General features: G+C 33.6%; 4 protein-coding genes, 1 long non-coding RNA gene and 1 pseudogene across 5 annotated transcripts; 2 read left to right on the forward strand and 4 right to left on the reverse strand.

Annotated features, from left to right (window-relative positions):
- The first annotated feature begins 22,255 nt into the window (after nt 1-22,255).
- On the forward strand, nt 22,256-27,508 carry LOC112750786 (bidirectional sugar transporter SWEET6b). The gene is made up of 6 exons (XM_025799638.3): nt 22,256-22,425; nt 22,792-22,828; nt 24,754-24,970; nt 26,634-26,795; nt 26,878-27,000; nt 27,077-27,508. Exons 1-6 carry the CDS (start codon nt 22,383-22,385, stop codon nt 27,245-27,247), a joined length of 753 nt encoding a protein of 250 aa, XP_025655423.1. The 5' UTR covers nt 22,256-22,382; the 3' UTR covers nt 27,248-27,508.
- Nucleotides 27,509-27,848: 340 nt separating this feature from the next.
- On the reverse strand, nt 27,849-32,020 carry LOC112750787 (uncharacterized). The gene is made up of 2 exons (XR_003176005.3): nt 28,452-32,020; nt 27,849-28,355 (listed from the first exon to the last, which is right to left on the reverse strand). It is a non-coding gene; the product is annotated as an uncharacterized lncRNA (long non-coding RNA).
- Nucleotides 32,021-32,659: 639 nt separating this feature from the next.
- On the reverse strand, nt 32,660-33,345 carry LOC140179336 (uncharacterized). The gene is made up of 2 exons (XM_072218093.1): nt 33,084-33,345; nt 32,660-32,997 (listed from the first exon to the last, which is right to left on the reverse strand). The coding sequence occupies exons 1-2, from the start codon at nt 33,343-33,345 to the stop codon at nt 32,660-32,662; spliced, it is 600 nt and encodes a 199-aa protein (XP_072074194.1).
- A 2,427-nt stretch (nt 33,346-35,772) lies between these two features.
- LOC112747162 (uncharacterized) lies at nt 35,773-41,624 on the reverse strand. The gene is made up of 6 exons (XM_025795160.3): nt 41,261-41,624; nt 37,253-37,550; nt 37,043-37,172; nt 36,673-36,954; nt 36,480-36,587; nt 35,773-36,393 (listed from the first exon to the last, which is right to left on the reverse strand). The coding sequence occupies exons 4-6, from the start codon at nt 36,799-36,801 to the stop codon at nt 36,283-36,285; spliced, it is 348 nt and encodes a 115-aa protein (XP_025650945.1). The 5' UTR covers nt 36,802-36,954; nt 37,043-37,172; nt 37,253-37,550; nt 41,261-41,624; the 3' UTR covers nt 35,773-36,282.
- Nucleotides 41,625-51,432: 9,808 nt separating this feature from the next.
- LOC112747163 (transcription factor bHLH51-like) lies at nt 51,433-51,908 on the reverse strand (annotated as a pseudogene).
- Nucleotides 51,909-54,198: 2,290 nt separating this feature from the next.
- Nucleotides 54,199-56,275, forward strand: LOC112747164 (bidirectional sugar transporter SWEET6b-like). Its single transcript, XM_025795162.3, has 6 exons — nt 54,199-54,241; nt 54,355-54,391; nt 54,926-55,142; nt 55,267-55,428; nt 55,923-56,045; nt 56,125-56,275. The coding sequence occupies exons 1-6, from the start codon at nt 54,199-54,201 to the stop codon at nt 56,269-56,271; spliced, it is 729 nt and encodes a 242-aa protein (XP_025650947.1). The 3' UTR covers nt 56,272-56,275.
- The last annotated feature ends 15,814 nt before the right edge of the window (nt 56,276-72,089 follow it).

A 72,089-nucleotide genomic window follows, 5' to 3' on the forward strand; every position in this document is an offset into this window, starting at 1 on the left:
CAAAACCTTTATTTGACTTTTTCTTTCTAATTTTTTTTTTTTAATTTTTGTTATCTTATCTTATTTTCATTTGAATTCAAATTTTAAAGTTTGGTATTCCTTTAGTGTTTTCTCTTCCCGTTTTAATTTTGAAAATTTTTAAACTTCCTTCTTTTTAATTTTTTTTAAGAAATTTTTTCGAAATTTTTAAGTTATCTTTTTTCTATTTTCGAATTAGTATTTTATTTTTATTCATTTATTTTCAAAATTTAAAAAAATTAAAAAAATTTAGGAGTAATTCTTGCATTCTCATTTCGAACTTTCTTGTAAATTGCTTACTTTACCTTACTCTATTTCTTTTTGGGTATCTCATTGGGAGTTTTCTAGACTTTGACATAGAAACTCCCACTTTTCTTTGTCTCTTGTTGGTTTAGGAACACCAAAATCACCATGAATCCAATTGGGAGTGCACAACCCAAACAAACTTTGGGATCCCATACAGCTCCCACTCCTAACTTCTATGGAAGGAGTATTAGTGTACCTCCTATTGACATAGATGACTTTAAGGTCAACATAGACCTGATCATGCTAATGCAGCAAAATTTTCAGTTTTATGGACACCCACAGGAAGACCCCAATAAATTCATCTCCGACTTCCTGTAGTTTTGTGACATTGTGGAAATCGATGGAATGGACCCTGAAGTCCACAGGCTAATACTCTTCCCATTTGCTGTGAGGGATCAAGCAAAGCTATGGTGGAATGCTAAACCCAGAGGAAGTTTGAACACTTGGGAAAAGCTTGTTAACATATTCCTGAACAAGTTCTCTCCCTCGCAGAGATTAACTAAGCTAATGATAGACGTTCAGACTTTCAGGCACGAAGAGAGCGAGTCCCTCTATGATGCTTGGGAGAGGTACAAGCTGAGGCTCAGGAGATGCCCCCCTCCCCTCCCCCCCCCCCCCCCCGATGTGCTCTTAGGTTGGGTCAAGATAGACATCTTCTATGAAGGTATCTCTAAAATGGCTAAGAGGTCACTGGATCACTCTGCAGGTAGTTCTCTGCACATGCAGAAGACGCCTGAGGAGGCGCAAGAGCTCATTGAGATGGATGCAATTTACCAGTACATATACTCATCTGAGGGGAATCCAGTTAGGATAGAAGCTCAAGATGTGGATACTGTAGCTACAATCCTTGCTCAGAACAAACTTATGTTGCAACAAATGAGTATTCGCACCCAACAATTGAGTAGCATACAGAGTCCAATTGCTGAGGTTCATAGTGCTCCTCCAGATACCCCTTGTGATATGAGTAGTAACTTCCCTCAAGGAGAAACTCACAACTATGGCCAGTGGACACCTGAGTAGGTTAATTACATGAGAAATTCCTCCAGAAATCCCTACGATGCCCTTTATTCTTAGACTTTCAATCAAGGGTGGAGGAATCACTCAGGCAGAGCTGAAGTTGAATGCCCAAGAGGGGGCAAAACTGAAGTTGAATACCTAGGAGGGGGTAGAGTGGAAGTAGAACGCCCAAGAGGGAGTAGGGTGGACGTTGAATGCCCAAAGAAAGGGATAATAGACATCAGTTCAATAGCCATTCCTCCCATGCACACTTTTCCAGTTACTTTGGACACTCATCCGGCACTATCCAAGGCCCCAGAGTACAAAGCCAAATTGCCATACCCTCAGCGACTTCAGAGACCCCTCACTCTTCCCAGTGACACAATACCTACCCCAAGAGAAGAGTGCAAGGCCATAGTTGCTGAAGGATCAGAGCAAACAGAAACACCAGAAGAGGCTAAGAGCATTAAAGTGCATCATCAGAAGTCACAAGAGGAGATTGAGGGTGAGCAATTCATTTAGTTCTTGTACAATATCCCTCTTAATGAGTTGTTTAAGGAGGTGCATCCTTATAGGGCCTTTATAGAAAGCCTGATACTCTCTGGGAAGGAGACCTTGAAAGAAGATGGAACTGTGGTCTTCACCAAGGAGGCCGAATCTAAGGAGGTGTGTGTTGCTGAGGAATTAAAGGAAGAAAAGGCTCAAGAAGAAAGGCCATTACTACACGCCCCATTGGGGGCACAGGAGCCTGAAATACTACACCCTCAAAAGCCCGAAAAAGAAATCAAGGATGAGAACCACTCATAGTGCTTGGAAGTCTCTAAGAAACTGCAAATCAATAATCCTGTTGCTGAGGTTTTGGAGCAGAGGCCTCTCTCTGCTGCACTCATAAAGAGCTTACCCCCTGAAAAGAAGGCCTTAAAGGGAGATGAAATAGAGGTACTGACCGAGGAGTACAGTGCACTAATTCAGAATAAGCTACCAAGGAAGATGTCAAACCTAGGGAGCTTTCATATTCTATGTACTATTGGAAAGATCACTTTTGACAAAGCCTTGTGTGATCTTGGCCTAAGTATAACTCTGATGCCTCTATTTGTAATGAAGAAGCTGGGAATCCAAGAAGCACAGGCAATAAGGATAACCCTACAAATAGCTGACAAGTCCCTCAAAAAGGCATACGGGCTAGAGGAGAATGTACTGGACAAGGTTGGAGAGCTATTCCTCCCGAAAGCCTCTGTGATACTTGACAAGGAGGAAGAAACAGATGAATCCATCATCCCGAAAAGACCGTTCCTAGCCACCAATGGAGGAACTCGGATAGATGTTGAGAGAGGCAAAGTGGCACGGAGGTTACATGAGGACTACATGGTTTTTAAGGTTTTTAAACCTCCACTGCCCCCTGACAAGGGAGGTACTTGCATACAGCATTCAGTATCTAAGTTTGGTGTTGGGTGTACACTATCCACCAAGGAGGAAGGTCCCAAGAGAAAGATGCCTAGGGGCTAGAGAAACAACAAGATCCCTACTGAAGGCTTCTCACCAGGGATGAGGGTGATAGTCACTGCAAGCCCAATTATGTCTCATACTATAAACAAGATCCTGTCTCGTGAGCATATTTAATTAATCTATGAGAGCACAGGAAAGAAGCTCCCAGTAAGGGGTGAGGATTTTAGCCTCTATAACTATCGTCCTCCTTAAAAAAACTGACCGTCAAGCTAGTGACGGTAAAGAAGCGCTTGTTGGGATTGGCAACTCAACTATAAGTATATTCTAGTTTAATTCTATTTTGATTTCAGTTTTCTTTAGTTTGAGTCTCTTTTAGTAAATTTTTATTTGTCATTGATTTTCATAGTTTTCCTAGCTTTTCTAACGTTTGTGATCATGTGTAGTACTTAGAACAGAAATAGGAACACGTAGGAGAGAAACAGAATACCCTGGAGGGTGCCCCTTACTGGCGTTCAACGCCAGAAGAAGGAAGAGAGCATGATTTCAGTTTTCTTTAGTTTGAGTCTCTTTTAGTAAATTTTTATTTGTCATTGATTTTCATAGTTTTCCTAGCTTTTCTAACATTTGTGATCATGTGTAGCACTTAGAATAGAAACAGGAACGCGTATAAGAGAAACAGAATACCCTGGAGGGTGCCCCTTACTGGCGTTCAACGTTAGAAGAAGGAAGAGAGCATGTGCGTTCAATGCCCATAAGGGCAGTAGTCTTGGCGTTTAAACGCTAACAAGGGACCAAAGTTTCTTTGCTTAGGGACAAGCAAACTTTTTAAGTTTGGTGTTGCAGAGCAAGCTCTGGGTTTATATTATCATCAATGGCACCAAAAAGAGGTGAATCATTTTTCACGGAGTAGCAGCAGCCGCCGTCACTGAGATGGTTGAGTTTCATTCTTCCTTTGTTTATTTTATCTCTGTTTTCTTTGTACTTCATTATCTGTTTTCTACTCTAGTGCATGATCACATTCGGTATTTCGTTCCTTTCTAGCATTATTTTATTTTCTTTGTTTTGTTATAAGCTATCTTATGTATCCCTCATCAAGCTTAAAAGAAAAGTTTATTGAAAAAGAAGCAGTAAAGATGCATAAGGTTTCGAGTATATCATAAGTTGTTCTAATTATTTAAGATGTGGTGTCCTTATCATTATTTTCTGAATGTATGAATTAATTGTGCATAGTTGATATTGGAGTTGAGCATATTGGCTCTTGAAGAACAGAGAATTTAGAGAAGTATTATTGATTCTCTTAAAAATAAAAAAAATATTGATTCTTGAAGCAAAAGAAACAGCAAAAATGAAAAATAATAAAAAAAGAAAAGAAAAAATCAAAGAAAAAGGGTCTAAGGCTTTGAGCATCAATGGTTAGGAGGGTCAAAATTGGCCTAAAAAGCTCAAATGAGTTGCTATCCCTAACTATATGCTTGTGGTGTGAAGGTGTCAAGAAATTCTTGAGACTGAGCATTTAAAGTCGTGATCCAAAGCTAAAGAGTATGCTTAAGAACTCTGAGCACCACTGTCTGGGAATTTAAGCAAAGCTAAATTCGAATCTAAAGGGTTCCCCCAGTGAAGTGCTTGTGGTGTTTATGTATCCGTTGGTAATACTTGAAAACAAAATGCTTAGAGTCACAATTAGGCTCAAAGGTGCAAAGCACCAAAAGAAGTTGTGTTCAAGAATCAAGAAAAACTAAAAGAAGAGAATCAATAATATCATCCGGATTCTAGTTCCGAAGGATGCCAATATTTCTAAGCTTCAAAGAAAAGTGAGATGCCAAAATTATTCAGAAATAAAGAGCCAATAGCCCCATTCAGTAATTGGGAATGAGCTTCATTGACAACTCTAAAACCTGATGTATTCTTCTCTTCTAATTAGTCGTATCTTGTTTTTTGGTTGCTTGAGGACAAGCAACAGTTTAAGTTTGGTGTTCTGATAAGTGGACTTCTTATACGCTTTTTCATAGCATTTTCAAAGTGTTTTTAAGTAGATTTTAGTAAGTTTTAGTATGTTTTAGTGCAAAAATCACCTTTTGGATGCTACTTTCAGTTTCTATATTTTTCTTATGATTTCAGGTGATTTTTGGGTGAAATTGGCAAATTTTGGTAAAGCCTTGTTCAGAGACAAAGAAAGGATAGCAGATGCTGTCAAATCCTAACCTTCGTACATTCCAACAAGCATATCTTAAGATACGGAGGTCTAATTTATGCGGTCTTAATGGCGTTGAAAAGCTAACTTCCAGGGCTTTCCATCAATATATAATAGTCTATGCTTTTCTTTTGAAATCACTTCCCAAAATGAGCATTGAACGCCCACATCTAGAGTTCAACGCCCAAGAAGGACCAACCTCCCAAGTTGAATGCCCAAAACTGGCGTTCAATGCCAGCCAGGGAGTAAAAGGCGGTGAGCTCACCCCCTAATGGGTGTTCAACGCCCATTTCTCAAGTTGGACGCCAAGCCTTCAGCCCAAACACTCACCAAGTGGGACCAAAGTGGATTTTCGCACTCTTTAGTCTATTTTTTCCTTTTTGTAATTTTTAATTAAACTTAATATCTTTTTAGGTCCAAAATAGTATATATAGGAGAAGGTCACCCATGTTTAGGATCTTCTTCCGCATTATCACACGTTACTTTTCTTTTTTGTAAAGTATGAGCAATTAAACCTCCTAAGTTAAGGATGGGAGCTCTGCTTATTCCCATGGATTAATATTATTACTTCTCTATTTCAATATATGTTTAATTTTGTTCTATGATGTATTATCGTTCTTCATCTTAATGAATCTGGGGTGGAACGAAAGTATGATCCCTTATTCTACATGAGTTCTTGCCAGTCCCTGACCGGATAGTATTGAGCTATAGCTTGAGAATACATCACCTAAATCAACAAGTTATCTAGGCTAATTGAGATATGTGACATATAATCTCGTTAGTTATGGATAATTGAGATTTCTGTGGCGCTAAGGCTAGAATACTGAGCTTCATTCTCCGATCCCAAAGATCTGACATTGTCTGTGGCATTTTAAGTAGGATCAATAGAGATTGAATTACGTGAGCTTCATCCTCGTTCACATTAAATGACCACTGACACCGGCGTTTGATCTGGATTAGAGAAGATTAATTGACCACAAGCCCTGGCCTTAATCACTTACAGCCTTGTCATAGAATGAATCATTCATTGTTAAAGTAGTTGGTAAGAAGTACTAATCCTGAAGGATAAGCATCTCTGAGGCCTTAACTGATTTCTCATTATTGTTTTTACACTAATTCCGTACTTCTTTCTTTGTTATTTTGTTTTATGCGCTTACAACAACAACTTCCTTTTCTATTCACCTGACTAAGTCCAGCAAGATAACTATTGCTTGATCAATCCAGCAATCCTCGTGGGATCGACCCTCACTCACCTGAGATATTACTTGGACGACCCAGTGCATTTGCCGGTTCAGTTGTACGAGTTCAATTTTTGCGCACCACCTTGTACGTTGACCATTCATCCTAATATACTCTGCTTCTTCTCCTTCTCCGTCCTCCATTAAGGGTTCCGTCCCAGCGTAAACCCTCATGTGGGAGATTATTAATCCCTGAAAGGGAACAAAAAGTGAATGAAAATTAGCAACTACAATGAACCAAACTCTGTTTATGTTCTGAATATACCATGATAAACATTCAATCAGCAAGAGAAACACTTTGTGCATGCAAAAGAACCCAAGTGAACACATAATAATCAGGTGAATCAAAATCGGCAACTCCACTGAACCGAACACCAATCATGATTTGAATAAAAAGTGATAAACATTCAATCAAGAATGGAAACATTTTTACATGCAAAAGAACTTAAGTGAATAATTTACAGCAAAATATGTATGATTTAAATAACTTACAACAAATTTGTTCAGTTTGATTCTCAAATCAGGTATTTCATCTTTCTTCTTGTTCACCGGGTCAAGCACATAGAAAGCCTTTTTCTGGACATCGGCAATCCACAACCACCAGTGCCCTCCATTGCAAATTGGCACAAACAGTTGAAGTTTGGAAAAATGATAGAATATTTCAGTCAAAACGATAGCAAACGAGAGAATTATCAAAGAATTTTTAGAAATCACAACTTACAAATGGATGCGATGCGAGTTTTCTTTTGTCAAGAAAACAGCGTTAGTGGGCATATCGGTCGACATCCATCCAGTAGGCCTTGTTGGTCTTTGGATCAATGAATTTCTCGCCATGGTTTCCCAACATAAACATCTGCAAAACGAACCTCAGTTAAATTACAAATAATCCAAATTATTTATCAGCAAGAAAAACATTTCTACATGCAAATGGAATTAACTGAAAATACTAACAACCAAGTGAATCAAAATGACCAATTCCACTAAACCAAACACCATTCATGTGTTGAATAAAATGTGATAAACATTCAATCATCAAGAAAAATATTTTTTCATGCAAAAGGACTCAACTGAACACTTGACAATTAAATGAATCAACATGACCAACTCCACTGAACAGAACTCAATTCATGTTTTGAATAAAACGTGATAAATATTCAATCAGCAGGGAATTAAAAATTTGGCTTACCACAATATCCGTTGGCACACAGTATATTTGTTCCTGAAACCAGCGACCTTTTATGTCATTGAGAATCATGCAATGTGCATTGACCACCTACAGGAAGAAAATTTATCAGATATACGGTTTAAGAGTCTTTAGAAAAATTATTAATGTTAACGCAATAGGCAAAGATTTTACCGTGCTTTCCACTTGTTGTTCGGGCATTAGAGACATGAAATGATGTCTAAACCCCTCGAAATTCGCTTCATGGTTCAAGACTAATATGGGGTCATATTCGTTGGTACTATCTTTAGTTTGTTTTAGATGTGTCATCCAATGATAACACTTCTCCATCAACTCCTCCGTGATTTCTTTCTCTTTCTCCGGAGTTTTGTACCCTTTAGCGGCTGTGAAGCTCGGCTCGGCACTTGTTGCATCATCAAATTTCAATGCTGCCGCCACCCCAGCATCTATCACCGTGTCCGCCAATATTTCAAGTTGACTCACTGTTGGTTGAGAGGGGGGACTTGGTTGAGATGATGGGGACTTATCCCAAGGCTGAAGGAAAATGCACCCCAATCATTTTCCCATTGCCTAATGCGAGCAGCACTGCAAGACGATAGAGGAATGTTTTAAGCAATAATGAAATAGCATTATGATATAACACGAAAGCTAATAAAAATGATATTAATTAAAACTTACACATTTAATGGAGGTTCTGGCTCTGTCTTCCTCGGGGAAGATTCTTCGCCGGCCTGCTTTTTGGGTTCCGGAGGGCAGCTATAACAAACAGAAAATAATTGATTTATGGATTCTGATGAACTATAAATAGAGCATGTAATGAACCGAAATTTTCCAAATCTAAACAAGCAGTAAAACTTACCCATCAATGTGTGCTTCTTTTTTCGATTACCCTGCCACCAGATGTTCTTGGCATGGTTGCTATTGCGGTTCTGGAGGGTTACTGTATTAAACAAAAAATAGTTCAATAATGACCCCAAATTATTATCCTATACCATTAAATCAAATAGAAATAATTTTATGTGCAACTTACTCATTAACAAAAGCTTTTGTTTCACTTTCAGAAGGGACATAGGTAAAAAGTCATCTTTTATTAGCTCTTCCTTAAGAGAACTAGGAAGAGACAGCGCAATAGGAGCTCTAAGAAATGTTAACAAAGAAGAAGTTAATGTTGAATAATTAGAATAAGTACTGAGAAACCAAAATCTGCAAATTAAAAAACTCACATATCCAGAGTTTCTTGTTGAAACGCAATGATTTGGAGGTCAGGTTCAGGTGTAGCGCTACTGACAATTAAACAAAAATTTGGTCAATACTTCACTCAAAACACCGACAAGCACAAGCATGTATATTTTAATCAAGTGAATCGAAATGACCTACCCCACTGAACCGAACACCATTTATGCTTTGAATAAAACGTGATAAACATTCAATCAACAAGAAAAACATTTTTGCATGCAAAAGAACTCTAATGAACACTTAACAATCAAGTGAATCAAAATGATCAAACTCCACTGAACCAAACTACAGTCATGTTTTGAATAAACAAAAATTAACCAAAAATTATTACCTAAATCTAAAAGACCAACATAAATATTTCAACTTACACAGGTGGAGTTTGGGATCTCTGTTTTTGATGGACTTTCTTTCTTCTAAAAATTTTTGCTGGGGTTTTCGGGGTATTTTTCCTAATAAAAAAGATACCAAATTAAAATCATCAACCAAGATTAAAAGCAGAGGATTAAAAACACATCTAATTCATTTTTCAAGTCCAATAAATCACACTTAAACCCAGAATGAACCAAATTTACCTGGCATTTGCCGGTGCATTTACAGATGGTGTGGAGCTCGTCTGAGTTTGTAAAGGCTTGCTGTCCAAATTTATAGTCGGCAGTCTAAATAAAAAAATCAATATTATTCAGTAAATCCAATTACAAGAGGTTTTAGCAAAAGTTAGCAAACAAAGAAAAAGAACTCGATATAAGAAACTGAATCCTACGTTTCAGAGAAATCATTTTGGGCCTCTGGTGAGTCAAAGTAATCCGGAGCAACATTTGTATTTCTAGCTCCATCATTTTGTCTCTTTGATCTCTTTTCTTTTAATAGCTGCAATGCTTGTCTTCTTCTTTCGGCAGCACTGTCCTTTACTTGTTCACTTATGAAAATTTATAAAATAAGTATCAAGGAACCTAAAATGAAAGCATCAATAATCAAAAATATGATTCCAGAAACTTACTCCTTTTCAAATTCAGTTTTACTCTCTGAATCTGTCAGAACAATCTTGCTTGATTTGGTTTTTTTTAGCCACCCTCTCCAGTTGTTTTCTTTTCACTATGGGTGTTTTTTCGATTTCTTTTTCTCTACAACACACACAAACACATCGAATTTATACCGAAGACAAATATCATAGCTGTAATTTACTTAACAAGCACACACAAACAATTTTCAACAAATAGAAGCAAAACCAAACCAGATGAACATCATACAATCACAGCAATGAACTTAAAATAATCAATTTTCGAACTTACTGGTTTTTAGATTCACTTGTGTTCTCGGAATCTGTCGGAACAAGCTTCTTTTTTTGCTTTGTTTTTCAACCACCTTCTGTGGTTGTTTTCTTTTTTTATTGCTATTTTTTCAATTTCTTCTTCTTCTCTGCGATACATAAGAACCAGCGCATAAGAAAAATTTTAAACAACTAGCAATGAACATTAGACAAAAATAGCAATGAACCAAAAATAAGCATTTCCAAAACTTACTGGTTTTTGGATTTAGTTGGGCTTTCGAATCCGTCAAACTGCTCTGGTTTTGAGATTCACTTGTTGTTTCCGAATCCATCAGAATATTTTTTTGTTTTTTCACTAGCCTCTGTTGTCTTGTTCTTTTGGCCGGCGGTGTTTTCTCGGATTCAGATTCGGATTCAGAAAAAGTGTCTTCTTCCGAAGAAGAATCCAAAATAAGAATTTTCCTTTCTTCTTTCTTCCTCTTTTCCTTCTCTTTCCCCTTTAGAAAAACTATTTTCTTTTGCACATTATTTCCTTTTGTTTTTTCTTCCTTTAATTGTGTTCTATACAGAAGTCCCTAAAGACAAGGTTATTTAGTTAACAGAGTATTTTAGAAGCATCTGAAACAAAATTTTAGGGGAAATTTTTGTTTAATTTACCATTGTATCCGTTGCTTTCTTAGGAATCTGGTCGAGCATCATCTCCCGTGTCCAATGGGCCACCCATGGTGGCCCGGGAGTCTCAAGTGCATCCAAGCGAGGGAACTTGGATTTATGGAAATAAATCAGTATCAAAACAAAAATGCAGCCGTCAACGGACTGTTTCTTTCCCATTCTTTTATTTTTGATTCCCTTCCTCAAGAAGCTGAGCACATGATTTGCCCAATCCCACTATCGAATGTTGTCCACACGAAGGGCAGGCAGCTTATGGATCAGGGAGGCCATGCTGACTATCGTCGGCAGCAAAATGCACTTCTGGACGAAGACGACAAAAGTCCTCCAGAATTTCTACCGGTTCTCCTCCCCTTCAACACTCATATCGAGGATAGACTTTGTCAAAGACGCCAACGTAACACATTTGAAGCTGTCAATTATTGCCTTATCTGCCTCATTCAGGCTGCCACACTCAACTTTTTCAGGAAAACGATTCCCTACAATATTTTAACTAGTCAAATAGGCTCGGATTTATTTTCTGTACACAAATGAACCGAAAATAAAGCAAGCAATGAATCAAATAAGCGCAAGGTGGAAAGTGTATTACCGCCGTGATTTATGCCGAGCGCAGCTGCTACCTTGCTAGGTGTTATGTATATTTCCCCATGGAGAGTTTTCAGGTATCCATTATAGTCATCATAGCAGTCAACCAATTCTCTCAAGAGACTGTGAAAGACGTTCATTTCTGGGACATGTGCCAGTGCACCGAAGCCCATTTCTTCAACAATATCTTTCTTTTCCTGGCTCATTGCCTTGAACACCCTCGCTATTGCCTTTGTCTGGCATCTGAGATCGTGAGTTTTCTGCAAGGTTTCAAAACAGTATGTCACGATATATTTATATTATAAAATAGAGTTTATTTGAATGAAAGGCGATAAATATATTTAATGTGTACATATGCTTACGTTATAGCGCGGCTTCTGCTTTCTTGTCACCATTATCTTTTTCATTTTTGCTGTAAGAACAAAACAATTTGGTCAATACTTCAACAAGCACAAGCATGCATATTTTAATCAAGTGAATCAAAATGACCTATTCCACTGAATCGAACTCCATTCATGATTGAATAAAACATGATAAACATTCAATCAGCAAGAAAAATATTTCTGCATGCAAAAGAACTCAACTGAACACACTAACAATCAAGTGAATCAAAATTACCAACTCTATTGAATTGAACTCCATTCATGTTTTGAATAAAATGTGATAAACATTCAATGATCAAGAAAAATATTTGTGCATGCAAAAGGACTCAATTGAACATTTAACAATCAAATTAATCAAAAATGACCAACTTCACTTAATAGAACTCCATTCATGTTTGAATAAAACGTGTTAAAGATTCAATCAGCAAGAAAAGCATCTCTGCATGCAAAAGAACTCAATTGAACACACTAACAATCAAGTGAATCAAAATGACCAACTCCATTGAACTGAACTCCATTCATGTTTTGAATAAAATGTGATAAACATTCAATAATCAAGAAAAATATTTGTGCATGCAAAAGGACTCAATTGAACATTTAACAATCAAATGAATCAAAATGACCAATTTCACTTAATAAAACTCCATTCATGTTTTGAATAAAACATTTTAAAGATTCAATCAGCAAGAAAAGTATTTCTGCATGCAAAAGAACTCAACTAAACACTAACAATCAAGTCAATCAAAATGACCAAATCCACTGAACAGAAAGAAAACAAGAACACATTTCTATTTCTATGCCCTAGTTACGTATAAAAATGGAATCAGAATAAGTCAATATACTAAATAAAGCAACTCAATCCAATAAACCTAAAATGCAACTAGGAAAAACGCAAGATTGCGAGATTTTAAATGAACAGTAGTTTTTCTTATACCTTTCGCAGTCTCTGTTCTTGTTTTTGTTCGTTTTTTCTTCTTTCTTTCAAAATCTTCTCGCGATTCTTCAGTAAAACCAGTTTTCGCAGAGAACACGAGTGAAGTTTGAGAGATTTTGACAGAGATTCGAACTTCTCTAGTAGCAGTTTCAATGTTGAAGAAGGAACGTTGTTTCATATTCAAGGCGCAAATGAATATGTTATCATTTCGGGGGTTTGGACGCGTGTAATACACGCTGATTTAATAGGATTGGATTTTTTTGATATTGGGCCAGCTTGGATGGACTTGAATGAAAAATTATATGGATGTGTAGCATGACTGAATTTTTAAATAAAAGGTGTTGAGGTAGATAAAGCATCTGAAGTGACATGGTTAGAGGAGACTCAACCGCCAGAGAACTTGATGGTTAAGAGAGGGCAGTACATATGCCTTACTATAAGAAAACGTTGACGGCGGAGATAAATATAACTAGTTTGTAAAAAAAAATTTTTTTTTTGTGTTTTTTTTTTTGCACTGCTATGTGTTTGATTTTAATAGAGCTTGTAATCATTTGCACTATTATTTGAACTCGAGATTTATTTTGTATTTGAATATTAATTTTTTAATGTATAAAATAATTATAGCAAAAATTATATATGTCACTAATTACTGTTTGATTTGTCTTGTAATAAAAACTGCATAATGTATTTATAGGTTTGGTAATAAAAAAGGACTGAAAATTTATATTGTGCAGCGATGAAGGTAAAGTCAGAAAAAGAATTTTTTTTTTAATTTGATAAGGTTATTGCCACGCTTTTAAAGCGTTGCCGTATCTCTTGCTATGGCCACGCTTTAATATCTCCCACATATGGCCACGCTTTTAAGTGTGGCAATATGTAAAAAGCGTGGCGAAAAAAAGCATGGCGATAGGTCACCAAAAGCGTGGCGATAGAACAGCTGCCATGCTAGCAGATGTGACCCTTTCAAAAGCGTGGTGGTAGCTCAAAAAGCGTGGTGAAATGCTATCGTCACGCTTTAAAAACGTGGCAATAGAAGTATTTTCTTGTAGTGTCGGAATGCAAAGATAGAGTCCCTGAGGCAAGAGCTCAACAAGAGATGGAATAGATACAACACATGCTATAGCATATGGGGATCTGCTATGCGTGCGTGCGGGTGGCAGTGGTACTAGAGGGAGCTCCTCATCATCTACACTTACACTAGTTTAGACATTGGCACCCATAGCACCGTGGAATCTAGATCAGTAAGACCATCAGGAGGAAAAGGAGGAGGACAACGACAACAATTATGAAGACCCGTAAACTTTAGAATTTTCTTTTGTATAGTTTGACATTACTCTCCTTTATTTGCTTGATGAGATTACTTTATTTTGTTTTTGACGTTTGTTATTTCGTATTTTGCATTGTAGTTTTCTATCTTAATGAAATATATTTAGTTTTCATTAATTTTTAATTTGAATGTTAATTATCATAATGTCAATCCTAATAAAGCAGGTTTTAATTATCGTTGGATTTTTCATGGAATAAATTTGATATTTCGATTTATTTTTAAAATATTATATTAAATAATATTACTGTTAGAATTTCTATTAAATGAAATTTTTTTATTGTAATTAGGGTGTCAAAAAATTAAAATGGTACCAAAATTATCGTCAATTTTTTTCGACGATAAACCCAAAACGAATTGGTCATTCTAAAAGTAATTACCGTCAAAAAATTTTTATCGTCAAAAATTTTTTATGGTAATTAGCATCAAATTATAAAAGTTCGATGATAAACTATTACTAGCAATATTTATACTGTCAAATTTATTCTGACAGTATTATTACCGTCGAATTTTTTTTTGTAGAATATGTCGATAAATCTAATAGTTTTAAACGAATTTTTTGTAGTATTTGTAAATAGAATTTATTTTATTTATATAATATATTTAATAAAAAAATATTATATATAACAATAACAATTTTATCTAATTAGACCAGATTAATTTATTTAGTTTTGACTGATTTTTATTAAATTTGACTAATTTTTATCAAATTTGATTAAATTTAATCGAATTATTTATCTAACCAATTTAAATGATGATCTGCTCAAATTAATAATCGGGCAACTGAATTTTTGATTCGATTGATCAGCTGAAATCGAGTTTGATAACTATATATAATTTTCACACTCATTGGCTAGCTTATCAACCATTATATTTGACTTTTTCCGATACTGTCAAAGTTTAGCACAATTTTATTTAATAGTAGTATATAGTTGGTCATTTATTCCTCTGTTGATATTTTCCAATTTATATATATTCGTACTTTATGTTCACAAAAGCAAATTCAACTCTAGTTCACTCTAATAAAGTGAATTTTAGATGAAGTAGAGTAATCTTGCATGATAAAATAGATTTAGCAATGTGTAGCTTCAAGGTTAGGGTACATAGTAAACTTATAACTATTCTGTATGTATATATCGAATCCATCTCTAATATAAAATATATATTAAAATATATTAAATTTATATAAATATATAATGTATACATAAAATTTTTGTAAAATTAATATTAATAAAAGTTTATAAATTATTGTTTTAATAAATATATAATAAATGTATAAAAAAATTAAAATTTATGTATTTTTTATAAAAAGTTTTTCAATGAGTAATTTTAATGTGTCTTTATAAAGTATATCTTAACTAAACATGGTAAAATATTATGATTAAACCACTAAGAGAGCGAGAAGGATATTTTTCTTCCAAGTTTGAATAATTCAAAAACAATCCTCTATATACCATTTTTTTTTATTGATTTATGACTATTTTCGTCATGAAATATAAAAATATATAGTATAATTCATGGTAACCATACTTTCCCAAAATAAAAGTAAGGACACGGTAATTCCATAAATGAAAGTGTGATGAAAGAGATGATAATAAATGGGAAACAAAATAAAGGGTATAATTGCCTAATTGCAAATTTAGATATTCTTTTTTTAAAAATTTATATTTATTAGGTACAGTTAATAATTTGAAATTTTTTAATAAATAAATTTAATATTTACAGATATTGACACAGGTTTAAAAAATTATAATTTTTTTTACTTGTATTACATATCTTGTCTTCATAAAAATAAATATAAATAACAATGTATCACATTTTCACTCTAGATAGACGAGATATATATAGAATGTAAGCAACATATTTTCTCTGCAATTAGGATAGGTTTTTAAATATCAATTGGTCCTATTTCGTGTATAATAAAAACGAAATACATTTAAATTTATCTCGTATGTACTTAGAATAAGATACATGTTTAAATATAGGAAAAGTACGAAGAATTAATGTATGCTTTATACAATGTGTACAATGGAGTTAAATTAAAATTAGAATTAAATTAGAGATAATTAATTAATTTTGAATAGTTTTCAATTTAAAATTTGAGTCAAATCATGATTTCCATTAGTTATGGCAATTAATTAATTTTGAGTAGTTATGACAATTAATTAATTTTGAGTAGTTTCTCATTTAAAATTTGAATCAAATCATGATTCCCGTCAGAATCAAATTAGGATTATCTCCCTCTCTCAATACGATGTAAACTTTTCTCTCACTCTCTTCTTGAAGCAAAAGCCGGTATAGTGCCGCCACAGTTACCAGTCGCCGTCGGACATCGCGCCGACACTCTTCCGATTGGCGCCGTCGTCCGCACAGGCCACCGTACGTAGGGAGGATGCGTATATTGTGTGAGTCGAGCTCGCAGCACCGCAGCAACCCAGACGTCCAGCGCCTCCATCGCAGCCAGTTTGTGTCTTCTTCCTGTCGCCGGATGTTCATTTTCTCTGTGAACGTGGATGGTTATTCTTGGGTGCTTAGTTGTAGACGATGATTGCTGGCTATGATTTATACACGTTCACATTGGATGTTCGCTTTTGTATGATTTTGGATGTTCACTTTCTCAGTTTTCGCCAATGTTTATTCTTCGAGTAATTCAACAAGACCCAGGCAGCAGCGCTGGGATGATGCGAGCGCAGGGTTTGGGACTGCAACTCACGTCGGCGACATTGACAGTTGCAGGTCACGGATATTCGGCCGCGTGAGGAGTGACAGAGGTTCTTCCGGCGGGGGCGTTGGCGCGAGGACGCGGAGTGCGACAGTTCCGGTCGGCAGGAACAGAGGCTACGCGTCGCGCAGAAATAGAGCGGTAAGACGCAGGTTGCTGCGCACACGGTTGGGCGGCGGAGAAAGAGGATTTTTCTGCGAAACAAACAATGAAATTTTTTGGAGGGTAGATAATGGTGGGTGATGAAGGGTTAATGTGAAAGAATTTGAGGTAAATTGGGGGGTAAATATCACAAAAAGCAACTAGAAATTAGGGATAATGATGTTTAATTTACATTATTAATACATATTGGGTCAAACAAACAGCTCATTGTACATATTGTATAGATACCTCGTTGTCTCCCTAGCGGGACCTTAAATATATCCGTATTTGTGCACACATGATAGGAACGAGACACAAATTTTCTTCTCTATAAGGAGTTCATTCGCGCCATTCTAACCAATCTCATTTTAATTCTCTCCTCATGTTCTTTCAACATGTCTAGTATTGAGTATACTGTTATGAGTGTTTATGCAAATAGTTGTATTAGAGATACTAACAAATAGATTTTGTTTAAATCTCCCGATCCTTTCAAACTCTTAGGCCGGGTTGATACCCTTGAGATTATGAAGAATCTAATATTGATGAAGATGAGGCTTTTATAGTCAGATGAGGGAGGCTAGGATGATTGGGTACAATTTCGTAGTATTGGCAAACCAAAACTTCAAGTTCAAGTTTTTTTGGATTGTAAGCAATAAACAAGTGCTTGCGATGTTCAAGGTTCATTGGAGAATCTTAATACAACAGATCATGTGGAGCTATATATGTTGAGGTCGATGAGATTGGCGATGGTGGAGCTGCCGGCCCGTCTACATCTCCAACATTGGGGTCACCGATTGTTGCATCTAAGTTGCATTATGCTACACTAAGCGAACACATGGAGGAGGACTCTAAGTCATATGAGAAATATATTGTTGAGATTAAAGGGTCTTCCCATAGTTTTTTAAGGAGGATGAGTTTGAAATGGATATTCTATTATGACCAAAATTTTTGTTACCTACACCGCTTTTTATGTCAGACCTATCAAGTGTGTCTAGCCATTTTTACACACTGGACCTTGAGGTTATAGAAGAAGATCTATTTTACGATATTGGTGGTGTGGGAGATGATTACAACATTGACGGGCTCGTTGATTTTAAGGTAAGTCACCGATTCAAGAGCAGGAAAGATGTGCATATGGGGCTAAAGAATTATAGTATTTGGCAGGTTGTTGACTATGGGGTTGTGGAGTTTGATTATCTGAAATATTATTCTCGATGCAAGCATAGCTCAATTGGGTGTCCTTGAAGGATACGTGTCTCATTGAGACAAAATCTTGGCTATTGATAAGTAATGACTAATCACACTTTATGTTTTCAGGAATGAAGATTTTTGATATTTAGGAATAAGTTACATTTTTGTGGTTATGTTATACTTAAGGAGGATTCAAAAGTTCGGTCAACTTCATGTTTATCTAGTACCAATAATGGGCAAAATAAAATAAAATATTAACTACTTATCAAACTACTTGTAATAGATATTTTTTGTACAATAATAAAAAATAATTATTATCTATAAGCTAAGTTAAAAAAAAAACTAAAATAAAATTAAAAAAATTTAACTATACTAACCTTACGATTGAGCACTCGTGCAATGTACCAAGTTGCATTCAGTCTATTGAAGTTTAGGAGGTATACTTACGTCGTCGAAATGAACCAAGAACTCATAGATTCTTTCAAAATCTCTCCAAATCACTCCAAAGCTCTCCAAATCTCACAAAAGGACTTCAAAAATGTGCAAACTGACAAAATAAAGGGCTGTAACTCATCTCCATATGAAATCTATATATAGAGACTGTACTAAACATATCTCGTTTGCAGAGAAAACTGAAAATAAAATACTTATAAACGTTTTTCATCCTCATTACAAATAAGACACGTTAAGTGCAACTGTTTTACAAATGAGATGTGTCATTAACGCATCGGGATACGTGCATAACGATCTCGTCCTTTAATTTGTGAGAAAGAGACAAGTAAAAAAAGAAAAAAATGTAAACTTTTTATCTCACATCTATATCTATAAATTTAATATTTATTTTATTTATTTAAAAAATTTCTAATAATTTAGTTTAGATAACATGTATCTTAAAGCATATATTTTAAAATTATAAATTAAAAATTTTTTTATTAAAAATATAAGATATTTAAATTTTTAATATACTTATTTTTGTGTTTATTAAAAGAAAAATTTAAAATTTTACTAATAGTAATTTTATGATATGTTTTTAAAACACATGCATATTAATTAAACCATAATAATTTTAATGTATTTAGTATTTTTTTTTAATTAAGCTCTCTTAAAAAAAGTAAAAGTTTAACAAAGTTTCGGTGAATCATCTATAAAAAGATACTTTGTAGGCATCAAATATAAAATTACTTAATAGACAAAATTATTTTTAAAAAAATTAAAGTTTTCAAAAACAAAAGCCAAACACACCCAAAATAAAAAGTTTTTTCAATTAAAGTTTTACTTGCTAATTTCTTTAGAATAATCACTACGATAGATTTTCTAAGATGTTACTACATCATCGGTTCCATAATGTTATTCTTTTATAATTTAAGCATAATTAAGTAATATTAAGAGTTTGTTTGGGTAAGTTTTTAAGAAAAAAAAAATTTTTGAGTTTTTTTTTTTTAAATTTTATGTAAAAATAAAAGTAATTTTATATTTGGATATCTTATGTAAAAAGAGCTTTTTATTTATCAATTATGTTTGAGTATAATAATATAAAAATATTTTTTTGTTTATTTATTTCATGAAAAACATCAATTTTTTAAGAAAAAAGATCTTTTAAAAAAAGATATAAATTATAGCCATAGTTATCATAACCGAACCGGCAATCGATCCAGCCAAGTTATTGGGTCACTGGGTTACTGGTTCAACCGGTGGATCACAGGTTCGACCATTTGATCCGGTCATAATTAGATAATTATATAAAATTTATTTTTTATTAACTTATTTTCTAATTCATTAATTAATTAGTATTTATTACATTATTCAAGTATATATTAAAAAATATTAATATTAATAGATGTCATATAATTATTAATAACAAAAATATGTCATGATTAATAAAAAAATTTTGTTTATCTTTTTTTAATTTATACACATTTAACAAAGTATAATTTTTATTTTAATAATGATATATAATTAAAAATTAATTAATTTAAGAAAGAATAAATAAAAAATAAAAAATAAATTAAATTAATATGAATACTATTTATTAGAATAAAAAAGATAAAAATATCTTAAATTTGCATGACTAAAAATATTAATATATAAGTTATGAATTAAGATATGTTTAATAGTTAGTAATATATTTATTAAAAGATACACTGTAATACAAAAAGTAAATTTGTCCAAGTAGTTGTACAGTAATACAAAAAGTAAATTTGTCCAAGTGGTTGCACAGTAATACAAAAAACTTGGGGTCCGGTTCATCGATTTTTTAGTCGAATCCGATCCGAATTTGATAATTATGATTACAGCTTTTCAAAAAAATATATTTTTTTATTTTTTTAGTACTTTTATTTTTATTACTAAAAATTTGTTAAACTCGCTAAAAAATAAAAAAATTTCATTAAAAAAATTATTTTTTATCAAAATAATAACAGCACAAACAAACACTAAAAAAAATAACCAAGTGTCACTTTTTTTTTACATTATTGAGATAAATTATTAATTTTAACTTCGCTAATATAAATTATTTTGTTTTGGGAGACGTTAATGAATGATTGTCCACGCATAACACCTCACTCTGATGCAATCAACGATCGATATCTTTTTCTTTTCACTTTTTGCCATCGAAAGAAAAATCAAGAAGAAGGGAAACCCAAAAAAGAAGAAACAAATCGATTAATCTGGTATAAAATATTATAAACATTAAATCTAACCATTTATTTTTATCACCGTGAATCCATACTGTGGATACGCTTCATGCTAATCCCTATATTAAAAGAATGTCTAGCATCTATATATTCATTAAGATTTGGTTACTAAAATTTTTTGAAAAAATAATAAACTCTTCACTTGTGCATCATATTTTTTTAAAATTTAAATTAGTGTAAAATTTTTAATTTTTTATTCACAGTTTATTTTTTTATTTCTTTTCACTTCTTTCTCCTTTTTGGCAATACCACCCGTAATAATAACACTACAATTTTATGTTTGTTGCCAACAATTACTACCATTATTGGTGATACCCTAAACTTTAAAATTTAAACTTTTTAAAAAGATTAAAAATAATTTTAGTACTAATAATATAAAAATTACTTCCTATATATTTTCTATATTGATATATAATTTATTAGATGTGTTTAAATTCAAACCAATTTAAATAAAATTACTCATCCAATAAAATATAAACCCAAAACCGATTAATTAAACTCATATTAATTTTGATTAGATTATAAGATTTCATTTTTAGCCAATTACATAGATTGAATCGGATTTAAGATTCACTTTTTAAATCAAACAAATTCAATTCAAAACGAAAATATGGTATAATATCATTAATTTATTATTAAATTTAAATTTTATATATAATATGTTTAATTTATTATACATTTTTATCTTATTATTATTATTATTATTATTATTATTATTATTATTATTATTATTATTATTATTTATTAGAGAATATTTTGTGAATATAAAACAAGATTTATTTATTTATTTATTTATTTTATCAATATAAAATAACTTCTACTTTTTAATAATAAAATCTTAAAATTTAATTTTTTAATATTTAAATAAATTAATTCAATCCAAACTACAATAATTTAGGTTGGATTAGATTTAGACATAAAATCAAACAAATCTAATCCAAATCTTAACAAAGTATACATTTCAAAATAAATTAATATTTTTTAAAAAATAGTCCAAATTGCACTGTAAACACATCTATAATTCATATAATTCATACGTAATAAACCCTTCTTCACTTTTTCTTATTCACAAAAAAGGAAAGATATTAATTACCAAATTATTGACCGTATATCATGAGTATTTTTTTTCAAATAAATAATTTATTTATCGAAATATCTAATTTATAACGTATTTATCAATTTGCATCACATAATTTATTTCGTTTATAATGTAAACGAGATGAATTTACGTGTAAATGAGATAAGCTAAATTTTATTTTAATTTATACGTATTTCGTTTGCAAATCAGATATATTCTTCGATCCATAATTTAATCTAAAATATTTTATGTACTTTTTTTTAGTATTAATTGTTCAAATATATCATTTGTTTTAATTTTTTGATCAATCTTTTTAAGTACTAATTGCATGTTAAAAATTTAAATTTTTGATATTATTTTAATTTTTAATTTTTTTATAATAATACACATATTTCGTTTATAATATAAACAGGATAATTATAAATGTATCTTATTTCCACAATAAATAAAATATATATTTTTTTCAAATTTAAAATATCTCATTTGCAAACAAAATTCATGAGAACTTGTCTTATCTCTTTTATCATGTAATGCAAATTAGTAAATGCGCTACCAATTACATATTTTAGTAAATAAAATAATTAAATTATATCATGATGTATTGATGATTCATTCATAAATTTATCAAACAATTTTGAAAAGAAAATAAAACTATATAAGCAACACTTGATGCTGCGTTCACACAAACTCACGCATCCAATACCCCTCTCTCTCTCTCTCTCTCGTGTGGTAATTTGTGAGGCACGTTCATTAACTGACTCTTCACAAAAAAGAAGAGAAGATGGTAAGCGCTGCAATTGCTCGTAACGTCGTCGGTGTTATAGGTTCGTTCTTTCAATTTTTACATGCTTCACTCTCTCTCTCTCTTCTTCTTAATTATTCTACTCATTCATGTGAATTTGAGAATTTTCTTTGTTCCTTTACATCTCAATCATCCTTTCTTTTCAGTTCAAACGAGTGATGTTTGGATTCTATTTTTTCGTTTAGCGGTTTTCAGGATGCCAGAATGAATGATGAAATTTTCTACTTCCTTTTAACTGTTCTTCAATTCTAATTCGTAACATTTTTTTGCCTTTCTTGTTTGTCAAGTTTAATTTATATTTTCTAAGAAAAGAGGAAAAAGAAGTGTTGATCCGTTGAGAGTGATAGTGTTTGTGTGTGTATCTGATAATGTTAGCTTCTGTGTGCAGGCAACGTCATCTCTTTTGGATTGTTCTTCTCACCGGCGTAAAACTCTCTTCTTATGTTTCTTTTATTTTCTTTTGCATTTATTGCTCTCGCAAATTTCATATTAAGCGTTTGTGTTATTTTTTAAATTTGAAAATAATTTCATGTATTTGAATAATTTTCATGCTCTCATGATTGATCTGGTTTTTTTTTCTATATATATCTTTATTTATTTCAAAAGATTCACATTATATTGTGATAATTATTAATTAATTCTACCAAAGGCGGACTGAATAAGAAATAATTTGTTTCGATGAGTTTAATTTTAATGTTTTGATAATATAATTTATTTTATATAATTATTTAATTTTATCTGTTTTTTTATATAATTATTTATACAATTAATAAAAAAAATTATTATTTTTATTAATATGCCATTATAGAATTAAATATACATATAAAATTATTTTATTCTTATCCTACATCACAATTAAATTCTTGTTTTGATTTACTAAATAATGTGATTTTACGTTACTTTATACAAATATAAAGCTAGTCATTTTAATCATCGTGTTATTCTTTCCAATAAGGACTTTAAGGAGTGATTTACTTCCTGTTTTGTTTTTATATGGTTAAAAAAAGTCAATACGGATCAATACAAGTGCTGAAGTTATGCCCATAAATGATAAAAAATATTTATATATTAAAATCAATTATTAAAATTAATTGTTATATATATATATTAATTTATTTTAATATATATTTTAATATATATATTTTTAATAATTAATTTTGATCGATAATTTTAATATACATCTAATATAATTGTAAATGACATTAATCAAATAAAGAATATTATTATAAATGATGTTTTTGTGTAAATGTTTTATATGCTTTTTATTTTTGATATAAAAAATAATTTAAAAAAATAAGGGAAAATAAAAGAATTTACCTTTTACGAAAAGAAAGATGCAAAAAAAAAGTGTGAAAAAGAAAAATACCAATTCTCTTGGCTTATAATAATAATAATAATAATAATAATAATAATAATAATAATAATAATAATAATAATTGAAAGAAAAAGTGTTCAATACACGACATTTTCCTTTCCCTTTCATGCATATCTATAAGTTTGCTCACATAATTGCTTGTATTTATCATTACCAAAAACAAAGATGCTTGTATTTTTCTCTTTTTTTAATATATCCATAAGGAATGATTTACTTCCTGTTTTGTTGTTTATATGATTAAAAAAGTCAATAGAGGTCAAAACAAATGCTGAAGTTATGCCCATAAATGATATTAACGAGATAAGGAATGTTATAAGTGATGTTAATAAAAGAAAGATGTAAAAAAGTGTAAAAAAAATATCAATTCTCTTGCCTTATAATAGTAATATAATATAATTATATTTTTTATATATTAAAATTAGTTATTAAAATTATTTATTAGTATAAAATATATATTAAAATATAAAATATAATTATAAATAAATTAAAAAACACATATTTATACACAAATATATAAAATTAATATTAATAATTAATTTTAGCATATAAATAATATTTTTAAATATAATAATAATAATATTTATTGAAGGAAAAACGGTTTAATATACGACATTTTCCATTCTGTTTCATGCTTATCCATAAGTTTGCTCCCATAATATACATATTGCTCGTATTTATCATTACCAAAAACAAAGATTCTTGTATTTTCCTCTTGTTTTAATATTCGCATTATAAATGTATCTATTTCCTTTGCGTGTATAAATCAATTTGTGTTCTTATCGGTACCATGATGCTATGTTAAAATTGTGAGAGGAATGTAATTATTATTCTTAATTAACTGCATTGCGTGTGTGTAGGAGATATTTTTAAAACACGTTTTATTCTCATACTACAACTAAGCCCGTTTATAGTTAAAACTTCAAAGTGCTAAAATGTTGAAATTTGACATTTGTTTGTTTGAATGAAATATTTCAGACCAACTTTCTATAGAATTATAAAGAGGAAGTCAGTGGAGGAGTTCAAACCTGATCCTTACATAGCAACAGTGCTAAACTGTGCGTTTTGGGTGTTTTATGGGCTTCCATTTGTTCACCCTCACAGTATTCTCGTTGTTACTATCAACAGCGTTGGACTTGCCTTCGAATTTGTCTATCTTACCATATTTTACATTTATGCCACCAACAAAGGACGGGTTCGTATACTCTTTCTCTCTACCACTTAATACGTCATTAATTCATTGAAAATTAAGATTAGTCTATTTAATAAGGAATGCAATAAAGATGAATATTCATTAAATTTTTTACGTGCTAGAATATAATTTTGTAATATTTAAAAAGGTAAGTTAATAATAACATGTATACATAATCTCTTAATACGTTTTTTTTCTAGATTGAGATAGCCAATAATTAATTTATACATCACGTGTTAATAGCGTTTTTTTTCTATGAGGAGATAGAGATAAAGACTTAGACCATATTATTATTCCCTTTTTTTTTTCAAAAGCAAATCACAGATAGATATAGAAAATAAAATAAAATCTTTTGATAAGAAATAGGGAAATATATACAGCTATTATTATGAAAAGAAGAGAAAAGTATATAACAAAATTGTTCTTGATTACTGGTTTAGTATAAGAGGGATCGAGTCCAAGGGAAAAAGCCCAATTCAGCTTCTCAACAAGTCTGGGACTTTACCACCCAATTTCAGGGGCATAAAATTTAAAACAAATCAACACTAACTAATTTCAGGGTCATGCTATTCACACTACATTAGATTGTTTAATGTTTATCCGTGTTTCATGTAATTTGTAACATAAATAAAAATATAATTAATATTCTTTATTTTCCAATTTTAATTACAATTCTTATTAAGCATACGCTAAAAATGTTAAATGTTGTTATCATTATTATTTTGAAACATATGGCCATTATTTGAATATTACCTTTGAAAATATTATTTCCTTTTCCAAGAGATACTTAAATAACATTTTTTCTATCTATATATGCATTATCCTTCTTTACAAGATTAAAATAAACTACTCTTTAAACCATTTGATCAAAATACCTTTTAATATAATAATTATATATATGTAAATTAGTAATAATTATTTGCTTGATTTAAGTAACAATAATAATATAAAATATATTTATTACTATTATAATAAATTTTATTTATTTTACATGAATGATAATTAGTAATCATTTTATTACATTAATAATATATATATTAATGTTCTTTCAATAAGCAAAAAAATAACAAATTTACATATTATAATATTATTGAAATATATTTTAGTTAAACAGGCTAAATTAATTAGTAACTTATTTTTTAATCTTATAACTAGGGACAGAGGTGTATATTGTAAGTAGAAGGAAAAAAAAAAGTATTATGTAGACATCTTTTAGGATAAAAAAGTGATATTTTTTCTTATATTTTGAAGCATTATTGTGCCAAAACTTTAAGCCTATTTAATTAAGTGTTTAAGGTATGCTAGAGGAAATAGAATATAATATCATATTTTTTGTTAACAACATGGCAAAAGGTTAAAGAAATTAGGCCGCAACTATTTTAGAGAAAGCAACATATATGTCCTATCAATAAGAAAAATTAAAGAAACTTAAATACTACTAGACAAAGGGTTAAAAATATATGACAATCCAAAGGTAGAGAATGACCAAATTGAATTGAATACAGTACATTTTCCTCTCTAAACTCTTGTTAAATACCATAACTAGCATACATGAATCCACCATTTGGCAATAGTATCATGTTATTTAATATATTTACATTTATTCAGTAGTAGTTTCTATTCAATCACTCATTATATTCTCTATTGATTGTCTATATATTTTCAGAAGAAGGTAGCGATTTATCTTGTGATTGAGGCTATTTTCTTTGCCATGATTGCTCTTATAACGTTGCTAGCACTGCATGGCACTCGCAAAAGGTCGTTAGTGGTTGGTGTACTGTGTGATATATTCAATGTTATGATGTATGTCTCCCCTCTCACTATCATGGTAAGTCATCATTCAATTCATTGTATATATATTGATTGAATCCTATTCAATTCATAGTATTGCACAACCATGCATGTTGTAGGCGAAGGTTATAAAAACGAAGAGTGTGGAATTTATGCCATTCTGGCTCTCTCTCGCTAACTTCCTCAATGGCGTGTGCTGGACAACATATGCTCTCATCCACCCCTTCGATCTTTATGTCTTGGTAACTAATTAACCATATAATTTCTGAATGAATATTTGTAACAAATTAAATTAAGTGTTTCCTTTGTTGTACGTAGATAAGCAACAGTATTGGAGCAGTGTCTGGACTTGTTCAACTAATATTATATGCTTGCTACTGCTCCTGCAAGGGAGACAAAAACAATGATGAGAGTGTCTATGGCACAAAACCAGAAACTGCGGTTCAACTCTCTACTACTTCAAATGGAAGGGTTGCAGTTCAAGTTTGATGATCACAACTCCTCCAATATCAAATCCTTTTGCTTTTTTAATTTTTTTTCTGTTGTTTAATTTTCGATCAAGACAGTAGCAATTTATATTTTATTTATTGTTACATGTTTTGGGTAGTTACTGTTGATGTAACATATGGAAAATCAAATCCATCATCGTCCCTTTAATAGTTGAATAATTAAAACTAGGAATAACCAGTACTCTTTTTTTTTTTTGTCTTTTTGTCATCAATTATCAATTATTATCATCGTCGTTACAAACTTCTTTTTTTTTTCTATGTTGGGCCATTAAAGATAAATTCTCAAAAAAAGTCAAACGGTGTGTTATACGCAGTGAGTTGTAAATTTGTAATTTTTTTTGAGTGAGAAAGGGGGTTTAAAGATCCCAAACAGAACAAAAAAAATGATTAGATAAATCCTCTAAAGAGGGGAACAGCAGCTACATCAGTGACAAGAATTCTAATACACTTGAGGGATTCGGTTGGCATGGAGCTTAATCTCTTCAACAAGGGAAGAGCACAGGTGGCCCGTAGGACAGCCATGAAAGATAAATTTTAGAGCAGTCAAATCAGATTCCACGATAACAATAGATTGAGTAAGATTAGAGGCAATTTTAAAACGATGGATTATATCCCAAAGTTCAGCATACATAATTGAGTAACTTTCAAGGTTACAAAAGAAGCCTTTCACAAAGCCACTCAGATGGTTTCTAACAATTCCACCACACGCCGCATTATTTATAGACACCAAAAAAGAGCCATCAACATTTAGTTTCACAACACCTTTGTTAGGGGGAGTCCAGCATATTGGACGATCATGCTTAGCATTATAGGTGCTTAAATAAGTCATATTTCTTGTGAACTAGCTGAATTCATCACTTCGGATTCGGATTTGAGCTAGGACTAAAGGTGCAAGACTGTCTTTACCTTCAAAAATCAGCTTGTTGTGGAAGAACCAGATTAAGGAGATAGCAACATCGAAAATACATTGCTAGTTGCTGTGTGCGAAGAGGTTAGCTTTAATCCAATCATGCAGACTTGAATTAAAGAAACCTTGTTTCTACGTCGGGGGCAAAAGAAGTGCATGAAGTGCAGTTTCACTGTGATTGCTACATCATGGACAAAGGAGGGAGTTTGATAAGTGACAACGTTGTCTCTCTGCATTAGTTAGGATTGCATTATTAGAAACTAACCATAGGAAATACCTGATATGTTCGACGGATCCTCTCCAATGCCAAATAAGATCGAATGTGTCATTGAGAGGAGGCTGATTAGTACAAAGGGCTTGGTATGACAGTTTGAAGTTGAAAGAACCATCCGATGACAGGTTCCATGCCACTTGGTCCGACATTTTCCAAGGAGAAGGCAGGGAGATGGCCGCAATCTTCTTTACAACATCCTCTGAAAGCCAACCATTTAGCTTGTTCACATCCTAGTTTCCTGAAACATCAAGGAAATCTATAAGAGAGCTAGATGTATCTAAAGTAGAGTTATTTACCTGTGTAACATATTGTTCCAGCTTGCCCAAGTTAGGGACCCAATTATGCTTCCAAAAACTGATCTCAGTGCCATATCCTATCCTCCAAATATAGTTTTGCAAGATATCGGGCCATGCCTTACAAACTCCCTTCCAAATGTTAAAGCTCTTTGGTTTTCTATCCACGATAGGAATAATATTGTTCCCGGCTTTATACTTAGAACGAAGCACTCTGGCCCATAAGGAGTTTCTCTTTTCCACTAGGTCCCATCCAGCTTTCATAATAAAAACATGGTTCATCAAACTTGCAAGCCTAATGCCAAGTCCACCCACTTTTTTGGGAAGGAAGACTCTGTGCCAATCTATGAAATGAATTTTCTTTGATTGTTCTGTATCACACCAAAGAAAGCTCCTGCTTTTACGATCAATGGCATTACAAGTAGACATAGGTAATAACGCAGTTTGCATAGTATAAAGAGGAATAGAAGAAATGACAAATTTCACCAAAGTTGTTCTCCTAGCTAGCGACAAAGAAGAGGCTTTCCAAGAGTTGAGTCTGGAGCTAAGCTTGTTGATAATATCATCATAAGTGTGTTTAGATACTTTGGAATGCAAAAAAGGAACTCCTAGGTGCTTCCCAAGGTTATCCGTCGTTGCAAACTGGAGGGTTTCACTGATCTCAGTTCTGACTTGGTTACCCACATTTTTGGAAAAATAGACCCTAGTTTTCTCATTATTAACTTTTTGCCCAAAATTGTCACAGATCGCATTGAGACATCTCTTGATGGTGTCAACTTGTTGGAGATTAATTTCAACAAAAAGAATAAGATCATCCACAAAGCACAAATGAGAAAGACTAGGACCATTTCTATTCAGTTTGATAGGTTTCCATAAGCCATGGTCAACTGCAGCACTGATAAGCTATGAAAGACGCTCAATGCACAGAATGAAAATGTTTGGTGAGATAGTGTCTCCTTGACGGATGCCTCTGGATGGCTTAAATTCATCCAACTCCTACCCGTTCCACAGGACCCACATCCTAGCCGTAGAAATACAGGCCATGATAAGGTTGGTAACCTGATTAGGGAACCTAATATCTTCAAGAGGCTCTTGCACAAAACTCTACTTTATTCTATCATATGCCTTTTCTAAATCAATTTTAATAGCCATCCAACCTTTCGGTCATTTCTTAGTTCTCATGGAATGTATGACTTCCTGGTCAATAATAATATTATCCGAGCTATGCCTACCAAGAACAAAACTGCATTGCGTAGGCTTCACCAGCTTTTCCATAAGATTTCTGATACGATTCGCTAAGACTTTTGTACAACTTTATATGAGACATTACACAAACTTATCAGTCTCATCTGCTTGAGGCTAGTGACAGGTTCCACTTTAGGAATAAGGGTGATAAGAGTCTCGTTGATCTCATGAATTCTCTGAGGTTCTACGTAGATGCATTGAATAAGGTTGCAAAGATCAGTTCCAACTCTATCCCACCAATTCTGATAAAAAAACTGCTTGTAACCCATCTCTTCCAAGATCTTTGAAACTACCCATAGCAAAAACGGCCTCTTTTATCTCCTTAACAGAGATGCTTCCCCCTATTATGTTGCGGTCACCCATACTTAAACAGGGAAAAGCATTATTAAGAACAAAGGAAACAACAGGAAGAGAGTCTGTATAGAGGTCTGAGTAGAAAGAGAGAGCCATACTTTCGAGGACATTTTTATCAGTAACTAAATTACCTCCAGAGTCCTGCAAATAGTGGATTTTATTTTTCCGTCTCCTCACCATAGTTGAACCATGAAAGTATCTGGTATTCCTATCACCAAACTCAACCCATTTGCATCTTGACTTTTGGTACCAAAAAATTTCTTCTTGTGCCAACACTTCCTCGTACTCCTTCCAAAGCTGCACTTGAAGATCCTTAAGGAAAGAGTTGCTGCCCTGACTTAAGCTATTTTTGATTCCCTGAAGTCTCCGAAGAATTCTGCTTTTACGTTTCCAAATGTCACAAAAAACATTATAGTTCTAGTTCTTCAAGGAGTTCTTGAAATTTACCAGGCCTTCTGACCAAGAACTCTCCATACGCGAAGATTGATGAATCAGATTGTTGAAATCAGGATGTGAAAGCCAAGCTGCAAGAAACCTAAATGGCCTCCTCCCTCTATTCAGATCCGGACTCACAGCAAGGTTGAGACATAAAAGGGAGTGATATGACTTGAGAAAAGGAAGGTGTTTGACATGTGCCTCAAGAAAGGTAAGTTGCCAATTAAGATTACTCAGACCTCTATCCAATCTTTCCACAAGATTGCATCTCTTCCAAGTGAAAGGCCAGCCAATGAAGCCTAAGTCAATAAGGCCACAATCAAACACACATTCTTAAAAATCATTGCAAGCACCCGAATTCACTCTATACGATCCTCCTTGCCTTTCATGATCATGGAATAAGGCATTGAAGTCCCCCAAGAGGCACCAAGGGAGATTAATGTTATCAGCTAGGGATCAGATTTTGCTCCATAGTGCTCTCCTATTAACCCGTTGCGGACTCCCATAACAAGCAGAAATCAACCAAAAATCAAAGTTGTTGCAAGAGACTTTAAGATGAACTAGTTGATTATTATGTTCTAAAACACAAACATTCCAAATCCTATCATCCCAAAGACACCATATATTCCCAGAATGACCAGTAGCTTCCACCATGAAGGACCCATTCAATCTATTCTTATCCCTGATGTTCTTTCCTTTAATACCGCTCACATGAGTTTCGAGCAAAATAATGAAACTAGCAGAGTATTCTTTACACATATCCCGAATAAGAGAGTGGAAAGACTTACTCCCCGCTCCCCAAAAATTTTAACAGATAATATTCATTAAAAATAAAATTAAAAGAGGGGTCACAGAGGACCAAACTCATAGCTGGGGAAATATCCCCCTGCACCCGAATAGCATTACCCAAGGAAGAATTCCCATCTTCAGTCAAAATAGATTTCGGATTACCAACACTAGCACTCACTGCCATGTTTAAAGATGACGCCGCCCCAGTCCCTGGGTCAGGTGGCTTCGATAAAGGGGTGGGATTTTGGGTTTGAGTAAGAAAACTATTTTTTACCACATGTGCTTCAAGCAGTGATGGGTTCCTTCTAGATATCTCAAAATCCTCTCTCTGTTCACCCTAAAGATGCCACATGTGTTCTAGCATCACCATCTCCATGGCTGCCATCTCTTGTTTCTTCTCTGTGCGAGTCACCGTTTCGGGAAGATTCTCTTTAGGAGATTTAATAACGGTTCCCTTCTTTGGTTATTTTGATTTGGGTGAGTCTTGATCCATGGATTTGGACTTTAGTTTGTTTCCTTTTTCAGTGGGCCTGAGCCCAGTTGCCACATGATTTTATTTTCTAATTCCTTGTGGATTTTTGCTAGCTCCCTGTTTAAGAACTTTCTTATATATGGGTTGAGATTTTTCAAAAGAATTTTGGGCCTTAGCTACATGGAGCCCATCTTGTGATAAAGGAGTTTACCTATCAATGTCTTCTTGCATGTCATACATGTTTGTGCCACCTGGTTCCTCTTCATAGAGGATATTATAGTGAGAGCCACTCCCCTCCTCATATTTCACATGATCCACTACACTATCATCACTGCCAGATATTCCGCCTTTAACATTTGAAGGACTGTTCCTCCCTTTCCGTACGTGATTGGTGTCTTTTTCTTTCTAATTTGCCTTCGCACTAACATCCAAGGACCAAAATTTGGAGAGTTTATATTTGCCCGAGCTTTATGTCGCCTTTCGGATTCCACGAACTTGCTTGTTTGGTCACTAGTATCTCCACTTTCCTTATTGGTTCCTTGTTGATCCCCGGTGCACTCCGATCCCCGGCGCTTAGCGGGTTCCACCACTGTTTCACTACACCGGTCCATTGTATTCCCATATCAACTGCACGAAAAGTAAATTTGATAAAGTCCTTCACATTTAATATTCAATTCACTACCAAGCACCGATATATATGGAACAAGTTTCTTAGCAAGATCGATGTCCACACATATCCGAGCAAATCTTCCTCTTGAGTGGATGGAGGTAGTATGATCAATTTTAAGCATATGGCCAATAGCCGATCGCACTTGCCATAAAAAATGGTGGTTGTAGAGTTCAATCGGCAGATTTGGAATACGGACCCAAACCGCAATCTTCCTAACATGGTTCTCTGACTTCAGGAAGAAAGGTCTCCAGCGTTGCACAATGAATAGTGTCTGGCAATCATCTAAGGTCCCTCCAAAAGTGCATGTGAGTAGTCTTCCTCATCTAAAAAATGAACAAGAAAATAGTCACGATCCATATCGATAACATGTATCGTACCTTTCTTTACCAAGTCTCTTTGGAGACATTGCTCTAGGAACACCAATCCCACACGCTTGCCTAAGACTTTTATGATAAGAGCATTTTGCCACCGTTTACACCAATCCTCGAACTCTTCCTTCGATACAGGAATTGTGGGGCACGGATCAAAAGGCCTGTCTTCAAGATCGTCTTTATCGGTATCCTTATACCAACGATCTTTTAGATCTGGAGACTCCTCATCAATGTTATCCATATTCATGCTTTCCTCTTCAGGAACCATGCCTGGCGAGTTAAAAAGAGAAATCTTGTAAGTGGCTTTTGTTTCACTCTCGACGTCGGCCTAATCTTGCACAACGATATTCATGTAGTCACTAGGTTTATTCAAGTCAACTTCCTCGCACGTCTTGACTTTTTTAGTGCTTCGTTCTTTCATATCTTCTTTCTAGGAGAAAACCCTAGCAGAGCCTCCTTTCATTGCTTTTTCACTTACTAAGTAAATGAACTCACTAGCTATGTAAATTTGTAATTTAATACCAACGTTTTGTCCATTTCAAAATTTTAAATTTTTCAAGAATTGCAAAATATGATTGACGTTTTATTTTGTATAATTGAAAAAAAAATTATACACATTTTTGTCATTATATAATTAACAAAAAATTACATTAATATTGTCTTTACATAATTGAAAAAACAATCCCGCTACATATCCAAGTTTTTTTGGTAACCAGGTCCAACCAAATTGGTTTAAACCTAACAAAAACCAATTTCATTAGTGAGAGCATGTACACATTCTCCATTTCTGAGCGGCATGAGAATGTGAGACAAGAAAAGAAGAAAAAGATGATGATAACGAAGAAGAGGAAGGAGGAGGAGGAGGAAGAGGAAGAGGAGGAGATGGTGGTGGTGATAGCGATAATGAAAGAGAAAGATGAAAAAAAATAAGGAGAATAAGAAGAGGCAGTAGCAGCAACAATGTAAGAAGCGCGTGACGAAAAACACATTATAACAACTTGGTTAGACTTGGTTTGATAATTGACTTGGATGTAGAGCTTTTCGGTTAAAAAAAATTATTCACAATAGTTATTGACATTTTGCTTTTTCAAAAAATTGGAACAAAAGAAAAGTATAGAGTAAAATACTATTTTAGTCTCCAATATTTGGACAAATTCAAATTTGGTTCCTAATATTTTAAATGTCTTATTTCTGTCCTAAAAAGTTTCAAACAGGTTTAATGTGTTAATAACGTTAATAACGGTACTAGTTAAGTCATATCTTCTTCTATGTATTAGAAAAACATAACAAAAACTCTTTTATAACACTTTTTCTTCTCAATTTTCTTTTTATACGAAACTTCAAATCCTAACAATCAATTATCAACGCTTCAAAACAAAGAAAAGACTTTTATATTAGTGATCGTTGATAGATCGATTTTACTTATATACTAAAATCGAATGCTATTGGCTCTTCAATATGTGAATTTTTGTGTCAAATTTAATTTTATTGAAAATGCTTAAAACTTTTTTGGTATTGAAATAGGACGTTTGAAAGTTTCTAGAATTGAAATACGATGTTTGAAACGTTAGGGACCAAATTAGAATTCGACGCAAATGTTGAAGACCAAAATAATACTTTACCCAAAAAATAACAATATGTCATTGCCAACTGTCATTATAGTAGTGTAAAACATTAAAATAACTAAATATTATTGCATTCCACACAAACATCACCAATATATAAAGAGTTCTGCTAGAGAACCAACTAGGAGTGAAGCCAACTCAAGTTTACTAGTTGAAAAACAGATTCGTTACCAAAAAAATAAACAATCTCCACTATCCTAATTTTTCGAATTTCAAAATCAGAAATAAAAGGGAATTGACTTAGTTGGTTTATATTGTAGTTGGTCCCATAGATTTTTTTATATATAAAAAACTTTTCGAATTTAAATTTTTTAAATTCATCCCTAAAAATTTTTTTAATCAAATTAGTCTATCAAAAATTAAAAATTAATTATATTTGTCCTTTCAGTCATTCCATTTAATAATTTCCATCAATGATTGATTTTGTGAAGCTTTAATTGACAACATACATGATACCTGGTATATCTAATTAAACATTGACCAAATATGTTTATAAAAATCTATTAATTTAGTTCTTTTTTCCCAATAACATAAATCCTATTCCAAATATAACCTAACGACTAAATTGATAGATTTTCATAAATATATTAGATGTCATGTATGCTATCAATTAACATTCTACATCATCAATAGATTTTTTACAGTTATAAAATAAAAAATTACTTTTAGAAAATAATTAATTCAACTTTATTTTTCAGGATCTTTTTTTTTTTTGTGGCTGGGGACAAGCACTACAAGAAAAACTCTGAGTACCGTCGGATTTACCTTCGTCCTGGAGATGATGGTATAAACGGCACTGAAAACTGTTTACCGGCGGATTATTTTCATCTAACGCTATTTACTGAAGAAATTTTTGTCATTTTTTCAATGAATTTGTTGAGACTGAGTTGCTGATTACCGTCGGATTATTCCGACGATAACTTTGGTGCCATATCACGTGTTTTGGTGCCCAACTACCGCCAAATTTGTCTGCTAGTAAATCCTAGATAGTTTTTTTTGACACAGTTAAGTCACAATTAGTAATCAAATTAAAACTCTTGTTAACGAAATTGTTAGCAACAATTCAAAATTACAAAAATGAACAAATTATTTTATTAAAAATAAATAGTTTGAATATGATAAAATATCACAAAAGAAGAATACAATGAAGTAGACAAAAAAATTAAATTCCTAAACCCTACAAATTCCAGTAATCGTCATTGTCGTCGTCTTTCCCCTACTGAGGCGGCGGAGTAGGTGCTGATGTCAGTGCCCCACTACTAGCGTTGCTGCCGGTACCAGCAAAGTTACTTCCTCCAGCGCGCATTTGATGGTTGTACACTTCCATATGCTCTCGCAAATGATCTAGCTGCTCCAGCTTCTCCGTCAGGTATGAGTAATAACAATGACTCCTCCCACGCATGCAACAAGGTCGTTGTACCTCTGCTCAGACTACTCCGCTTGTTGGTGAAGCTCCTGTGTCAACTTCTATACCTCTTTCCTCAGGTCGACAACTTCCTGCAGATCGACAAGGTTGGTAGTAGATGCAGAGGCTACTAGCGAAGAACGACCCTAACCCGAAGCGACAGTTCTTGTGGGGTTCAGAGGCCACTATCAAAATCTACCACTGAGATCTCGGAGCCGGCTTCGTCGTTCCCACTAGGCAGCTGAGAATGTTGGATCGCGGCCTCCAACATCTGCGTGTAATCATCCTAGATCACACACGTTGTGATTAGGATAACCGTAAATTAACTTTAGACCAAATAAATTTGAAAATTAAAAATTAATTAAAACTCACATAATCGGCTGTAGACCGCTCGTCAGCAAATCTCTCCATGTTGGCCTTCAAGGTATGGGTATACTTGAAAGTCTCTGCCAGTGTCAGCTCACGATCCAACGACTTAGACTACACATATTCAAATCAACCGATAAAATAAATCAACAAATAACTAATTCAAGTAACTACTAACAAACATTACCAAACTAATTACCAGTCTGCTCTTCGTGTTCATGAAGGTCGCCAACCCACCCGTATACTTAGACGACCTCGGTGAAGCCCTGTTAGTGATGTTCGTTAGACAGCAACACTTGAACTCCTCATCATTTCTAAAATAGGCCATCAATTCCTTCTTGATAGATGGACGGATTCAGGTTATTAAGTGGTTGCGCCCCTGATGAACGTCGCTCATCATCTGCTGTAGTTGTTTAGCTGCCTGGTGGTCGTAGATCTTCCTGATCATGAGATTATGTTCCACATCTCATATGAATTTCAACTGCACAAAGTGCTTCAACGACATTAGTTTGTCAAAACAAAATACAGTTCAAATACAATTTATTAATTCAACATTATTGGGTTCTTACCACCCACTTCTGAAACCATCGCTCTATGATCTCAGCAGGGATCTTCGTGTAGCTCGACCACGGGTGGTCGTACATTGACTTAATGACTTCGGATATCTTCTGTGTGCAAGCATTATTATTTGGTGCAAACCTATTAGAGAAAAAAAACCCTAACATTAACAAATACATCGAAACACATAAACTTAAGATTAAAAAAAAGTATGTACTCACGCTTGCATGCCATCGGGCCAAATCCTCAGCCAGATGACGGGCAGTGGTGGAGGAGCATCCTGTTGGGAGGCACTGGAGGAATCACCCAGCGGGATCTGTCGCTGGATCTGTAGGTGGTGTAGCAAAAGGAGGCACGTAGTTCGGGTTTGGGACCATGATCTGTTGGTCCGTTGGATTCGCCTGTGATGTCACAGGGCTTGATAAGGTAGTCAGGGTAGAAGGAGATGACTAAACAGTACCTGAGAATTCAGTAGAAACCCTCCCTCTACCACGACCTCGAAACCCACTCGATCTACCTCTGCTACCAGTAGTCATGTGTGCAAAAAGAATATAAACACTAATCAACATATATACTACACAAATCATTCAACAAAACTTTTCGAAAAAAATGGGCATAACCTCCCCTAAAATTGGACATAACCTCCCATAAATTTGGACATATATCCACCTTACGGTTCCCACAAATCCAACCAATCTCAATCTGCAGCATCAGTCAACACTCAATTAATTTCATAAGACACTACAAGAAAACATCTCTATTGCCACGCTTTTAAAGCATGGCAAAAAGCTGGAAAAAGCCTAGCGATAGCTTTTTGCCACGCTTTTTTAGCTACCAGCACGCTTTTGAAAGGGTCACATCTGCAAGCGCATCGGTTGCTCTATCGCCACGCTTTTAAAGGGTGCCAATAGCGAGAGATATGACTACGCTTTTAATACGTGCCAATAGCGAGAGATATGACCACGCTTTTAAAGCTGGTTGTTGATGACTACCGTACAATATGACCACTCTTTCAAAGCATGGCTATAAGTTTATTCAGTAACTTATTGTTCTTTTTTCATCTTCGTAATAAAACGTTACAAAATTCATAGATAATTTTAAAATTTATAAAATGTCTAGTAATTTTAAATTAACTGATCCAACCTTCATAAACTTATCACAAAAAAAAGTGTATTTAATCATATGACATGCTCTAATAAAATACCAAAAATCAAAATCATAATAACTATTCATGAATTTTTAATACATGAATTATAATTCTAACAACTATTACATTATCTACTTCTTTTACATATACTTCATTACAAAATATAAAATTTCATAATTATTGATTCTTTTAAAAAAATAAAAAGGACTATGTAAATAATATATTAATTTATAAGTAAATAAAAAAATAAAGAGAAGAGAATGACATAGAAATTAGAGAGTCATGTTTGAAAAGGGGTCAGTTTTCAAACAATTTATCAAAATTTATTTTCCTATTTTAGAAGGACAATTGTCATACATTGAACTTCTTTACTTAACGTTGCCACAATAATTGGAGGCACAAGACCATCACTCCCTTGCAAAATAAACTTGCTTTTATACTTACCTAATAATACTAAAAGGCAAGGTGGCGAAAACCAAATCAGTCATTAAATCGATCAAGTGACTGGTTCAATAGTTCAATAATTCAACTAAGATTGAATTATAGTTGAACCGATTTAATTAAATATACAATAAAATTATTAAAAATTCAATACACAATCTCAAATATTCAAATTTAATATTTTTAACTAATACAATTTAAAATGTTACTATTTTATATAATACCTTAGCTTGTTCATATTTAATCATTAAAAATTCACAAAAAAATTCTAATTAATTTCTAAATTCTAATCAAATAATCAGCAATAACACTCATCACATCAGTAACAAAAATTTAAAATCAAAATTTTCAACAATAACTTATAATAATCAAGTAATCATCAACAAAATAAATAAAAATTAACAAAAATAGAAAAAACAGCAACTCTAAATTAGGATAAGATTCTAGCAACTTAGAATCAGTCAAAACAACAAAGTAATATGAAAGAGCAACACATAACCTACCACATAATATTCCATGAAAGTTGTTTACGAAGTCAAAAATGCTGGAGCCTTAAAATGCAGATTTATTGTGCTTCAGAACAAGAAGGAACACAAATAAAATTTAATTCAGTCAATCACAAGTTCAACAAAGTTAAGAAGCAACAATTTCAACCATTGTCTATCACTCGAGTATAAAAAAAAGTTTATTATAACACCATTAAAAGGCTCACAAAATCCCTAATAGATGATAATATCTAAAAAACTCGCAAAAACTAAGTCAAAATAAAAAATTTAGATCAATAGTACTAAATTAACTCCGAAATTTGACAAAAATCAATAATAATTAACTAAAAAAAATAATTAACAATTCTTCCTGTTAACAACAATCAACAATCAACAATCAAAGAAATTAACTAAAAAAAAACAAGAATACTCAAAGAAATTAACTCAAGGAGGAGGGTTGGAGCGTGGCAGAACAGGAAATGTGCGACTAAAGAACGAGATGGAGGAGACGAGATGTGTAACACCCTAACTTTTAGCACCTAAAAGTCCAGGCGTTACTCACCTCTAAACCCTTTTATTATATACTATCTTTATTTAATATTGAGCTTTCGTGAATACGAATTGAAACCTCAGTTAAAAAAATGGAAAGTTTTTACTTTAATCACTTAATCACAAAGATATATATATTCACATAGCATTATTTACATAGACTTATTTCATGATACTCGAATACAAGTCCTATCCCCACTAAAACTAAAGACAATAAATAACAAGGGGAAAAAATAAAATCTAAGAACTTAACTCGTAAACTCAATCTTCTATGCTCTTGTAATTCCGCACTAAGCCTTCGCACCTGTAGCTAAAAGGGGTGGAGATAAGGGGTAAGAACTGGGGAGTTCTTAGTAGGGTCGGGGTTAGAAGTTAAGTTCATTTTATATATACTTGGTCAGCAATAACAGTCAACAAGGGACAATTCAATTCAATAATTATAGAACACATAATTCAAACAGTCATTTAGCACACCCACAATCACAAGAAACACACTCACAAACAAATATGCACAAAAGAGTATGATGCATGTCTATTCCTATCGCAGGTGATGAGCTCATTTGTCGGTTTCGACCCGCACCTGACGCAATCTGACTCGCAAGTCAGATAAGGCATTCCAACGACATAACCTCTCCAAGTTTCTACTTCTTGCAGGTGCTGATTCTTCAGCTGAAGTATGCCAAACATGACCTCTGCAAGTACTTGCAGGCGCTGATTCTCCAGCTGAAGCATGTTCCACTTTCTCCTGGAAGCCATTCCATACACACAGGCATCCCGTACAATCATTTACACACAAGGTCCACGGCCTCCAGTGAGCGTTACGTATCGCCGTCCTCACTGAGCCGTCTCTATTGTGTCAAGTGAGCATTACGTATCGCCGTCCTCACTAGACACTTGGCACTAAGGCCAACAACATTCAATATCTTTTCAGTTTCTGCTCTCTGCTTTTCTGTGGCAGAGGTCCCTTGACTTAATAAACCGAATTCAAGACATAACTTGAAACAAAATCCATTCTCAAAAACTGAATGTAAAACCTTATACTTTCTTAATAAATTAAGCTAAAAATAAGACTTTCTGTAATAAATTGAAATCAAATAGTTTTGAGTAATTAAAACGTTTTCTTTGATGCTCAGCCACTTTTTATTTTAATAAAATTCAGACCTTTCAAATCTTGTGTTATTAAGTCAGACCAATAATTATTAACAAATTAAATCAATAATTTCTCAAAAATAAGCTTATAAATCAGATTTTTAAAATAAAATCACTTTTCATATATTTTTACAAAAATTGGACAGCATTTTCCCTTAAATTTGGACTTTGTCACCCTTTTCGGGTCCCAACCGAACCATTTTCAACCTCTTTTCAATCATTTCAAATCTCAATTCAATACCAACAAATCAAACCAGACAAATTCCATCATTTTCAAATTATCCCAACGTAATCAAGAAATCAAATTCATCATAATAACTCAGTTCTTGGTTGTACTTAATCCCTCCTAACCTCAAACGTATCACAAATATCAATATAAATTCAATCGACAAGTAATCATGACATCAATTCACTTATCAAATACCAATTTAACCGGTGAAAATTTACTAAAACCCTACCTCCGTACGAAATCAAACCAACGGGACCTCTGGAGAAGTTTTTTGACCGAGTTGCTGAAGAAGAAAACGTCAGGAATCGTCTGTGTCTCCTAAAACTCCAATTGGCCGAACTCGAGGGGAAGAGGGGCTACGTCACCATCAACTTCTACCGGACAAAAGTAACGCCAACGTGTAAAGTAGGAAGATACGAACACTTTTACCGGATTAGATTTTTTATTGGAGTTACGGATTAGAAGAAATCGGGGAAGGAAGCTTCACGGTCCCATGGCCTCATGTTTCACTCTCTTTTGGCTTTTCTTTCTCTTGTTTTTCTTTCTTTTGGTTCGGTAGTTCCAGGAAGCAAATGAAGGATGATGATATGCTTAATGAAATAAAGGAATAGGTGTCACATTTTTATATAGGGAAATTATAGCGTACAGAGGTAATTGTGTAAAGATTTAAAGAGATTCGTTTTTATTTAAGGCTGTGGTGACAAGTGGCATGATGATCATAGCAGGGGAGCAGCTCGGCAGAGGTGTCAGTGGCGTTGTCGCGCCTGGACATAGGTGGAGCCGTGCTAAGCATTCAGAGTGTGGGAAGCCCGTAATGGGCTTTCTTGGTGACCCGTTAACCGTTATTGCAAATGCATTGGAGCACACACTTTGGACCAAGCGTGTATGGGCCATGGAGTGTGAGTGGGTTTATGCAATTAGAGTGTTAAGATGGTTAGAACAGGAAAAAAAAAAAACAAGAAGCAAAATAAATAGTTTCATGAAAAGATGAACCTGTCGACAAATAAAAGTGTTGGGGCTGAAAAAAAATAAAGAATATTTAAAAATAAGTGTAAAAATTTTGTGATTAATTTGACTTTTGGAATGAAATACCAGGCAAAAAAAGTTTAACTATGAGAAGTTAAAAAAGTAATGAATTTGAATTAAATAAGATATTTAAAAATGGATGTATAATGAAATCAAGATAGATATACACAAGCGTTCGATACAGTTGAGCAAGTTATAAATGGAATTCAATTTTTTTTTATGTATCTTGTCCGTAGTATTTAGACATGTATATTCGAAGCATCTTCTTAGATGTTTCTATGCATAACCCTCAAAGGAAAAGCGTATATAAGTCGCAGTTCGATTTAGTACTATAGGATAGGATGTTGTCATAACTGTCTACATTAGGGTGTTATTATATAAGTGTCAAACCCGTCTTGTAATGCACATTAATTCGTGTATAATGTTCAAGGTTCGAAAAACCGGACCGATCATTAAACCGCTGTAGCTATTGGTCATCAATTTACTGGTCTAATCAGTTTAACCACTAGTTCAACCGAAAGAACCGTTTTATGTTAAAATAATAAATAAATTATAAATAAACATCATAAAATACAGTTATAGTCTAATATAGATCTTAAATATCTTCCAAATATAAAACGTTATAGACAAAACAAACATTGGTATTATGATCTTCAATTCAGTACTTGTAAAGCAACATAAATCCAAGTAAAACCTATGATCACAGAATTGGAATGCTTTAATTCTTTTGGTTCGTTAATTCTTTTGCTTTTTATATGGCTATAATGATTTTGAGCAGTGTGTTCAAGAATTCATTGCTGTTCTTTTCCTTTCATTTCATCCTATCGAATAAAGCTAGTGCAGAACAGCAAAGAACAAAAAATTTGATGGAATTAAAAGTGGTATGTGTAGGTTCATGCTACATCATCATGAAAACTCATCTCTAATTTGCTATTAAAATAACAAAACCCATAAGAATAAGAACAAGCAAATATTATTGCTTGGTTTGGTTGAGTGAAAAATTAGAAGTAGGAGATTTAGGATTAGCAGCATTGTTCGAATTAGAAGGATTGGAAGGAAAATTTTTACCAACAGATGCATTGTTATCAGCAACTGTTTCTTGATTACTACTTCCATCGAAGACTGAAATCAATAAATTATAATCAATGGTGCAAACAGCAGCAGTACAACTAGAAATAATCATTAATCACTCCTAAATTAAGACAAACCAACAACATAACAAATAATCACCCTTTCAAAAGAGCAACATAACAAAATCACTAATCACAAATCACAAGTCACGAATGACTAATTCCAAATTCAAAACACTGATCAGTGATCACAGAATCACAGTGCTATAATAAAACAACAGCATTATGACAACCATGGTTATTAAAACTGGACCGACCTAAGGTTCGACCGAAAAACTGATGAACCGGACCTAATACCGGCCTAGTCCGATATTTAAATCGTACAAAGAAATAGAACCGAAACGAATTGGTCAAACCTGAGATGGACCGGTGAAAATCAGTCAAACTCGTTGAAGATCGGTTCAACCAAACTGCTTGAAATCTAAAATTTCAAGAAATGCATGACATGGGGATCCAATCACTGTATTCAGGAAAAGGAGTGTCCTTCCTTGCCACTGAGCCGCTGTACTTTTTAATACTATATATGCAAATTATAATATATATATATATATATATATATATATATATATATATATATATATATATATCTTTTATCAAATAATATACTTCTATTTAATTTATTTTAATTTTAATTATAAACTCACTTATTTTTTCTTTTTATAATTATATAATATCTATTAATATTATTTTTTAATAAATACTTGTAGTAATATTAACCAGACCCTTTTCTACACCCGTTCCTGGTTCGACCGATAAATCCGGTCCGATTTTTAGAACATTGATCATGTTATATTCTAAAAAATTTTTAATTAACTCAAAAACTCTAATAAAATAATGAGTATGAATAAGTAAAAAGATATGTAAAAAAATTTATTCTAACACAGACGGCTCCGACAGCACACTACATCGCTCCGCCTCCAGACCTCAGGCAGGGAACCAGCACAACCTTCTGCCGCGAAGCACACGCGCCTGCCTATAGAATAGTGAACACAATGGCTAGAACACACCGTCTTCGCAGGGAGACACCCAGATCAAGCTCCACAGCGTCTGCCACACCACTTCCAGACCGGGGCACCCACGACGACAACGACTATTCTTTGACTCTGGGAAGCAGCCGCGGGAGACGCGTTTGTCACAGGCAAAGGGGGTGGGACTTTGGTTAGGAAATTAGGGTTGCACACTATGAACTAGGAACAGTTCCCTTTGGTTCGGCCGGACCATTCTGGGCCGGTTCAGTAGTCTCCGATCGAGCTCCCAATTTACGTTGTCCTATGGATATGTGCGGTTCGGTTTGCCTCTGTTTTGATCCGAATGCTGCTCTCATCCGAACAATTAACTCGCTTGTGGTTTGGTTTGATAAGCGTGCTGCTTTAAGAAACTTTACTCCAACACGATCCTATTTCAACCACTTTCTATTGGATTCGATCTGCGATTTTATACCCTAAACACATACATACATATAACAAGTCTCCACATTAATTTTTATACAACTCCGCCGTCGCAAGTCTTCATAGCATCTTTAAAACCAACATTGACACAACGATATAAATAGCACTATGCATTCTGAGAAAAAACTAAATAAGTCTCATTCTTAACATCGAACAATTATGTTATACCAAGAACACATAAATACTTAAAAATTATATACCTAATTTAACAAATCATGAGTATCTATAATAATGAAAAAACAATTTCAAAGCAAATTATGTGGTTTGAATTGGTTGTTTTGGATTTTAGATATAGATTAGAATTCGAATCCCTTCCATCCAAGCTTCAAAAAAAATGTCTCAAACAAATCTAAATCAATACGGTTATAATCGGTTTTATTTTCGATTTCGATTAATATCATTAGGGTAATGATCCATCAACCCGCTAGTTCTTTTTATGAAGCACAAACGGGAGAATTTATCCTGGAAGCAGAAGAACTACTAAAGCTGCGCGAAACTATCACAAGAGTTTATGTACAAAGAACGGGCAAACTTGTATAGCTTGTATCCGAAGACATGGAAAGGGATGCTTTTATGTCAGCAGCAGAAGCTCAAGCCCACGGAATTGTTGATCTTGTCGCGGTTGCGAATTAGCAGTAATGATTCTGCGCAAATGCACGATTTTCTATTTTTTTTATTCATCTAATCTTCTTATTATCTTATCGGATTTCTTATAACTTATAATATTTATATAAAAAATTTCTATTAATTAGTTTATAACTGCTTTTTAAACATCGGGTTAAGATTGATCTAAACCAACTCAGTATGTATACGACTCACCATGCCAAATGTGAAACAACTTATTAGAAACACAAGACAGCCAATCCGAAATGTCAAAAAATCCCCCGCTCTTCGGGGATGTCCTCAGCACCAGGGAACCTGTACTAGGGTGTATGTGCGACTCGTTCAGATCATAGACTAAGATAAGAAAGGAAAAAAATTTTCCAGTATCGATGTATCAGTTAGGATAGTGAATGGAGCTCTTCCCTTCACTATCTTAACTGAAATAAAATCTATAAAATTTAGAAATGGATAATATAAAAATGATATATGTATATATTCATCTATTGTGTATCAAATTTATGGTTTTTTGGTTCGTAGAAATCCAATCACCTCAATTTACAATTTATGGATTTGATTCCATTTAAACCCTTCCCCTAATTATACATATATAAACCGAACCGCTAAAAACCGTCGGTTCTCTTGGGCTGCCCCAGTTTCCCTAACCATGCTAGAAAGTGGAGACAATACTTCCCTTTCTTCACATTAGCACATCTTTTTTTTTTTTTTCGGAGACCTTGACCGAAAACCTTTTTCCGCCAAAGCCCATAGCCACAATGGCCCACCCACCCATCCAACCCTCTTTCAATAGCTCTCATTAATTACCGGCTAGGCTCACCATATCTAAGCCTTCTAAGCCTCTCCCAAATCTCAACCCCCCACAACCTGCTCCGTTACGGAAGCCAAACTCCCACGTGTCCTGCCTCCAAGCACAAGAGACAAATTATCTTTACATCTTTCTCAACTTTCATATGTACACTAGAGCGTCCCTTTTATATATATGTATATGTGCATAAGCCACGTTTGGCTTTATTTCATTTGGTTTCCTTATGGCATTCAGCCAAGAGAAGGAATCAAGGTGAATATATCAAATAATGATGCTAATTAAAAGATATTTGATGAGCTAAATAATATATATAAGGTTGAATAATATAAAATTATAGTAATATATAAGATTAAATATATACGAGTTACTAATATAAATGACATTAGTAACTTAAGGATAAAAGATATTTGATGAAGCATTAACGAAGCTATGCTCACCGAAGAATACCGATATTTACTCATATCGGCAGATTTGGAACTTGATAATAATAATATTAACTAAACTCTATTTTTAAATTAAAAATATCAATTACTTAAATTAAAATATACATATAATTTTTATTACTTATGAATTACTAGAATTAAAGTTTTAATTATGTAAAATATATCATCATAAAATATATATATATATATATATATATATATATATATATATATATATATATATATATAAATATGAATTTGATTAAATTCAAATAGTTAAAAAAATCATTAAATTACTTATAATAAAGTAATTTTTAAAAATAAGGAACTCTAATTTATAAAAATAAATTTTAACTTATTTATATTTATATTTTCAAAAATGTGGATCGTTACAAGATGCGACGCCACATGAGTTGCGACGCCAGATGCATTGCAATGGAGGAGGCGAGCTTGAGCAGTGGGACCAGCAAAACAGGGTCGTGCAGCAACGAAGGAATGAGACAGAGACAAGTTGCTAAAAGAGACATGTTGCGACGGGGGAGAGGAGCTTGAGCAGTGGGGACTGCGGCGGGAGAAGTTGCTACGACGGCGCCAATAGTAGTGAGGATGCCTAGCTGCTACTCTACTCTGATAGGGTTTTTACTTTTTAGGGTTGGGTTTGATCTGCTTGTGGAGAAAGAAGGGAGAGGCTATTAGCTGTGTTTGTTTGTTTTTTTGGCTTTAAGAATCAAACGGTGCCGTTTAATGGATAGAGGAGCAAATCGGGGTGTATATAAACCGGACTGGTTCTATCAGTTCATCGGTTAACTGCTAGTTCATTTAGTTTTCTAACCGATTTTTTGCAAAATGGTTCTATACATCAACCGAACCGACCAAAAGACTGGTTCTCGATTAATCCAGTCAAATCGGCTAGTCCGATTCAGTTTATAGAACACTGCTACTAGGTATACAAATTCAAAAATGAAAAACAAATTATTTCACCTACTGAAATTGACCCTCTCTAAATAGGACACTACAACAAAAAAGCATTTTGCGATGGTTTTTTTTAATGTTTGGCGACAGTTTTAACCCTCACTAAATGTTTTTGCGACGATTAAAAAAAGCATCACGGATTTGAGCGTCACTAGCTGACATAGTGACGGTTTTGGACCACCATTGGTAAGGAGTGTCTCTAAACTGTTTGTGACGGTTTTTGAACTATAAAACCGTCACTGATTTGTAACACTTGTCAAGGTATTTTTCATGCTATATTATGCGACATTTTGAAACTGTCGTTAAATTGCTAAATCTTATGATAGTTTTTTCTTATATTTCAAGGCTATTTTAAACCGTCACAATATTTAGCGACGATTTAAAGCTGTTACTAAATTATTAGTTCTTACGACAATTTTTAGGACTATTTAGTGACTATTTAAACCGTCACAATATTTTTAGTGACAGATTTTCAATTTAAAACCGCCACTAAGTTACTAATTCCTGTGACATTTTTTTTTGTATTTAGTAACTGTTTTAAACTGCCATAATCTCTCCAACATCAAAACTTTCTATTATCTCTCCAGAAATGGTATTGTATTTTAACAAATCCAAATTTTACACAATTTTTACAAAAATAGCAACAATGTATTTTAAAAGTTGAATTCAACAAGTTTTACATAATTATAATCCATAATATGTAAATTCAAAAAATTCTAACGTAATCCAAACATGTAAAACTAACAATTCAATCATAAAATTCCTTTAAATGTTATATAAGAGGTTTATGAAAGGCAAAGAATATGGTCTATGTTGTTGAGGTTTATGATAGACAAAGAATATGGTCTTGTGTCGGTGATTCAAAATCTGCAACCTACAATTAAAAATAAAAAAAATATTTTAGAGAATATTTTAGAAGGATACTCAACAAATCAACAAGTGTTATATAAGAGGCTATGATTACAAACTACAATCATTTTAGAAGAAGTTGATGATGAAAATTAAGTATGCAAGTCCATAAAACTAAGTATAACATATACCCTTATCTTACCTCAGTAGAAAAACCAGGTGGAAATTGACCCCTTGACGATTCACAAGAAAATTTATGCCATAGAGATAGTGGTGTCCCAACACATAGCTAATAAAACATATGATAGGACCTTTCACCTTCATTGCATTGGACAACTCTAGACTGTTCAAATATCAAATAAAATTAAGGTGTCTTAATGTAGTATAAACAGAAATTGAGAAGAATAACTAGCTCAGAAGATGGCATCATTACCTTTTCCAGAAGAATTGTTTATGGTATGATCATGCTAAGAGCACCATAGATCAGCAGTCAGCACATAGATGCAAACATTTTCAACTCTTTGTTAAAAACTTATAATAGAAGTAAAGAAATGTAGCTTCAATCACAATTAAGTAGTAGACTTACATGTTTGGATATTAGCACCACATATTTTACCAGTTTCTCTGAAGTGAATCTCAATGAACTTCCCCTATGCCATTTTTCAATGTTTTTCCATTACCAAAGACTTCTAGTATTGGATTAGTCTTCAATATCTCATACTCTATTCCACTTCCACCACCAACGGCAACCAAATACTGTATTGCTATCTTTGTTGTCTTGGTCTTCCCTGCTCCACTCTCGCCACTGAATATGTAGATAATAAGAATTATTATTGGTCTTAATTCAAATGTGTTAAGGGGCACAATATTTAAGAAATCCAAGTTCATGCAGAATGGAGAAGTATCTTCCTTCCGCCAATGCATCAAGAGCAATGTATCAAGACTTCAGCAGTGAGAAGTTTATCCTAACTAATACTTTTCTAGAGCAGTAAAAGCATGGAGTCACTATGCAACCCTTTTAATCTTGTGTAAGACTTAAAACTAGTATTCAGGCATTACTTGCACAGGTAACAAGATAAAGCTTAGATTGAACCAATAATGATAACTTGCTCATAAAAGGAGAATTCATAAAAGAAGATCGAATAAAACTCTATCGCACGCTTTAAAAGTATGTCGGTTTATTTCTATGGCTACGCTTTTTAAGCGTGACAAAAAAAAGTGCGACCAAATTTTGAATCAATTGTCACTCCATAAAAGTGTGGCTATTAACCTCTTCCGCTACGCTTTTGAAGCGTAGCAAAAAAAAAGTGGCCAAATCTCTATTCAATAGCCACCCTCATAAAAGCATGGCTATTGATCAATTTTGGTCATGCTTCTAAAGTGCAGCAAAAAAAAAAGGTAGCTATAGGTCTTTTTTTTCTTGTAGTATAATTATAGATTGATTTATTTTCACTGGAGAAGCCAGGAAGAAAAGAAAGAGCCAGGGTAAGGATTTGCTCAAATAAAATGTGTAAGTGTTCATAAATTTAAAAACTTCATGCATACATGTAAAAGATAAGAAAAGCAAAGGTTACCCCATATCATTTTTCGAATGGCTGTGTCAATAATGGCATATACATGAGGGCTTTCAATTCTTTTACGTTTATAGGCTTCAATATAATCATTTACCATACAGAGAAACTTTTTTAAAGGAATTTATGGCAACTAAAACATATCCTATTTTTGTCTGAAATGTTTTTGTTTTTCTTTTTCATGTGTGGCACTATGATCAGCTGCCTGCCTTTTTTTTTTTTTTAATGTGATTGAATTAATGTGTGTGAAATGACTGGTTAGAGATAGAAAAAAATCTTTTCTATGTATAAAAATTAGGATTCAAGATTTAAAATTTAAAATTTAAAATTAAAATAAATAATTAAAAAAATTAACTGAGATTAACTAAAAAAAAAGTAATTTTTTAGTTGAACCCACCTCAAAATTATATAAAACTTTGGTTAATGTAAAGATAATCTCCTCGCATGTACTTGCAAAACTTATGTTAAGAATGTCTAGAATGGTGTGCAAACAAAAATTGCTATTACTAAATGAATCATGATCAAGGTGTAATGATATCTCAAATTCTCAATGGTATTAAAAAGGAGGTTTAGCAAATTATTCAAATACGTACTTTTTAATAAGAATACTACAACTCTACAAGAATGTTTGTTAGTAAAAGTGTAAAACTCTTAAAAACTTGACTTATCCAATTTTAGAAACTTTAATTGAAAATAAGCAATATCACTTACAACTTGACAACAAATATTTAAGGGAGAAAATAGAATAAATGACCATTTGTATCCATAAAAGATAAAAATACTAACATATGTACCTACACTAGATCGAAACTAAACTTGTACTCACGCAAGATGTCTTCTGTGTGACAAAAGTACCCTACGTGGCACTCCAACCCTCCAAAGACAGGGTACTTTTGTCACACGGAGGACATCTTCCGTGGGTATAAGTTTAGTTTCGATTTAGTGTGGGTACATATGTCGACATTTTCATCTTTTATGGGTACAAATGGTCATTTATTCTTATTCGGATAATTAATCTAGCCTGCAGGACATTGTCTCAAAGCTTTTTGTGATTTGGCATTAAATTTGCATTTGGTGGATTAAATTCATGGAACAATTAATAAGTATCCACACAAGTTGCTAAAAATCACAGAATCAACAGGCCTCTCTGGTTAATGCATGCTGCACCTTTTTCTAGTTAAGCTTTCTCTTTTCACCAGTGTTTACAGTAAAAATTAAAGTCCATGACTTCAAAAGCTATAATATATAAAAAAAAATTATATTTTTATCTTATTTTATTCAAATATAATTGATAAATAAAAAGATCTTTTTATATGAGATGTTCAAACATAAAATTTCTTTTAATTTTGTAAAAGATCTTTTAAAAAAAATCATCAAACAAAAAATCTTTTCTAAAAATGACATCTAAACAAACTTTGATGACAGATAAAAAATTATATGTATAAATGTCACTATATTAAAGAATAAAGACTCTTAAAATAAGAATCGTAAATTAAGTGTAGCTATATGATTAATTTGGTGTAGTGAGAAGTAAAATAAAATAAAAAATTGTAAAAATCACTGTATGAAATGTGAAGGCAAGAAGAACCTTTGCCTCTTACTTCTTGTGGGACAAATTGATGTCATAGATGATGAAGCAATGTTGTTAACAACAGATTTGAGTGATTGTTTGAGAATGTTAAGGCAAACACCACCACCTCCTTCATTTTTCTTAGAGCATAGCACCAATATGCTCTTGATTCTGCCACCAACACCGCTATATCAGCTTTAATTGCTGTGAGCCTCAACCCTTTTAGCACTTGAATGAGTTCACTGAAAAGTTCTGGTCTATCATCACAGCAAACTGAAATTACAATGTTGTGCTTCAGTATCTTCACTTTAGCATAGCTTTCATCTTGATGATCAGGGTCACACTCTATTGTTACTTCATGAGTTTCACTTGGAATTGTGATGTTTTTGCTCACATCCATCGCTTTTAGCTTTAGATCCTTCACATGATCTACTACACTCCCTAGTAATGCAGCCTTGTCCATCTGCATCCGCAACAAAGCTTAATTAATTTAATTCTGCTTTTGAGAATTCATTCCGGCAAAATTGAAAGTTGAAGTTATATCGTTTTTACCCTTCTAGTTGAATTTGTTTTCAAAGCATAATCAATTATGGAAATTATGCAGTCTAAAAACAAAAACATAATCTCAATAACATGTATAGCTTCTCTAGTTCTCTATCTATCAAGGTTGAAGTAGAATTCAAATACTTTAAGTTCTATCATGGAACCTATTAAAGCTATTAATAGCATAAACTAATGATACCTTGCATATCATGTCATTTTCCTAAGGTAGGTAAATTCTATTTTCTTGCTAGAATTCAAGGGGTGAGGGGAAAAAAAAAAATCTAAACTCTGAATAGCATAATTGATAGAAGTAAAAGTAACTATTTATATGCTTTGCCAAAATGGAGAGAAGTAAATAGTTAAAGTAGTTCATAAATAATCACTTGTGCATTAATTTTAGGGGTATTCATAGATCGGATCCAATCGGCATATTCGCAGTGTTTATCCGAATTCGATCTGAAAATTGTAGATATGGATTCGATCCGCATACTAATAGGATCGGATTGCGAATTTTATGTAAGTATATGTAAAAATAAAGAAATAAATAAGTAAATATTCTTTTTATGTTTTATTTTAACTAATAATTATCATATATGTTGTATTATTTTAATTTATTATTTAAAAAAATATGTTTAATATTATTTTAAGAGTAAACATATTTAAAAGAATAGAAAAAATAAATTTTATTGATATTTTTTAATAAAAATATTTTTGTGTTTTGTAAATATATCCGATATTCAATTCGATCTGATCCGCAAATGTGTGGATCGGATCGGATCCAAACTTAAAAACTGCGGATATTGAATCCGATCCGATAATTTTAGTGTAAATCGGATCAAAATTTTGGTCATATCTAATCCGCATTCACCTCTAATTAATTTGAGTTTCCAAAAATTAAACATCTCAAATTAATACTTAAACGATACAATAATAAACTAAATTGAGCCTTCCATCTTTTTGTTAGGCATCATCCAAATATATTTGTCTTTTACCCTAAATATATGTACGCTCTCCACTATTTGGAGTTTAATAAAGAGATTCAAATAAATTGTAAAATGATTAAAATACATGTGAAAGGGCAACAACTATCATTGGATATCAAATTTACACTAAATGGAAAGTGAATTTTAAGTTAAGAATTTACTTTATAAATTCAAGGCATAGTTATTATAAAATTCAGATTGCAATGAAAAATGTGATAAAATCAAATCCAATATTCAACGTATTAATTGGATAGGATTTTAGATTTTTTGGTATGGATAAAATAATTTTATCTCTCAAGTTAAAAATGATTAAAGTTCTACAAATTATATATTTCAAATTAGTTTGACAAAAATCCATTTCGACATTTGAAACAACATTTCAAAACTTATTTTTTAAATATGAGGACAAAATTATTTTACTTTTCAATTTTAATTTATATATGTTAACAACCAATTATATTGGATTAATTCAAATAAAATAATGTTTATTTATCAAATTTCAGAATATCGGTAAATCTATTATAAATGAACGAAATTCGTACCAACAAAATTAGTTTTGTTCATTTTGTTAATTAAATTTATTATTATTTTTAATTTTTATGACTAAAAATAGTAGTTTAATTTTTTTTTTCATCTTATTTTGTTGGGCTTATAATTTTTTAGACTAGTTCATTAGACTAGTTCATTGGACTCGATCTGTTTCTATTGCTCAATGTATAGTGTACACTGTATACACCCTTAGTAAATTAAATTAAATTATTTAAAATCTTTTGAAAATATCACTTCCTTTAACTATTAAAAATATTAATTAAATTTATCTATTATAAAAAAAAGTTTAATTTTGATGCATGATCGTATAAAATATTTTATACAATACAATTATATTTATTTTTTTAGATAACTATTACGTAGATATATATATAAAATTATTTTACATTATATTAAAATTAAATTCACAATACTAAAATTAGTAAAATTGTCCCCAGAAAAAATAGGTAGTTTAGATTGAATCTAATTCAAATTTGAAATAGATCAGAAGATAATTAACTAACTTATCTTTTTTGTTTTTTCTATTAGTTATCCAAAAAGATTTTATATTCTATCTATCTATCTATCTATATATATATATAGCAGTTGTTGATGCATGTAGCTGTCAATTCTCCACTCTTCTGCTTACTTAACTCTTTCTCTCTATTTGGGTGTCATTGAAGAAGAAGAAGAAGGAGGATGGTGAGCGCTGCACTTGTTCGTACCGTTATCGGCATTATAGGTTTGTTCATACTTCTCTCTTTAATTTGTTCCGTTGAGAATTGAATGAGATTTACACAGGTTTACGTGTTTATGCGAGTTTCTGAGAGGTTTTTGCATTGCTTCTGTGCGCAGGGAATGTGATCTCTTTCGGCTTGTTTTTCTCACCAGCGTAAACTAACTCTAGACTCAGCATCTACTTTTATTTATATGTTTTTGTTATAATTGCGTCTTTTTTTTTTTTGTTCTTTGTCAATAATTTCGGTGTGATTGATCATGTTATTCTGCTTATTTGTTCATCATTGTTTGATGTTTGATTGTTAAAGATTAATTATGATACAAATAAAAAAATAAAATAACGATAAAACTTTCATGATGACTGCCGAAATCTCATGCACTGTCATTATCAGAAAAATAAATTTTCTAGGGACCTTGGATATATATAATTTTGCGATTTTTTTTTTCAGTTTTTTAATAATTTCCACTTGAAAAATGCTATTTTGGAATAATAATAATAATAATGAAAAAAATAAAGAAAAAGTCGAACCCGTGTGATATAAACAAGTAATAATTAAAGTTTCATTATCTAATCCAACATTTAAATAGCTAATCAGGTTATCAATAACTTTTTTTCTTACTTTTTGCCTATCAGAATATTCAATTTTAAATTTTTTTGTTTGTTTATTTGAATGAATGTTTCTTTCAGACCAACATTCTATCGGATAATAAAGAAAAAGTCCGTGGAAGAGTTCAAACCCGATCCATATATAGCAACGGTTTTAAACTGTGCGTTTTGGGTGTTTTATGGGCTTCCTTTCGTGCACCCTCACAGTTTTCTTGTGGTTACCATCAATGGCGTTGGCCTTGTCTTCGAGTTCGTCTATCTCACCATTTTTTACATTTATGCCACTAACAAAGGACGGGTCTGTATATGGATGCTTCTTCTAATTTTTTTAATATTTTATTTTAATTTCTATAAGTTTGAATCGTGTAGATTATGTTAATCTAGCTATTCTTATTAATTATATTGTCTAATAATAATTTCAGAGGAAGGTACTACTCCTTCTGGGATTAGAGGCTTTGTTCTTTGCCGCTGTTGCTCTTATAACGTTGCTGGTACTACATGGCACTCACAAAAGATCGTTAGTGGTTGGTGTACTGTGTGATATATTTAATATCATGATGTATGTCTCTCCTCTTACGATCATGGTAAGTTTTCAATTTTTAATTCCTAATTATCCCATATGTTTGCATAATTTTTAATTCTTATTTAAACCCATACGCTTAGGATTTGTATTGGATACAGTTAGATAAGGTTTTCTTTAATTCAAATTAATTTAAAATTTAGTCGTTTTGAATAAATCTTATTTAAAATTATAATGTCCAATTTAAGATTTTAAATTGGATTATTTAGAATATTTTAAATATTTATTTTTAAATTTAAAATCAATTAAATTTAATGTAAAATATTTTTTATTAGTTAAAAAATATTATTTATTTTAAAATATTTATTAAGTTTATTTATATGTATTTGTTTTTTTGTACTCTATAACTCTATAACTGTATTTAGTCACCAAAAAAAACTCTATAACTGTATTTACATGTATTAAGTTTTTTTTTTACTCTATAACTGTATCCACAAAAGTTTATTATGTCATCCAAAACTGACATTAGTTTCGGTATATTTTTAAATTATTGACAAGGCAAAGGTTATAAAAACGAAGAGTGTGGAATATATGCCGTTTTGGCTATCTCTAACTAACTTCCTCAATGGAGTGTGCTGGACAATATACGCTCTCATCCACCCTTTTGATATTTACGTCCTGGTACGTGGTAACTAACTTTTCAAATATCGGATCTATTTTTAATTAGTCTCTAATAATCTAGTAATACATATGGCTGCAGGTAAGTAATGGAATTGGAGCTTTGTCTGGACTGATTCAGCTGATATTATATGCCTGTTATTGTTCCTGTAATAATGGAGAGAAGAACGGTGATGGTAATGATACTGTGTCAACTACAGTGGCTAATAAAAATATTGAATTAGTTTGATGTATCATTCCATAACCCTAACAACATTCAAATTTGGGATTCCTATGATTTATTTAGATTTCTGGGAGTAGTAGTGCGTAAATAGTGCTATTTTTGTGGTTTAGGAAATTGAGGAATATTTTTATGAATATTTTTAGTTGCTGTTTTTCTACTTTGTTATTTTTAATAGTGCTATTTTGCTATATATATATATATGATAAAATTATATCCAATTTTTTCTAAAAAAATATGTAATTTACTTTCTATAATATTTTAATCATAGTAGAACTAACTATTTTATAATTAAATTATTATTTAAAATAAATAATTATATAATTTTTTTAAATATTAATAATAAAATTGATCACCATCAAATTCACTAGTCCACCATATTTTTATAGTATTGACAATTAGGTGCAATCCAATTTAAAAGAAATTCCATCTTTAAAATTTTAGTGTAATTCATTTGTAATAAATTACTGAAATTAACAATTTTGATACTCATTTATAGAATCATTACAGCAGTTGAATAATGAGAAACATTTTTAGCACAATTTACTTCATATATGGGATACTTTATTAGTTCTGTGGTACAGTTACATAATTTAATTAGAATTAATTTTTTACTAATGAAATTAATTAATTATAAGTGATATTTTCAGCACAATTTGTACTATTTTATATATAGGGAAATCTATTAGTTTCGTGGTACGGTTATATATATGATTTAATTAGAATTAATTTTTATTAATAAAATTAATTAATTATAAGTAGCGAAACTGAGATTGAGATAGATAATGGTGGTGATACTTAAAAAGACGAGGATATAAAAAAGGCTTTTTTTTTTCAAGAAGAATAATTTAGAGAAAAAAAGGATTTGATTATTAATATTTTAAAAAATTATCTAATCACTATTTTAAATAATACTTTAATTATATCTTATTATGATTAACATATTATTTAACTAAAAATTAACATCTCATAAAAAATAAATTACATGTTATTTTAAAAAAATGAGATAAAACATATATATATATATATATATATATATATATATATATATATATATATATATACACCATCAAAAATAAATACAAATCAATTAAAATATATATCATATTAAAATAGTCTAAAAAACCAACAACTAAGACATAACAATGGACCCTCAAACAAATAATAATTAAAATTGCATGACAAAAAATAAATAAATTATCTCTTCTTGTACATTATTGAACTCTTCAAATATTATTATATTTACCTCTTTCTCTCAAATAATTTTACCATGTTAACCGCTCATAATTATTCTATTTTTAAAGTCACACTTTATTCCTCTCACTCCTCATTATATTCCGTCTATGTGATCTACTTTAATTAATAATTGTTGTATACTTGTATATTATAGTCATACTCTTCCATCTCTTTCCTACCTTATGTGTTCCAAAACTTCGACTCCAATATTTTATACCAAACGCGTTATCCCATGAACTTGGTTCTTTAGGTTTCATTGCTCCTAAGACCTTCCTTTCTTCTCATTTAGCCTCTCTGTCATATTTGTGTTATTAATAGAGATCACAATATCTTCTTTAAAATTTTTCATATTTCTAGTATGTCAAATAATTTAAAAAATAGCAAAGAATAATCTAAATTTATTTTCATATAACTGTTTACCATTTTAATGTGTTCAATTCTCAAACCAAATTTTAATATCATTAGTATTCACTTATTGTACACATTTTTCGTTTTAAGACCATCCACTACTATAATTCACTACAAAAAGTTGATGCATTTCCAACTCATATTGTAAAGTGCAACTGTTATTAAAATTATTTTTAATAATTTAAGAATAGATTAATATTCAAATTCATTTATAAAAATTATTCATTCTTTAAATTAGTATTTAAAAGATTAAAATAATCATAAAATATTAGTCAAATTAAAAGATTAAAATAATCATAAAATATTAGTCAAATTAGCATAACATAACATGTTAATACCACATATATATTATAAAATGATTAATTGATATATCATATTAATAACATTTGACATACTATATATCATTGACATACTATATATCATAGAAGAGACTTAGACATATTGAAAGGAAAGAAGAAGACAGAGATAAGATGTAAGAGGAAACAAATAAAAAAACGCCCTAATAATCAAAACCCTTAATAACATTAATTATTTATCTAAGCTTGACTTTGAGAACAGAGGTTGGAGAAGAAGGAGACGACTAGGGACAGCAGAGGAGAGGTGCTGACTGATTGAGCGAGAATTTTAGAGTGTTGACGGGCTAACAGAGCAAAGGTGGTGGCTTGGCTTCTAGTAATTTTTTCAAAAATATTTTTTATTTATGTTATAATTGCATTATGTATTTTTTTTGTCACTTAAGTATCGTGTATGCAGCATGCATTGCTAGTTGCTATTTAGGCTAGAGCGAATATTTGGAGATTATAGCAACGACCCAAACTATCAAAATATATTTTATTAATAACAAATTTCATTTATAGTTGTGGTAGATTTTTATCTATATTGAAGATAAATTTAAACAGGAGTTTATCCGAGGATTCTAACCCCTTATAAAATATACTAAACGCCAAGAAAAATATCTTATACTACTATCTAATTATTCTCCTCCGGGTGCAGCATATTCCTATAACTCGAAGTCAAATCGATTATCATTACATATTATAGAGTGACATCAGGCGGGTCTCATTAAAAAGAGTAGACAAGAATCTATTACGGAGCATCCAACAACTCCAAAGACTGATAATCTTGGTGCCAGAATGCTATCCGTTATAGAATAATATAATAATAATGATTATAAAATAAAATGGATCGGTCTAATAGTTAGTTCACTGGTCTATTTAAGTAAGTGTCGCAAGTTCAAATTTCGCATGCAATAATTTATTAGCTAATAACAAACCCTTCAATGAAATTCTGATCTGCCACGACTTAGTCCTTAAATTGAATGGAGACATTGGAAAACAATATTTTTTTAATATTATATTTTTTAAAAATTTTAGTTTAATATTTTTTTTTTATTTACAAAGAGAAACAATCTCTACAAGAAAAAATGGTAAGAATATTCACTTAGAGATGAAAATAAAATTTATTTATAATATTAAGATTTGAAAGAAAGTAAATATTTAAATAAAAATTTATTTAAAAAACTAAATTTAAAAATATAAAATTTAAAAATACAATTTGTTCATACCTGGTTTAAAAACATAAGTCAGGCCTAAAAGCATATAAAAGCTCAAATATATCTATTGTGTAAGGTCGGACGAGAACACTACCAGAAGATAATCCCCCCTGAAGGAGTTATAACTTCCTCTAATATCTCTCACCCACTTCTAGAAGAGGGATCATAACCACCTTAGGATCAAGGTGTAACACCCTACTACACAGAGTTTTACGCTTAAGTCGTAGAATAGAGGTAGTGTGGTGTTACGGACCTCTAAACAACAAAATAAATACATAATAGAGAAGAGTATAATATACTAGGAGCCTTGAAACAAAACGGGTAAACAAAAACCGCGAAAATGAAAAGCGCAATGCTCAATGGAAAGGATTACTTGCGTGCTAAGAAACCTAATAGGAAAATGATAAAGATAAGCAAAAGAGTAAAGGAAAGCCAAGGAAATAGTATAACTAGCCCCTGAATCAGCCTGCGAAGCTAAGGCTGGCCGGAGGATATATATATATATATACATATAAACATACATAAGTATCCCCAAAATACACCAAAATACCAAAATAAACTCCGATCTCTCCTTCAACCTCTAAGAGGAGCAGCATACACAAGTTACTTGGAGAGTAAGCTAGATACATATGTACATATTTACAAACAGAAATCCAAAATACACCCAAGAACTACTTCGCTTCAAGGATCCAGACGCCTAGTGAGAAGCCTCTTGACCTGCATCTGAAAAACAGCAACACAGTATCGAATGAGAACCAGAGGTTCTCAGCATGGTAAAAATGCCACGCGTATAATAAATAAGGTCCTGAGAATGCCATAGGCAATCCTAGAAATCCGTTATTCAGTTATCCAACTTAATTACTAAATAGAAACCATAAACAGGGGTAGGTATTCTAAATCTGTCTAACTTACTCAATTTCAATCCTAACCTAACACCAAACCATTTCTCCATTTCCTCCATCACTCCATCATTCATAATGCAATAGAAACAAGCAACCAAACAAGTTCACGCATAAGTAATGAGCAAATAGTACAAGTAGCAAGTACGACAGGTAGTAGGTGCTATATATCAATTAGGCAAACCCAGGAAATGCATAGTAATCAAAACAAACAAATGCATATGATGCACGCCTATCCTATGGCTGATCGGGCCCATCTGTCGGTTATCCAGCCAACCCGACAAGTTCGAAAACCTTAGACTGTCCTCCGTCGCGCATCCCCAAGAGTCTATGCATATAGTTCACATTCATTCATCATATAATCACTCAATAGGTGTTATCCATATCCAGGAATTTATACGTGCCTAGTCACCCTTACGACGTAGGGTCAACAGAGTATCGAGATTCAACCTGGAACATGTGGTGGCGAGCCACGGTTCTGTTACCCAGGAAAACTTGTGTCTCAGATATCATTCATAAGCCATGGCAATTTCATTATCAATACATCATCAATTATCAAGCCTTAGTGTTAAACTTCGTTAACATTCCCATCTTCTTCATATAAGCCATCATTTACCTCTTACTTCACCCTCAAGTTATCTTATTTTCCTAGCTTCTTTTATCCACTGGACCTAGAACCATACTTTAAGCCTTAAAGGGAAGAAAATAGAAGTTTAGAAGTGAAAAATTAGTTTAGAACAGTTAAAACTGGTTTGCAGCAGGCAGCATCCACGCGTACATAGGCCACGCGCACGCATGGAGCGTACATCAAGTCACGCGTACGCGTGAATATACACACACGCATACGCATGCTTCTCGTGCATGCGTCGCCAAAATTCCACGTCATGCGTACGCGTGAGCCACGCGTACGCGTGGATGGGCGTTTTTTTCAAAAAAATGGGCATAATGCCCAGAAAGCTAGCTGCAACCAGTTTTGCCATCCCGTAACACAGATTATTACACCAAACTTTCAAAGTCCATAACGTTCTCTATAAAATTTCATTTTTGACAAAATTGATATCAATCAAAAGCGCTTAGAACCATATTTCATTAGCAACAATTCATAACTCAATACGGAATTTGTGGAGCAAATTATGGACGTCCAAAGTTCATCAAAATTTTGTTTTTAACCAATTCTCAACAAAACCTCATTTTCATCCACTCATGTCCCTTACCTTTACAACTTGCATTTTAATACCATATCAACCTATTTCATTAACAACCATTATCCATATTACCTTTAACCAATTCAACAAACCTTGATCATCAATAATTATCAACATTTACCTCATACATCAATAACCCTTCCTTTGTTTATATCAACTCTTCACCTATACCACCCTTCATCATATATTTATCAACCTTCTATCAACATATACCAATTAAATGTCATTAACATAAATCAACCCTTCATTAACACATATCAACTCATATAACAACTCTTTATTAACAAACACCAACCATATTCCATCAATATATACCAACATCAACACAACCCATCATAAATAAATCCAAGAACATACAATTAATAACTTCAACACCTCATAATTCCAATACATATTCATCAAAAATTTATTCCAACAACATTACAAGACTAATCATTAAATGCAATCAACTAATTTAACTTATCCTATGGTTCCTCTAACCTAATTTTCACAACACCGTAAATATTAAACGTGCGAAACTTAAACCATACCTTGGCCGATCACTTTGTTTCACCCAAGGCAGCCTCACAACACAAAACACAGCCCCTCTAAGCTCAATTAAAATAGCCACAAACCAAGCCTTGATCACCAATAAGCCTCCAAATACTCCCAATTCAATTCCAATGCATATATACCCACTTAATCTACACCTAATTCATATATATGTTTCAATTTCAGTTTTTTCACTATAAATGCAAGATTGAGCTAGGGTTATGGTGTCCTTACCATACCCATATGCTCAATAGCTTGAGCCCATAAGTCCCAGAAGCTAACTTGAGCATAAAACACAAAATTGGACAAGATTTCACTATAGGATTTTAATTTCACCAAAGAAAGGGGAATAGAGATTCTGAATCAAATATGAGGCTTACCAATGAAATTGATCGAATAGAAAAGTAGAGCTCAACGCGCTGAGCGCATGGCCGCGAACGGTACGGCGATCGGAGTCCGGACGGAGGAGTTATGGTGGATCAAAGGTGGTGAAGGTTTGAGAGCTCCTCTCCCCTTTCCCCCAATTCTGCTGACTTCGTTGGGTGCAAATGAAGGAGAAGAAGCTGCTGCTTCTTTTTAATTATGGGTCCGATTGGACCCACGGGCCCGGTTTGGGCCCCGATTCAACCGGTTCGGCCCTTCCGGTCCGATTTTGGGCTAAATTTTTGAAATTGGTATCAAAATTCTCGTTTTGATGAGCTCTATCCTATTTTGATATTAGTTTTGAATTTTTAGCTTTCCTAATTAAAATTCAATTTATTAACTAATTATTTACCGATTTTAGCGAGGTTTACACAAGGGACGGTTATCTACCACCAAAAGTAGAACTACTCCAACGGTGGTTATTGGCTCACTCCCAATAAGTACATTGACACCTTTAGGTATAACTAAGTCCAATACACTAAAAACCTGCTAAGACCCTTGCTGATATAAGCATTGAAGTGTTTTGCAGGTACCACCCCCACCTTCTCACTAACAACTCGGACGACGGCCACCAGACGTGGACTAAGTTGGAATCCGCCCCATTGAAGATTTATGCCTCACTTACAAGGCCAAAGGCAACCCAATTTCAGGTAACTCTTGGAACATTGGCGCCGTTGTCGGGACCTAGGGATCGACGTTTTATGGCGGATGATCACTATGAAGACGGACGCACAGCGTCTGAGTAGAACACCAAGACATGGTCAACAATAATCAGACCCTTGTGGTACCTCCTCCAAGAACAGAAGAACCACACAGGGAAGGCACCTCGGGTGATCATCCCTACAGAAGGATCCCCTCAGAGGTTCACCACCCTGAATGGGAAGAACAACCCCATTCTACCGATTTCATGGGATTACTACACGTACATCATGGCCGACTTGAGCAACTAGAGCAGGAGCTAGAATGACAGCGGGAGGCAGAAAGAAATTTGAGAAAAGAAATCGAGCGACGAAGAGAGCTGGAGGAAAATCTCTTGAAGTTAGAATCCGACATCCGAGGTAGGAATTCGCGTACAACTAGAGAGGACACCCCGTTGGAAGGAGAAGATCCTTTCACGGAAGATATCATGCAGGCTAGAGTTTCTAGAAACTTCAAAAGCCCGGACATGCATTTGTACGACGGAACGACCGACTCGAGACATCACCTAAGCAATTTCAAAAGTTGGATGTATTTGGCCGATGCCTTGGATGCAACTCGCTACAAGGCCTTCTGATAAACCATTATTTTATGATTTATATTGTGTTTAATTGTGTGGTTTTATCAAGTCATCACCCACTTATTCATATGATTAGCATGATATTACAAGTCCTTCCCAAAATTGTTCCATGGTTGAAAACTTGCTTCCTAAAGATCTTTTAATTGTATATTTTTATTCTTCTTTATACCATTCGATGCCGTGATCTGTGTGTTAAGTGTTTCAGGCTTCATAGGGCAGGAATTGCTTAGAGAATGGAGAGGAAGCTGACAAAAAATGGAAGAAACACAAGAAATTGAGGAGATTACCAGCGAGAAGCGACGCGAACACACGGCTCACGCGACCACGCGAAATGGAGGAAATCACAGTGACGCGCTCGCGTGCCTGACGCGAACGCGTGAATTGGAAGCCGCACGAGTGACGCGAATGCGTGGACGACGCACACGCGTGGCAAGAAAAAACGCTGGATGACGTGAACGCATGGATGACGCGATCGCGTGACATGCGCGATCTGTAAAATTTGCAGAAATCACTGGCGTGGATTCTGGGCCACATTTCAACCCAGTTTTCGGCCCAGAAATGCAGATTAGAGCAAGGAAACATGCAGAGACCAGGGAGAGGACATTCATTCGGCATAATTTTTAGTTTTAGATCTGACTTTACTCCTCCTCTAGGTTTTCTCTCTACACATTCATAGTTCTTAGGATTTCGTTTTTATTGCTTTTTAGATTAGGATATAGAGAAGAGTTATTACCTCCGCAAGACTTTATCTCTCTAGTTTGTTTTCTCTATTTTTTTACTTACTCTTTCATATCCTTAATTTGTTCAGAGTTACCATTGGATTATTTTTTTACTTCCTGATCCAAGCTTGCCAGTATTTGATCCTGAGATTGAAAGAACTATTTCACGTATAAGGCAAGCTCGGCGTCGGTTAGTCCTCTCCGAGGACGAATCTGAAACGTCACTTAAGGAAGAAACAAGCTCCCTTCCTACTGATTCAATTGATTCACGTGCAGGTAACATGGCAGCACCTAGGAGAGTTACTATCCAGGAAGCTGGAGCCCCAGATTTCACACTGCAGCCGTTTCAAGCGCATCACCCAGCGGTGGATGTAGATTTTGAAATAAAGACTGCACTACTCAACTTGATGCCCAAGTTTCATAGCTTACCTGCTCAAGAGCCTATCAAGCACCTTAGGGATTTCCAGACAGCTTGTTCTACTGTTAAGCGTGATGGTGCTGATGAAACTTCTATTCTGTTAAAATCCTTCCCATTCTCTCTTGAGGGAAAGGCAAGAGAGTGGTACTACACTAAACCCGGAGCAACTGTTTCTAACTGGGATACGCTTAAAAGAGAATTTTTGGAAAAATTCTTTCCAGCTGAAGTTACCGATAAACTGAGAAAAGACATTTCCATGATTGTTCAGGACGAATCCGAGACTCTCTACGAATACTAGGAGTGCTTCAACAATCTTCTGGAAGCATGTCCCCACCATATGATTGACAAGATAGTGTTGCTCGGCTACGTCACACAGGGCATGAAGCCTCAAGATAAGACCACATTGGAAGGTGCTAGCAATGGGTCTATGAAAAAGTACAAAACCACTGATGAGGCATGGCAATTGATCAGCGACTTAGCTGAATCTACTCAGAATCACAGGCAGAAACAAAGCCGGTCAAGAGCTGTTGTAGAGGTATCCTCTAGCAGAGAGACTACTGCTCTAACTCAGAGTATCTGTGAAATGACCAACTTACTGAAGTAGATGCAGTTGAGTCAACAACAAGCTCAGCAAGCTCAGCCTTCTCCACCACAGCAAAGCCAACAGTTGGTTTCACAAAGATTATGCGGGATCTGTGCTGATTATAGTCATTATACTGATGAATGTCCGCAGCTCTAGCAGGAAGACAACACTGTGGCAGCCACTCATAACTTCTATGACCGCCCCAATCAAGGATACAATCAAGGTGGCAGCTACAACCATGGATGGCAGGACAATTCCAACCAAGGTTGGAGAGATAATTCTAACCAGGATTGGAGGGACAATCATAACAGATGAGGCAGAGATAACAATGGAAATCAGAGGTGGAATAACAATAACAACATCAGACAGCAAAATCAGAATCAGGCCTACAGAGCACCTCATCTAAGGCAGCCTCAAGCATCTCAGCAGACCCCTCAGATCACTTATCCATCCTCATCTCCTAATGATGAGTTATTACACTCTATTGATCGGAGACAGCAGGCCATGGAAAACAACCTTACTTCTACTCTAAATGGTCTGAACTCTACCTTACAAGCTCTTGTCTCACAGATTGGATCACTAAATAACTCCACAAACCAACTTTCAAGCTCCGGTGGACTTCCTTCTCAACCCTTACCTAATCCCAAGGGTGGCATCAATGCCATTACTCTAAAATCCGGAACCACACTGTAGGAGAGGAACCAAGAGGAGCAAAGTCCACCAGAACACACCCCAGCTGAAGATGCAGTGGAAATGGAAGATGCTGAAGAGGAAGAGGACATACAGGACATAGTTGAAGAAGAGGAAACTCAACCACAGGGTGAAGCACTAAAGAATGTTGAAACTGCTGAATACCCGTCCTGTCCCCTTTCCACAACTCACAAGGAAGCCCATGAAGCAGATGGAACTCAATCCCAAATTGGTAGAAATATTCAAAAAGGTTGAGGTAACTGTTCCCCTTTTTGATGTTATTCAACAGGTACCTAAATATGCGAAATTTCTAAAGGATTTATGTATACATAAGGATAAAATTAATAAATTAGAAACCATTCCTTTAGGTAGTTCTATCTCTGCTTTAATGGGAGGTATACCTGAAAAATGTAGTGATCCAGGTCCATGTATGGTTAACTGTACTATTGGAGGTGTGATATTTTCTGACTGCATGTGTGATTTAGGAGCGTGTGTTAGTATAATGCCTTTGTCTATATATAATTCTTTAAGGCTCCCTCCCTTAAAAAGGTCGGCAGCTCATTTTGTGTTGGCAGATAAAAGCATTATTACAGTGATTGGAGTTGCTGAAGATGTATTAGTGAGTATCAAGGAGCTCATGTTTCCCATTGATTTCTATATCCTGGAAATGCCCCCTAATGACTCCGGGAGGCCATCATCAATCCTGCTTGGAAGACCATTCCTGAAGACTTCAAAGTTCAAGCTGGACGCATTTTCAGGAACTTATTCTTTTGAAATAGATGGCAGAATAGTAAAATTCAGTTTAAATGAAGCTATGAAGCACCCTCCGGAAGATCATTCTATCTCCCAGTGTGACATCATTGATGAAACCGTAGCTGAAGTTCACCAAGAAGAATTAGAAAAGAAGTACATAGGGCAAGGTCCAAGTGTGGAGACATTCTCAGAGGACAATGAGAGCACTTTATCATTATCACCAGCTCCGGATAATCCAGAGCTTGGCCATGAGCAGAAATTAGAATTAAAACCCCTCCCTCCACACCTCAAGTATACTTACCTTGAGGACAAGCAGAAGTTTCCAGTTATTATTGCGAGGGAGCTCACTTCCCAACAAGAAGAACAGCTACTCAGTGTACTGAGAAAACATAAGAAAGCGATTGGATGGAGCTTGGCGGATATAGTGGGTATCAACCCTCAAGTTTGTGAGCACAGAATATTCTTAAAAGAGGGAGCAAAACTTGTCCGTCAACCTCAAAGGAGATTGAATCCCACCATCTTAGAAGTTGTCAAGAAGGAAGTGACCAAGCTACTTGAAGCAGATATCATTTATCCCATCTCAGATAGTGAATGGGTCAGCCCAGTACAAGTGGTGCTCAAGAAGTCTGGAGTCACAACAGTAAGAAATGAGCAAAGAGAGCTTCTGACAACTAGAGTGTAGAATTCATGGAGAGTTTGCATTGACTATAGGCGTCTCAACCAAGCCACTCGCAAGGATCATTATCCCTTGCCATTCATTGATCAGATGCTTGATCGCCTGTCAGGTAAATCCCATTACTGCTTTTTAGATGGTTATACAGGCTACTTTCAAATTCATATAGCCCCTGAGGATCAGGAAAAGACTACTTTTACATGTCCTTTTGGAACTTATGCTTATAAGAGAATGCCATTTGGTTTATGCAATGCACCAGCTACTTTCCAAAGGTGCATGATGAGTCTTTTCTCTGACCTTATTGAGACTTGTATGGAAGTCTTTATGGATGACTTTAGCATATATGGTGATTCATTTAGCCTTTGCTTGGATAGTTTATCTAGAGTATTGGACAGGTGTGTTAGTTCAAACCTTGTTTTAAATTTTAAAAAGTGTCATTTTATGGTGAAACAAGGAATTGTTCTAGGGCATGTTGTTTCTGATACTGGTATCTCTGTAGACCCAGCAAAGGTGAATGTTATTTCTAGTTTACCTTACCCCTCTTCCATGAGGGAAGTCTGTTCGTTCCTTGGCCATGCAGGTTTTTACAGGAGATTCATTAAGGACTTCAGTAAGGTAGCATTACCTTTATCCAGATTGCTGTAGAAAGATATCGAGTTCGAGTTCAGTGAAGATTGTGAGCAAGCTTTTGATAAGCTGAAGACTGCCCTGACTCAAGCTCCAATTGTGAGAGGACCAGACTGGAGCCAGCCATTTGAAATCATGTGCGATGCTTCCAATCATGCAGTAGGAGCAGCGCTGGCTCAGCGCGAAGGTAAGGACCCTTTCGTCATTGCTTATGCGTCTAAAACTTTAGACGCTACTCAATCTAATTACACTACTACTGAAAAAGAGCTCGTAGCTATTGTGTTCGCTCTGGATAAATTCCGAGCCTATTTACTTGGTACTAAAGTAGTAGTGTACTCAGACCACGCAGCTCTAAAGTACTTATTAGCTAAAAAGGAGTCCAAACCAAGGCTTATATGTTGGATACTGCTACTATAGGAATTTGATTTAGAAATTAAGGATAGGAGTGGTAACCAGAATCTAGTGGCAGACCATTTGAGTCGCCTTGAGCACATTAAGGATGCATCTACTCCTATAAATGATAATTTCCCATTCGACAACTTACAAGCAGTATCTGAAGTAGTCCCTTGGTATACGCCTGTAGCTAATTATCTAGTCAGCCGCACTTTTCCTACAGACTTTACTAAGCATCAAAGAGACAAGCTGAAAAGCGAGTCCAAATATTATATATGGGATGACCCATATTTATGGAGGTGTGGTGCTGACCAGGTAATTAGACGATGTGTGCCTCAATCAGAATTTCAGTCCATTTTAGAGGCCTGCCACTCATCTGAGAGTGGAGGACATTTCGGTCCTCAAAGAACAGCTAGAAAAATTTTAGACTGTGGATTCTGGTGGCCTACTCTTTTTAAAGACGCTGCTGAATTTTGCAAATCTTGTTCCCCATGTGATAAACCCTGATTTCATGATTATCTTGTGCTTATTTTAGGGGATTTTATCACCTTTTTCCACATTTATTCAATGAAATAGCATGGTTTTGTAATTCTCCCTTGAATTGTGCTTAAGTGTAAAAACATGCTTTTTAGGCCCTTAAATTGGTGATTTTAATCCACTTTAATTCCATTCGATGCCTTGATGTGTTTGTTGAGTGATTTCAGGTTCATAAGGCAAGCATTGGATGGAAGAAGTGAGGAGAAAAGCATGCAAAGTGGGAGAACTCATGAAGAAATGAAGAAACCGTAAAGCTGTCAAGCCTGACCTCTTCGCACTCAATCGACCATAACTTGAGCTACAAGGGTCCAAATGAGACGGTTTTAGTTGCGTTGGAAAGCTAACATCCGGGGCTTCGAAATGATATAAAATTTTCTATATGTTGCTTCGCGCTCAGGGGCGCGCACGCGCCATGTACGCGTGCGCGCCGATGCTGCTCGTGGGTCCACTTTAATGAAATCGCCCCCAGCGATTTTGCAGCTCATTTTGGGCCAAATCCAGCCCATTTCTAATGCTATTGAACCCAATGATTGAGGGGGGAATGAACCAAGTAGTCATAATTTAGTTTTCATCATGTTTTAGGTTAGATTTCTAGAGAGAAAGGCTCTCTCCTCTCTCTAGATTTTAGGGTAGTTTATGTTTAATTTTCTTAAATCCAACTTTTAATTCTTGTTTTAATTTAGTTTCTCCTTTTAATTTCTTGTTATGACATCTCTATTCTTCTAGTTTTACTTGTCATTTCCTTTATTTTGCCATTTTTATGTTTATGAACCATTGTTGAATCTTAATTTTCTTTAATGCAATTTTATGTTTCCATGTTCTTTTAATTGATGATTTGAATTGTTGATTTACTTTTCTTGCAATTGATAGTTGGTAGATTTATATTTCTTGCACATTTTACTATGCTTTCCATTTGTACCCACCAAGTGTTTGACAAAATGCTTGGTTGGGCCTTAGAGTAGATTTTGAGCATTCTTGGCTTGGAAAGAGTAATTAGGCAATCTTGAGTCATGAAAACCCAACTTATGTTGGTGATCTAGAGTTGTTAGCTAATATTGTTTCCATTGACGCTAATCTTTTGCTAATTAAATTAGTGAGTTGATTAGGACTTTTGGATTGAGATTAGCTAGTCTTATTAGACTTTCTCTCATGGAAGATAATATGATACCTTCTTCCAATATTGGAGATGACGTAATAAGATAAATTCTTGTTACTATTGTGGTATGATTGATTAGTCTTGTTTGACTTTCTCCCTATTTGTTGGAGTTAACTAAATAAGATGAATTAATTATTGCATGACTAGGATAGAAAGCCTATAATCTCAATCTTTGCCATGAATGTCTCTCTTTATTAATTTCTTTCTTTATTTACATGCTTGATTTACTTTTCTTGTCATTTATCTTGTTGCCTCTCTTATCAACCAAAAACCCCTTGCCCCTTCATAGCCAATAATCATTCACTTCATTGCAATTCCTTGTGAGACGACCCGGAGTCTAAATACTCCGGTTAATTTTCATTTGGGGTTTGTTAATTGTGACACAACCAAAATTTTTTATTGGGAGGATTGTTTGTTGGTGTAGAACTATACTTGCAACAAAAATTCATTCATTTGAGGAAATTCTATACCACGACAAATCTCTTAAATCAAAATGGCGCCGTTGCCGGGGAGTTACAATGGTGTTACATTATTGGCTATTGTGAATATTGTGAATATATTTGCCTTTTACTTATTTGTTAGTTTTTGTTAGTTTTAGGACTTTGTTGCTTATTTTTGTTAGCTTTTGCTTTTATTTGCTACTATGAATTTTCACCACTTTGGTTATGAGTTTGTCTCAAATTATGTTGTAGGAAATGGGAATTATAATGACAATATGCATCAAGGATGGAACAATCAAAGGTGGGAGGAGCCTCAAAGGATTGATCACCCTTCTTGGCAACAACCCCCTCCGGATTCTTATGGGTATAACTCTAATCCTAATGCATATCAATCTAATGGATGTGGTGACCCTTATTGTGATTTTCAACAACCACCACCATATGTCTATGAACCACCTCCTCAACATAATTTTCCACCACCTTACTCACAAGCCCCTTTTCACCGAACACCTCCATATGACCCCAACCCTTATCCATCATACCAACCACCTTATGAACCATATGAACCACACATGGAACCACCACCATTCCAACACAATTACTCTCAAGAACCACCTCAATATACACCATCTCCATACCCTTACCAAGATGGACCAACTTCCAATTATGAAACTTTCTTCCCAACCAATGAACCTTCTTTTTCCACACCACCTCCAATGGATGATCCTCTTCAAGAATGTGTTAGTTCTTATATTCAAAGGCAAGAAGAGAACCAAAAGGAGTTTAAGGAGTTAGAAGCCAAGATAGCTATCCTAGCGGAAGTCGTTAGCAATATGGTCTCCTCCCAACTAAGCCTAAGCAACCAAGGCACTCCCATTGATGAATGTGGAGAAGCAATTAAGGAGCATAGTGAAAGAGTGAGTTTAGAGCTTCAAAGTGAAGAAGAGGAGTTGAAGCAAGAATTGTCACAAGGGGAAGAAGTTGAGATGAATGAGCCAGAAGAAGTGGTTGAAGATCTAGGAGATGTTGGAAGTCCATGGGAATGTAGAATTAGAGAGTCCTCTTCCAAGATGCTTGATGTTGATGTTGAGGAGGGTGTACAACCTCCAAGGCATATAATGACTGAAGACTTTGAAGAGGTTGATCAAGAAATGGATTCAATCATTGAAGAGTTTCTATCTACAATTGAATCCTCTCCCATTGGGCTTGAAATTGAGATCAAAGAAGAAGATGCACAACCTCTCATGCCTTTGGTGAGCAATGAAGAATAAATTGAATTGGAAGCAAGCCACCAAGAGGAAGAGGTTG

Source organism: Arachis hypogaea, chromosome 15 (assembly GCF_003086295.3).
Source record: "Arachis hypogaea cultivar Tifrunner chromosome 15, arahy.Tifrunner.gnm2.J5K5, whole genome shotgun sequence".
Taxonomy (NCBI): Eukaryota; Viridiplantae; Streptophyta; class Magnoliopsida; order Fabales; family Fabaceae; genus Arachis; species Arachis hypogaea.

What these genes read in the sequence shown, in the direction of transcription:
- LOC112750786 (XM_025799638.3), top strand. Translation starts at nt 22,383, where the DNA reads ATGGTAAGCGCTGCAATTGCTCGTAACGTCGTCGGTGTTATAG. An exon ending in TAACGTCGTCGGTGTTATAG is followed by an intron (nt 22,426 to 22,791) that starts GTTCGTTCTTTC and finishes TTCTGTGTGCAG; the next exon opens with GCAACGTCATCTCTTTTGGA. An exon ending in TCTCCCCTCTCACTATCATG is followed by an intron (nt 26,796 to 26,877) that starts GTAAGTCATCAT and finishes TGCATGTTGTAG; the next exon opens with GCGAAGGTTATAAAAACGAA.
- LOC112747162 (XM_025795160.3), bottom strand. Translation starts at nt 36,801, where the DNA reads ATGGCCTATTTTAGAAATGATGAGGAGTTCAAGTGTTGCTGTCTAACG. An exon ending in TGAACACGAAGAGCAGACTG is followed by an intron (nt 36,588 to 36,672) that starts GTAATTAGTTTG and finishes GAATATGTGTAG; the next exon opens with TCTAAGTCGTTGGATCGTGA. An exon ending in AGCGGTCTACAGCCGATTAT is followed by an intron (nt 36,394 to 36,479) that starts GTGAGTTTTAAT and finishes TGTGTGATCTAG; the next exon opens with GATGATTACACGCAGATGTT.
- LOC112747164 (XM_025795162.3), top strand. Translation starts at nt 54,199, where the DNA reads ATGGTGAGCGCTGCACTTGTTCGTACCGTTATCGGCATTATAG. An exon ending in TACCGTTATCGGCATTATAG is followed by an intron (nt 54,242 to 54,354) that starts GTTTGTTCATAC and finishes TTCTGTGCGCAG; the next exon opens with GGAATGTGATCTCTTTCGGC. An exon ending in TCTCTCCTCTTACGATCATG is followed by an intron (nt 55,429 to 55,922) that starts GTAAGTTTTCAA and finishes ATTATTGACAAG; the next exon opens with GCAAAGGTTATAAAAACGAA.
- LOC140179336 (XM_072218093.1), bottom strand. Translation starts at nt 33,345, where the DNA reads ATGGTTCCTGAAGAGGAAAGCATGAATATGGATAACATTGATGAGGAG. An exon ending in AAGAGACTTGGTAAAGAAAG is followed by an intron (nt 32,998 to 33,083) that starts GTACGATACATG and finishes GCACTTTTGGAG; the next exon opens with GGACCTTAGATGATTGCCAG.